The sequence below is a fragment of the Cinclus cinclus genome, chromosome Z (genome assembly GCF_963662255.1).
Source record: "Cinclus cinclus chromosome Z, bCinCin1.1, whole genome shotgun sequence".
Classification (NCBI taxonomy): domain Eukaryota; kingdom Metazoa; phylum Chordata; class Aves; order Passeriformes; family Cinclidae; genus Cinclus; species Cinclus cinclus.
Window position 1 is genome coordinate 65,891,232 of NC_085084.1, and position 72,089 is coordinate 65,963,320.

General features: G+C 38.2%; 1 protein-coding gene across 1 annotated transcript; it reads right to left on the bottom strand.

The window, feature by feature from the left end:
- Nucleotides 1-1,953: 1,953 nt before the first annotated feature.
- On the bottom strand, nucleotides 1,954-50,234 carry ZSWIM6 (zinc finger SWIM-type containing 6). The gene is made up of 14 exons (XM_062513276.1): nucleotides 50,181-50,234; nucleotides 46,759-47,115; nucleotides 38,477-38,625; nucleotides 37,806-37,956; nucleotides 22,581-22,760; nucleotides 20,858-21,034; nucleotides 20,432-20,578; nucleotides 17,502-17,648; nucleotides 15,090-15,350; nucleotides 11,162-11,297; nucleotides 6,519-6,676; nucleotides 5,830-5,993; nucleotides 4,676-4,757; nucleotides 1,954-2,850 (listed from the first exon to the last, which is right to left on the bottom strand). The coding sequence occupies exons 2-14, from the start codon at nucleotides 47,078-47,080 to the stop codon at nucleotides 1,988-1,990; spliced, it is 2,937 nt and encodes a 978-aa protein (XP_062369260.1). The 5' UTR covers nucleotides 47,081-47,115; nucleotides 50,181-50,234; the 3' UTR covers nucleotides 1,954-1,987.
- Nucleotides 50,235-72,089: the final 21,855 nt, after the last annotated feature.

The following is a 72,089-nucleotide window of genomic DNA, read 5'->3' on the forward strand; positions in this document are numbered from 1 at the left end:
TGTACAGAACACACCTCTTCAGACAACAAGGCAGGATTTTGCCCCTTCTCTGAAGTACCAAGTCTTCTTCCACCAGCAGCTGTGAACCCTACCATTCCTCAGCAGATTTTTAAGGAACACAACATTTATTTCCCAGACTTGGTGGTCACATTGCATACCACCAAACTGCAGTGAAATTGTTAAATGAGCACTAATGATCTATGAACACAATTCAATTCCAGTAACAGACACCATTAAAGGAGGCAGAATCAACTTTCAAAAAACTAATTTTAATCAAAACAAAAAATTGTTGATCATTAACAAGTTTATAAAACAGTGATTTAGTTACATAAATAAATTGATATCAGTGTATCAAATCTTAATTACTTTCAACTTCATGAGCATGTTTACATGGGTGATGAAGAACAACCTTTTTACCTATTATAATAAATAAAATGGAGAGCATGAAATAGTTTTTCTAAACAAAAATACCTACAAACATACCTCTAGCATGTTCTCTAATGAAGGGAACAAGAGACACTGGACAACTTTTGCACCAAAACATAAAAACTGCTTTAAAAAGCACAAGGATACAGAACCATCAGCTAAAGTAAAGACACTATACTGTAACCAAAGTTGGTACTTAATAATATAATGAACAGTTTGGTAGTTAGATCTCCAGTTTGGTTATTTTAAAGCATTAAGACAAGGCAAGATAGAAGGCTGCTTTTGTTTGAGTAATTCTAGAGAAAATAAAATATTTTAAAAAAACAAACTGAAAAGTAGAACAGTCATACCTACACAACTTTCTGTCCTGCACAAAGTCAAAATACCTATGCAGAATATATATATAATATATATATATATATGTTATTTGTGCACAAAGGTTAGCTTATTATTAGCTCACTGCAAAGGCGTAACGTATCATGTCAATAATTTTGGAAAACATTTTGCGTTTTGTGTCAAAAAGGATATTCTTTAAGTCTTCTAGGCTAGGAGGCACAAACCCCAATTCTGGCATACTGTATTCTTAATGCTAAGGCTTGCTGCTCTGGCTGTGTATTTTTGTTGTCCCTCTTTACTATAGTGCCTGTTACAAGCATGTGTGTATGTGTGTATACATATATATGCATACACAGGTTGTATAAATATATATATATAAAATTTTCCCCAATAGGTATCAGTCCAACCATGCAATCCAAAAGGTGGCTCTGCATAGATGCCCAGCATATAGTTCACCACCTGAGCCAACCCTGAAGCAAGGCGCACTTTAGTCCTTCTGATAGTTTTTTTTTCTGTTTAAAACCAAGCTACTGCAGCTTCAAGTATTTTGCATTACATAGATTTTTTTATAAATTAGTTAATGTTATATTTTTTCAATATTCAGACATATACTATAATATATATACAGTACAATAAATGCTCTCATTCTTTTTTTTAATTTTTTGATAAATCCCTGAGAATGTATGTTGACAGTCGCTAAGTTTCCACATGCACAAGCATTGTGTGCCATGCTTCTGGATGAACAGCACTGCAAAGCCACGTGGTCAGCCTTTTAACTATTAGTATTTCATTTGTTGGTTTGTTTAAATATGCTGAAATGTAAGGATGAGTTACAAAGGAGTAAAGCTGAATCCATTCGAGGTACTTATCACAGGATGGAGGTGTTTTGTTTGGTTTTTAAAGCCATTGCAATATATGTTTGTTTTTGAGGCTGTGAACGTATACAGAAAGAACAGGAGAGCAATGTGGGCTTTTGCCACTTGACAACATATACTCAGTGTAAACCAAACTTTTTTCAACCTCTCTCTCATACAAAACAGAAAAAAGAAAAGAAAATTAAACACACAAACTTTCACAACATGACAGTTTAGTTTGCAAACTCAATATAACTATACACATATAATACCGGTGTGGCTCTGTTTCTTTAAGTTAAAAAGGATACAAAGGCAGGCTCAAGTAAAAACAAACCACCCCTCCCCCCCTATCCCCCATTCACTCATTTTCATCAACCAAACCGTTCACGAACCAGCATCATCAGTTTCTTTTTGCCTTTGTAGATTTGTTTTAGGTTGTCAATAAACTGTGTAAACTGGATGTGACCATCATGAGCCATTAGGAAGGTCTCTCGTGCCTTGCTGAGGAACTCTATAAACTCACTATAGTGTCGTGGGCTGATGTGAGTGAGACGTGAATGAGTTGTATTAATGTAAGCTCCGATTGTGGCATCCAAGAGTTGCCGTAAAGGGGCTTTGTCCAGTGACATGAGCTTACCAGAGTTCCTCCTTCCATGAAGTCCCACCATGCCGGGAGTGGTCAAAGTACACCTACGCAAAATGTCCGATAGTACTGTTGCACACTTGACACTTTTGACCACCAGAGGTATTATAGCTGCTAGCTCATTTTTCCCAAGGGAGTGGCTGAGCGCACATGCCCACAGAACGTCATTAATGGCAGGGTGTGTGTCCTGATTGTAACTCAGGTTGAGATGTGTCATGGCCAAAGTGGCCAGCTTGTAGGCCCGCATGGGGTAACCCCGGTGCTCCATGTATCGTGCTATGGTAAAAAGCTGCGAGTAGCTCATGCCAGCTGTAGCAGCATCTAGAACGATTTGGTAAGCGGTCTCAAAAGCTATGTGATCCTTTTCACATAGGGTCAGTGCAGAAAGGGCACAATTTTGAGGATCCTTCATGGCACACTGTAGAGCAAGCGTCCTAGCACTGCTGGCCAGCTTCTCCTGCTGATGGCAGTCCAAATGCAGACGGACGATGGTGCTGTTGGACATCACTGTTGTAGCAACAATACTAGTGGCTTCTGTTGGAGTGAAAAGTGTAAACCAGTTTTGCATGATACTATCCAGTGCATAAACACCTGGGGAGAGACAGAAAGCATTAGCCACAACTGATAAAACCTAGCAGATAGAGATGTTCAGCAGATTATACTTCCCACAAAGTCTAACAGGTTACCAGAACATCCCAGCAAGAAGGGCTGATAGACAGCATGGCTAGAAAAGAACATTAAGATCAAGACTACTGTGAAAACTCTGCAGTAATCACATAATCCCAGAAAATAACAAAAAAAGCCTGCAAAATAAGCTCTCATCTCTTGTTGTGACAGCTGAGCTGTTTTACTTAAGACAATTTGGGTAAAACATTCAGGTTCATTTTGTCTCATCACTCAAAAGCAGCCCTCACCTTGCACAGTAGGGCAATTGCAACCTCTTTTCTCACTGTAAATCTCAATGCACGGCAAATATGAAAAGTAGGCACAATGGCTTTCTAAAGAGAACACCATGGCATACCTCAGCAGAAACTTATTAAGCACACCTTAAAGCAACCAAATCCATCAGTACATTATCATCAAGATCCTTATTAGGGAAATACAACGAGCAATATGAATTACTGGATATTATATTTCTCAGTGCCACTGAATTCCTAGTGTGTTTGGCAGCCAAACACTGACTGCTGGGTTCTTTAAATACAACACAGAGTTAACTGGAGTGCCTTATTGCTGGAGGCGGTTTGCACACATTTGTGAGCCCACTTAAACCATACACAGAGGTCTTCATTTTCTGTGCAGGACTCTGATGCTTCCCATGCACCCCTTCACTCATTTGCAGCAAACCAGCATAGCCAGAGAACACAGCATCTTCATTTAAATAAAAGATTCCTAGCATTACCATACTGATTCTTTACAGTGTTGATTAAGTCTCAAGAGTACTTTGCATAGGCTCTTTATGGGAGACTTCTATTAGAATGCCCAAACCAATTTAAAGCAATTTTAAATCCAAAACTTAATTTGATAATAAAATGCAACTGCAAAAAATAATACTCAGGCACTAATATTCGTAAAATAACCTCAGCAAAAATTATCTTAGCAAACATACAAAACCAATAAAACAAGACAACTGCATGAAAATTTGCAGACACAAACCACCGTCTGGCTGAGGGCATACAAAGGTAAGCTCTATTTCCCTATGGTATTGACAATAATATATGGCCAGGTAAGCATAAAACAAAGAATAAATTAATTCAGAGAATAAGCAGCAGAATCCTCAGAAGTTCTGAAACTCAATAAGCATCTGTGCAATACAATCCAACTCAGACACATGAAGAAGGAAGAAATACAACAGAAAAACATGCTCTCCAGAAATACATTTACTGACAATTAAAATGCCTCCATTATCATAAATACTTAGATTGTTTCCATTAACACTGCTGATTTTTGATTTTTTAACAGCTATTCAGCTTTTAAGGCACTCATCTTCATTTTCAGACCCTGTATCCTCATTTTGAAGATGGTAAACTTTAACACAGCAGGTTTATGGGATGCCTCATGAAGACATGCAGGAAATCTATGGCAAAGCCCAAAAATGATCCAAACGTGCCACTTGAGAAAGCACTGTTCTCCCACTTCTGTATTGAGGATTTTGGGTATTGCATATTTGCACATGGGTACTTCCCATAGGTTATGCACACCTCCACATTATGGGGGAAAGAAATCACACTGCATTACTCAACTATTGTCTCATTTGCTTTGTGCATAAAAACACCCACTAATCACTGCCATAATGTGTTTTCACCAAAGGAATTTTAGAGATGAAATGAAGTGGGAGGCATTTGCACAACTTGGGTGTTGACAAGGAAGATCAAGCCCCGAAAGAGTTGCTGACAAGAGAACTTATTTCAGAACATACCTACTTCTGTTGCACATGTTACCAACCACCTCACCATTTCCCGCCGTCGCCAATTCAGCGTTGACAGCGTCATCCGCATCACCTGTTAAAAGAACACAAACAAAATAAAAATTAAATTGCAAACCAAGGCCATAAACAAACAGATAGGAATTTTGAAGTACTCAAACACACTGGCGTTAAAAATGGCAGCCTCTTACTCTCTCCACCCCAATTCCTCTTTTTCAGCTGATAATATCAAACAATTTGAAAAATACTCTTCAGATATTTTTGAACAGCACACAGAGTAATTCCTGCAGATCCTTCAAGGGGAATGCTTTTTCTTCTCTGCAATCTGGGGGCAAGAAAAAAACCCTATCCCCCTAAAAAAGTACCTTTCTTCAGAATGAGAAGCTATTGGGAAAATATCCTTTCTGCAGAAGTCTTTGGAGCTTTATTTACTGAAGCATAATAATAAAGGGTTTTTGTCTTTGCATGTTTTTTTTTAAGAATTCCCTGAAGAGCGATGGAGATATTTACTTTTGTTGAAATGAACCATGTAAACTCTAAGGTTCAGAAGTGTCAGGTAATATTACTACTTGACTGTCTCCTTTAAGATTGCAATGTCTCTACTCAGAGCCTGAAAACTGATCTCCAGTGCTTGTACACCTCAAGCCCACTCAGATGCATCTGACTGTACCACAGCTTGTGGAGTATAGGATTTTGATGGAAGTGAGGGCTGCTGTCAACATGCTCTGCCTTAGCAACCAGTCATTATGGCTTTCAACAATCATGTACCAGCTCTCATTTAGGGGAAAGGAAGAGATAGAAAAGGAAGAAACACCTGAAGACCACGCAGAAATACAGTGCATTTCTAGCAAGCAGAGCAATTTTACTTTCTAGCCAGTCCTACATGTAATCCTGAACACACCACACTCACTCACCTCTGAACACAAGAGTGCAGCCAGCAAATGCCAGCTCTACCTTCCACCTGAATGGCACAAAAAGGCTGTGAAGATTCTAGGTCTATGTTTATGTTTACCAGTACATTAAGCTTTGTATTAGAAAACAGAACTTAAAGACAGAGCTGAAAGACAGCATCCTTTCCTGTGCTTAAAAGCTACGTGTTCCAACACTGCATCAAATTTCTTTCTTCTAACAACAAATGAGGGAAATACCTGAAGGCCCAGCTCCAGAGAAACTTTCAGAAGTGTTATGTCTGGCAAGCTGTCCATGAGTGTTGCTATTTTAAATGCATCTTGGGCAAGTTTGAAGATGTGTGATGAGGAGTGGATATTTTTCTGGATGGATTCTAACACTGTTTCCAGTCTCCGAACATCACCTGCAAGGTGTAAACAGAATCACAAAAATGGAACAATCTCCCAAAACACGCAGAGATCCATTATAACTGAGCCTGGCATTGCTACGCAATAGCAGGATGTCTCAATTACACATACTCTGTTTTAAGAAACCTTCCATAATTAAATCACATATGAATGAAAGAGAAAAGAAACCACAAAGTCTTCTCTCTGAAGGTGTTAGTGCAGTGCAGGGCCAAAAGTCACTCTGATTAGTGAATTTTAGAACTGACTTGTTCCACTTCTGTGTTTCACAGTCAATGTCGTGTCAGGAGAACAAAAAGCTGTCTCATCAGCTTCATACTAAGCTCATCTAGCTACCAACTAACTAAATTAACTGTTTTGCTAGAAAATTCTGTGACAGATTTAAGCCAGTTCAGTTTGTTGTACCCATTTCAAAGTACTGCCAGACTGTGATCCAGACTCCTAAACACAAGTTTAATGGTCTGTTTACCCATGCATTATTAAAAGCACATATTTAGTTGAGCACATGACTGACAGTGATGTACCTTTGGCTGCTGTCAGCATGGTTGACGCCAGCTCACACTGCTGGGATTCAATATGACTTAGAGTGAACCAGCGGGGATACCGGTTTGGAACAACGGATGCAATGTGGTGAGGGCGCGACAGGTCTCCAGAAGGAGCTGTGGATTCCAGTACCAGCAGCCTGAAAGAAGAAAGAAATCTGCTTTCATTAAACCACTATCACATTTGGTTACTCACGACGTGAAATAAAGGTGCAAGTATACTTAGTATTGTCTATGAAATACGCTTTTTCAGTTACAGAAAAAAAAAATTGCAAAACCACTTCTCTTCTTGGGAAATCTCAGAAGTCCATCTGCCAAACTCTCCTACATCAATAGGTATTTTTAACCTACCAGTATTTTATAATGTACCATAATCCAATGCTAGGGTCCCAAACAGCCGTGACAGAGAAGTTTCCTTTAAAACTATTTTAAGACTTCATTTTCTCATCAAGTATTCATCAATCAACATTAGTCCTATCCAACAAGAAGCATTCATACTTAAAAAAAATTCAAATTAATGTGCTGTTGACTACTACAATCCACATGACAGACTCAGCAAAGACTTAACCTTATTGCCCTTGCAATACACTAGATACAGACAGTACACCAAGTTCTCTATAAATGTCAGTACAAAAAGTAGGAGTGAACAAAAATAAGCTTTTTTTTCAATACAGTTAGGCATAGTTTCAGCATATAAATGAAGGGTTAAAGAAATAGTAATAAGGCAATATCCAGAAGAAAAGCTTATCTAGTGCTAGCTTCTTGATATCTCTTAGTATCTGAGGTCTGTTCCTACCAGCTTTCATATGCCTGAGATTTTCTAAAAGGAAGTGCTCTGTGAGAATCAAGGAAGTTGCATCTCTTTGTCAACAAAACTGCAACTACTGAACACTGAAAATCCAATGCGTTTTGTTTTTCAGTGATAGACTGTTGCTTACAGAATAAGCCCATTTAAATGAAAGTCACAGTTTCTTAAATACCTAAGTTCTGTAAGCAGTTGTGGAGTATGTTTGGGGTTTTTTTTGGATTAATATGGATTTAAGTTCCATCAGGCTTTTTTTTTTTAGATTCCTGAAGCATATGATATATTAGTATAATAATATAGCACAATAATATATTTAAGAATTCACTGAGAAAGCTAATTTTGAATATATGGGAAGCCATCTAGTAGGAACATAAAACACACCACCCAAATATGTGTAAGTGCATGAAAATATGAAAAAACCCCATTGTACCAAGTCAAATCTAATCTCTAGCAGCACTAAGACACCTCTTTGTAAACATATTCTAAAGCTGATTTTTTCCAAGCACAGAGTGAGGTTGCAGAGGTACATTATAAGATAGCTTCAATGAACAGAAAAGATCCTAACTATTAAGTGAAGAAAGGGATTAGTAGGTTATGAGTAACAGTAAACAGACAAAAAGCATGACAGAAAGGCTGTTTTGGAGAAATTTTTGTCACTCTGAATTTCACTGCCAGCTTCTGTGCTCTTTTGCTGTGAAAAGAAATGCTGCTGTGAATTGGTGGCTTTCACACAATTTTGGCAAGGTTAGGGAACATCAAGAAAGCAGAAGTAGATTTACCATTCTTGACTTTTTTTCCCCCTTTGAAACATCAATTATTCAGTTAGGTTTTAGCAAAGCTACCTTGTGATTAAACATCACCATTAATGTCTGCCTCCCAAAGCCTGGCTGAAATTCAGGCTTAACAAGGGATAAAGCCAAACTAAGCCAAATATTCAAGTTCAGATTCCAAGTAAGCAGTCAACTAGGTCACCGCAGATCCATGTTCTCCAAGGCTATGCTCCATTTAGTTCAGTGCTGCAAGCAGAAAACTGTAGATAGAAGTGACCATCAAGGACTGCACAACTCTGTCCTTGCAGACCTGAGGTGCATACATGAAAGGCTTTGTGGTCTCAGTTTCCATTCATTTCATATTAAGCATTCCATACACTAAAATAGGACTCAAAAAATTACACAACAGGTGGTTTTGGATACAGAGAGGTTAAATACTCCTGAGTGGACACCATGGGCAATTGACCTATGTAGATTTGTATGCAGACGGGAACTAAACACTTCTATCTGAAGAACAACTAGCTGGGATCTTGGGAAATTAACTTTTTTAATAAATATGTGAAAAGAAATACACTTCCCTTCTAAAAGCATGAACAGCTGTAGAGATTTCCATGCAGCACCCTTACTAACTTCCACATGGGATTTCTGTCCTTGCCACACCCATTTCCTCCCTCCCATGGAAGACAAGATGCTCAAGTTTTCATCTTCTGACCCATTCAACCTCTCAGCCATAAGACAGATATTCAATCTTCATGTTTGGCTTTATTCTTGCCCCCTCAAGGCAGTATTAAATTACTTTATAATTTGGTTTGTATTGGAAGTCCTTTATTCACTGAACTAACATTTTGGTGGGAATGGAAAGAATAATCATCCTTCTTCAGGAGAATTTAAGAAGTGAAGAAGAATGCACACAGACATGGAATAGGAAGTGTCTAAATCTGCCATCACCACAGTTCAAGATAGCAGTTCACATTTCTGAAGAGTGCCAAATATCAAACTACAAAAAGAATGATTACTGTCTAGGGCTGAACCTTCATCTGTCTTACAAAGTGATGAAAAATGGCTATGGAGGGAAAACAGTCTGATTGCACTGACATCTCCTGTGATTTTACGAGATGGAAACAGAAAGATAATTCTTTCTTATGCTGGTCTATTTAAGAAGTAATTTCCTTGGTTGACTTGACAGCTTTATAGGAACTGAAGGTGGAGCTACCCAAGACTAACTGGATATTTAATCATTTGGATCTTTCAGTATCTCATTTATTTCACTAGTTGAGAAAGGAAAGTTCCAGAAAATGAGTTTTCATTTATGACTGACTTCTGGGCAAATCCTTGCTCAAACAAAACTGTGTATTGGCTCCATATTCACTGAGGCAGTCAGGAAAGCTGCAGGTGGATAACTACTCCAGCCTTGGAGGATCATTTCAATAGTTTAGTTTAAGGAGAGAAAATGCATGCAAACTACCTCTTGAGAAATACTTTAAGGTAGTAACTGAAAATAAATACAAACCGCAAGTATGTTTTATAAACAATTAAGTTTTTTTTCCCTTAAAGAAAACCCCAAAACCAAACCAAACACAACCAAACCAACCAATGAAAAACAAACAAAACAAACCCAAACAAAAAACCCTCAGGTACCAAATTTTGTACTGTCTTCCTGATCTGAAATAATCAGTTATTTGTGCACTTACCTTGAATTAAAAGAAGACTAGCACACTTAAGTAGCCCAGATAGTTTTCTGATCATACATTTGAGTGCTCTCAATAGTTCATCAGTAATGTACTTTTGTCTACTCAATCTATTTCCTGAAATGCTAATTCTAATCAGCCAGTACGCAAGGTCACTCTTCACATTTTTTAGACTCTTCACATAACATCCATTACTAGATACTCTTGGAGGCAGGAAAATACCCAACAGACTAAGCAGATTTTTGGCTTAAACTGACATCCGTATTTTGTTCCTATGTAAGGCCTCCCATTTAGTCCTTCAAACACAGGAATTATTTTATCCCCATTTAGCTTTTTGGAGAGAGTAGCTCCAGAATTAACATCTCCAAACCATACAGACACAACCTGTTTGATGAAGCTAAATACTCTTCATGTGGATAGGATGTCCTTCAATCACTGTGCAATCATGCTTGGTGATAATGACCAGGAAAGCTCAACATTTTTTCTTTTTTATAATCTTACAACTTGACTACTCTTAGTAATCAGCTGTGGCTATTCTTTGTCAACCATAAACTACTAGGTTCTTGATAGTGAACAGACAATTCAGAAGGGACCACTTTCTTCCCTGCATTCTATGTGGAAAACAGTTTTATCATTGATCATTTAGCTCCTTGAAAACTCAGAAGTCTTTTATGACATATCATTACCAATCTGATCTGCCCTGAGACAGAGGCAGGACACACTGAACACTGCCAGAGAAACATGTTTTTCCTGATTACTGAAGACAAATGGGATGCAAAACACACATTCTGTTGTCGTTGGACGTACTCCATTTAGATCCCAGCATTCACCCAGAAGAGACTAAGATGTTATGAAGCACTAAAAAATGTCCAGGCTCTGACCACACCACTCAAATCTATTGTTGAGAGTCAATTTATAAAGAAGTCAAGTGAAACAAACTGTCCTGCTGAGCAGACTAAACAGTAAACAACCCTGAGACTTACGGTGAAAGATCTCTTTACTTATTTCACTATCAATACTAGCATACACACACAACCACATGGGTGGGAGAATGTATGTGCTAAAGGGGCTTTATAGCATAAAATCTTGTGCTTCAGGTGTGGGATTCTAGAATTATTTGAAACAGAAAATCCTGCTTTACAAGTCTAAATAAACACTAATTGGACAACTATAAATTACAATATGATTCCTAAAGATACCATTTACTTTCAGAGATGACAGAACCAAAACACTACCTCCTTGACTCCTGGAATAGAAAAATGCATATTTTAGAAGAAGAGACTACGTCTTGATTACAAAACCTTTTCCCCCTTTCCACATCCACTACTCATGCTCTTATTTAGACAACTCATGAATACGTACCGCATGGCTCTCAGTGCAGTTTTGTATGCCAATTCAGCATCATGAGGTAGGAGAGAGGTGAAGAGATACTTGGCAAATGTGTGCATTGGAACACTCTCTCGATGAATGACTTCACCTAAGCCACTATATGGTCCACCTGCAGGAAAGACAAACAGAATGTCAGTCTTTACAAACTGCAAAACCCCAACTTCTGAACCTTTAAAAGCATTAGTACACCTTCAGCTAGAAGTGACATTCAAAGACAGAGCTTGCTGCACAAAAGGTAAATTTACATTGCTATTTTCAGTGAAACAGATATCATATATACACATTTTACAGTTATATTAAAATACCATGTATTTTTTGGGAAACAAGACAGACTGCAAATTGTATAATACTAAGCACACTGACAGCGCTTATACGAATGACAGAATGGTTACAATACTCCATGGGGCTCATTCAGCAAGCCTGGTATGCAAAAGAAGAAAGTCATAATCCTAGCTCTGCCTCCATACAGTTATATTATGAACATCAATACCCACACATCCTGTTGGTGTGCCACAAATTCACCAGGGAAAAAAGAATGATGACCATAGAAAAATATCTATCCTTAATTGAAATTACATGACCAATCACCACTGCAGCACCTGATCCCTCAAATGTCTCACCTGACACTGGCATTTAAACAACCCTTTGGTCTGGATGTGGTCATGACTCAAGTCCCAGGTCCTGTCCACACAGTTCCACAGGCTGAGGACAGAGTAACTGGAAAGCTGCTCAGTGCAAAAGGACCTCAGAATGCTGGTGGCATGAGCCAGGCTGTGCCCAGGTGGCCAAGAAGGCCAATGGCATCCTGGGCTGGATCAGCAATAGTGTGGGCAGCAGGAGCAGGGCAGGGATTGTCCCCCTGTGCTGGGCACTGCTGAGGCCACAGCTCGAGTGCTGTGTCCAGTTCTGGGCCCTCAGTGCAAGAAAGACACTGAGGGGCTGGAGTGAGTCCAGAGAAGGGCAATGGAGCTGGGGCAGGCTCTGGAGCACCAGTGCTGTGAGGAGCAGCTGAGGGAGCTGGGGGTGTTTGTCCAGGAGAAAAGGAGGTTTGGGGGGGGCTTATGACTCCCTACAGCTGCCTGAAAAGCCCCAGGCAAACAGAGACAGGATGAAAGGAAATGGCTTCAGATTTTGCCAGACAAGCATTAGACTGGCTATTAGGAAAAACTTCTTAACTGAAAGAGTGGTTAGGCATTAGAATAGGCTGCCCAGGGCAGTGGTGCAATCACTGCCATTCAAAGTGTTCAAATTAAGTATGGATGTGTCAGTTAGGGACTTGGTTTAGTGGTGGACACAGTGATGGCTGGCATCAATGACATTATTAGTCTTTTCCAACCTAAACAATTCCATGACAATGAACACAAAGTCATATCATGCACCAAAGCTAGCTGTTAGTCCAGCATACCCACATGATTAAAAAAACTATGTTTTATTTATGTGAAAACTATGCCTATTACTGGGGCAGTGGATTTTTCTCTCTCAGTACGGTGTAGATCTCAACTTGATAACAGCAGCATCATGATAGACAACAACAAAGTTAAATGCAACTTGCTGAGTTTCAAATGTTCACAGTGCATATGAATCCTGTTTCTCCACTCTTCCTGCACACTTAAGACTGTTATTCCTGTTTTACAATTTTCTGACCTTAGTGACAAGAGCTTCAGGCATTAAATGCTGCAAGATACAGAATAAGAATCTTGTATTAAATATTACGGGACAATTATTGCATAGATAGCACTCAGCAGTCCCAGAAGCTACTATGTCTATTAAGACTCAAACCCATCACACTTGAAAGGATGGATGGATGGATGGGTGGGTGGGTGGGTGGGTGGATGGATGGATGGATGGATGGATGGATGGATGGATGGATGGATGGATGGATGGATAGCCAGCTGGGTTCACTTCTGCTTCAGCAAAGCTTTTGACTTCTGCCTTAGCACAACATTCAAGGATAGAAGTCACTAGGAATGAAAGAATTCTGAGGTTCATAGGTGGTCAGTTTTAAAGACCAGGGCTGATTGCAGAGGAGGAAATGTCAAGGAAAATTTAGTAGGTGACAGTGTGCATCATAATCATTTGAAATGAAGTTGAAAGCTATTCAAATCTACCTGGCATTGCTTGAATGAAAGAAAACATTTCATGTATGTTTGCCAGTTGGTGTTCCAGTCAGAAACTCAGTCAGAGCACAAAGAATACATGACAAAGCATTTATGTGGAAATATATTCTGCCATTAACTTAGCAGTCAAGCAAAAGATCAGAACAGTTCTTGCACTTTCTCTCACACACAAATGGTAGCTACATATAGCATGCATTAATTTGCATCAAGAGCATAGAAAGCTTAATACTGGATTAAGTTTTCATCATTTTATCCACCGAATTTCAACTAAAACCTCACAATTGGTGTCATTAGCACCTTACAACACTGCACAGCTTTTCCTCCATGTAAACTGGCAGTTTCTGCCTAATGTGAAGTAAAATGAAACTACTGCAGGAAAGCCAAATTTCTCATCACACACTAATGCAAGACAACTGCTGCACATTGCTCACAATGGCAATTTTTCTAGGCAGTTTTATTAGCAGACTTCCTGCTATGATCAATTCTTTACTACTCAAGAAAACATAAAGAGAATTTCAGTGATCAAAGTAGTAAACTAAAGTATCAGAGAGTATATCAGAGAAATCCTGCCTTTTCTTCATAAAGCACCCTTACCAGTAAACAGATGCAGCAAACTGATTTTTTAATGCAGAGGCATCCTGCATGTTAATATCTAGATCTAGACAGTAGCCTTTCTTGTCCAAAGGCCATAAAGCATCAGTACAGACACACCATGATGGTGTTGCAGCTTCCCTGTAGTTTCACATCTCGGCAAAAACAGTGACTTAAAGCTGAACTCTAAGCAACCTACTGTACCTCTTCAAAAAAGAAAGTTGTATAAGACTAATGTGTCACAAAAATACAGCAAAACCTGACTGTTGTCTAACAATTTCACAACTTACCTAGGGCAGTACCACACTCCCCTTTAAGCCATGTATATGCATTAAAACCTGGACTATGCCTTTGGCTAACTGCTTCCTAGAACAAAATTCATTCCATTCAAAAAGAACAAAAACCAGAAAGACAACCCTGGCATCCATGATATCACTCTCTGAACATGACTACTAAGTGCTACGTGTTAAGCCTTTTTAAAAGTTAAGGCAAAAGTACACACTTACACGTGTGTACAATTTCATTTCAACATTCCCTAATTCCAAAACACAAATTGTGTGTCATGATTGTAACTTAGGCACAAGACCAGACCTGAAGCCAAAATATTTGACAAAATATTTTAATTTACACCTGTGACAAAAAACTTCAAAATTATTTAATTTTAATTTTATTTTATTAAATTCTATTAAGTATTTTTAATTCAAATTTATTTTCACAAATAAAACCTTGCATTTCTGCCTCAGCAATTATATGTGAATTTTCTGAGCTCTTCACTTCAGCACATTGGTCAAAATCTTCATACATTTATAAAGCTGCCAGTATAGTTCCTTTTGCAGAATACAATGAATACTTAGAATTTTGGTATCTGGGAACTGTTCATAACTGATGTCTGTATTATATAATATTTAGCCTGGAGTGTATAATGAGACATTATGACATGCAACAAATATAAAGAAGAAAGTGTATTCAAAACAAAAACACAAGGTTTATAGGTCAGTATATGTCTTATGTCTACAGTCATGTGATATCTAAAGTATGTAAATTTTCTAAGAGACTTAATGGAAACTTTCATGGAGTTCTAAGCAAAAAAAGCATCTGAAATATGTAAGACAGTTTCTACAGGAACACTAGCTCTGTGTGCTTGTGTAAGTGGAGGCAGTTTAGAGAAGCAGTTAGCATCTGTATTCAGCTACCTTCTAATAGGAAGACTGCTTGTTTTCGAAAAATCTTCACCAGAGTATCATCCAATTCAATTTCCTGTAGCTTAGAAATGAGCTGCTCCTCATTTCGACAAACCTTCTCTTGTGCATACAAGCCGTCTGGCATTATTCGCTGCTGTCCCAGCCCTATCAATGCTACTTCCACAGCCAGCGTTAAGTAGGATTCCCCTTCTTCTAAGAACTTGTGTGCAGGCAGGTGCTGGTACTCCAGAGATTTGCATTGCCCCAGGTTCTCTGTAAGGGGTGACACAGACAGGAAAACACATCAGCAAACCGTTTTAACCCATAATCTGCCTACAATGCCACATACACAAAAGCTTCCACTGTTAGTATTAATTTTTTTTAAATTATGTCAATTAGCTCATCTCACACACACAACACTTCAATCTAAAATACGTCATCTGATTCCACACAGCAGAAATACACAAAAAGAATTTTAAATAATCCACCCAAGTAAAAATTTGCATCTTTAAATTGCACAATTAAAAAAGGCAGTTCCTCCAGCTTTGTGTTAATGAGGCCAAAATCGCAAGATCCATTTCAATTTCTTTCCCTACCCATTTCTGTACTTCCTTAAAGCCCTGATGTGCAAGAGGAAGGAAAAAGTGCTTTTACATCTATGAAGGTATCAGTTGAAGCTATTAGAATTATGTACATACAATAGGCCCAGAAACTGCACACCTTTAATATATGCTCTGTTTGCTAGCAGTCTTTTCAGGCTTTTAATTTGTTACACTTGTGTTTATGATAAAAATGCATATTGTTAACATTATAAGTCCTATTTGTAGCAACAATTACAAGCAAATTTCACACAGGCCAACCATAAACTGCTTTAAAGAGTGCTACCAATTCATTTGGCACTTCACAGACACAACATATGAAAAAATGCTATTCCAGCTTGTAGCATTTTGCAGTCTAAATTGAGAACATAAGTTGTAGTTGTCGGATGTAAGGAGACTGGCAACTGCAACAAATGGAGAGGCTGAGTGAACTTGAAGATTGCATATGCGTGTGCAAAAGGAAGTTATTACTTTTCAGCACACAATATTTTTATTTCACAGGATTATTTTGGTTTTTTAGTAACAGCAGAGTATCTGATTTCTAAAATTTTTAATTGAAAGTTTTTCCAGAACTGGTGGGCAAGAGAGCAGAAATTTACTGAAGAAAACCTAATTGAATAAAGGGAATTTTGAGGCAAAGCCCCAAGAAAATTGTGGATGTGTATATAAAAGAACTTCAGGTAAAGTAATGAATCCAGTTTCTGTCCACACTAGTGGAGTTAAGAAGCTACCCTGAAGGTGGAAAGAGACTGAGAATAAGGAATTAATCAGTTAAAATCTTGGGGAGCAAATACTGAAATTTAAATGTCTATTGGTAGAGCAATACTACTTTCCAACTCCTACCATTTATAGACTATATATATTACCAATTTTAAGTGTTCTGTCATTGTTTTGGACTATTATGTACACTAGCTAAGAAATCCAGTAACATCCAGGGCTGTATTTAGGAGTGCTGTCAGCAGACTGAGGGAGGTGATCTTGCCCATCTACTCAGTACTGGTGAGCCCATATCTGGAGTGCTGTGTCCAGCTGTGGGTCTCCCAGCACATGGGCATGGTGCAGGAGATCCAGTGTGGGAACACAAAGATGATTAAGGGACTGTAGTATCTCTCATATAATAAGAGTGAGAGAGGTGAGATTATTTAGCCTGGAAAAGAGAGGGCTCAGGAGGATCTTACCAAAATGTACAAATATCTGATGGGAGAATGTAAAGAAGACAGTGGAAGACTCTTCTCAGTGGTATCCTGTGACAGGACAAGAGGCAATGGGCACAAACTGAAATACAGGAAATTCCATCTGAGCATAAGAAAACATTTTTAAACTATGAGGGTGGTTGAACACTGCAGCAGGTTGCCCTAGAAGACTGCATAGTCTTCACTCTTGAAGTTATTCAAAACCCAAATGGACACAGACCTGAGCAATGTGCTGCTCCAGGGGACCTTGCTACAAGCAGGCCAGGTGGACTAGATGATCCCCAGAGGTGCCTTCCAAACTTAACAACTGTGTGATTCTGTGATCTCCTGCAATTTCTCAGAAACAGGACAGAGCAATCCACATGAAGAAGACTGCTGCTATAAAATCATATTGAGTTTTATTTAAAATGTGAAAAAATATGGAATTTTCTCCTAAAATGAGCAACTGGTATCTTTTAAGTGCTTTATTAGTTTAAATGTTTTCTCTGCCTTGTGTTTTCCTAAGGTATGTAAATGTGAGCTCTTACGCTACAGAAACAGTGACTTTGAAACCGACTGAAAAAGGTAAGACAGAAAAAATACCTCCAGTAAGTGAAGAAATGTACCAGACTTCAGCATTTGCTTGGTCTTACCCGTGAAATCAGAGAATCCATGGAAGCTGTCATCATCCACCCTGCAGGCCTCCATCAGGCTACCAAAAAGGGTGCCAATGGGATCCAAAGGGTGCCCCACCCAGCCTTCAAGATTGGTTATTGAGGTTACTCCCCTGTGGAGAAGTTCTGCAGCAGAAAACACACAGAGGACAGACAGAGGGAAAGAGAACTCATGTTAGCCCATCGAAACAATTACACAAGTAAAACTGCTTAAAATGCCTTCAGTACAAAATTCAAAGTACTTCCAGCAGCTTCTGCACAGAAAGACAAAATAGTATCTTTGAGAGTGAATTCACTGCCCTTGGTGAATATGCAAATAAAGAATAAGAAAAGAGAAAGAAAGGAAGCCAACCTTTTAGAGCACTAGCAAAATGTATTATGGATCAAAAATTTAAATGGCAATGTCTAGAACTCTTCTGAGAATGTCTGCTTGAACAACGATTTTTTGGTAAAATATTTACCACAATTTCCTCACTCAGAAAAAAGCACCCTTTTTACATTTTTAAGTTAATCTGATAGAACTGAAATAAATGCAAATATTCTAAAATATGTTCCAATTTCATAAATTACGAGCTTATCAAGCACCTCTCTCTTTCTCTCTCTGCACTAAACTCAGGATGATGGTTACTTAAAAAAAACAAAAAAAAGAATCAAATGTTTAATTGAGGTATACAAGAAAAAAATGTCTTTTAATAGGATCAAGTGAATTTTTGGTAATTTTAGGATTTTAGTCTACAAATACCTTCATCAATATTTTTTTGTAGCCCTTACCCATTACTTGGTCAGAACACAGAAAAAATGTTAAGTGCAATAAATTGGAGGAAGTGTGATTGTGGTAACAGGTATTAGTGATTCCCCAAACCCACATCATATGGCAACAACTCTCCTTTGACATTTTTTTCCTCCTACACATACACAAGTAAACTATGGGAGATTAGATGTATTACTGACAACCCTTTAAAAACTGTACACAAGCCATTATGGCTGCTCTGCTTCTCTGCCTGTCACACATTAAACTGTACCTCTCTTCACTATCTCTTGTTCACAAAGTGCTATATATCAGAATAACTATATACATTAAACTTTTAAGTACTGCTTCCTCCTATTTACATGTGTGGTGCTACAAAATGAAACACAGACACACTGTCAGGGTGGTTAGAAGTGTTTTTAAAGAATCCAATGGTATGTAATATGAAAAAAACAAGTAATTAATTGCATTTCTAATAAATAGTACATAGTAAAGACAAAGGGTAGAAGTAAGGAGTATTATCAAGAAGCATTAATCATGGTGACTACTTACTCATTCACATTGTTCTATTTATTTTGTTGTGCCTACTTATGACCTTCTCTGGTGCCATGCCAAGTAAAGGCTTCAATCATCCCATCAGAGACATTTAACTTAAAATCACACAAGTGGCTCTACAGATGTTAGATCAGTTACATGAATAAAAGCTAAGCAGAAGCATGGGGTGAAAGCCTAAACCTGGGTTAAACAGGGTTAGCTGCAGTTCACCTCTGGTTATAGAGACCAGCACACTTTATGGTATAAAAACAGAGTCTTTTAAAAACTCCCCATGAGATTAAAAAATTAAAAAAGCAGTGAGTGACAACACAGAAACAACAAACTACTTTGTTTCAGGGCAGGATGGATCACATTTCATGCACTGTTTTTAAATTGTAACAGAATATTAAGTGATAGCTACAGAAACTGCTCACAAGGAAAGAAATTTAACAGAGGTACCGAATGTCTACATGCTGCACTAAAAAATGGGAATGAAAAGGAGCACTGTTACAATCAGCATACTTGCAAAAGAATCCTCACACCTGCCAGTGGTACGAATACATACATTGCCACAGGCACCTCCCTTCTTACAACAGTATTCAAAAAAATGATTAATCCTTGGTTCTGTGGGAAAACAATATAGAGGTACATTGGAACTGCAGCTAAATTTTCTTGTCTTCTAAATGTGCATTTCTGGGAAAACATCTGAACACACACTTGAAAAATTTACACATGCTTTCGCACTGGTATTTCTGGCTACAATGCATGAGGATACAGACAGTTTAGAGTAACAGAAAAGATCTAAAATAAAATTTGAATTAAAGGATTAGTGTAGCAGCTGTGAAAGTAATACCAGTTTTTCCACATGCACTCCTCTACCACAAAGCCACCCCCTTCTTCCACTGCCTTTTCAAACAGCAAAGGTTCATAGCAGAATTATTCTGAGTTGCAAGGACAGTGTGCCATAGAAACTATATTTGAAGAACACCCCTTCAAAAAAAAAAGGTATTGCTCAGTGGAATACCACAGAATATTTATAAAAATCAGCATTAAAAAAACCCAAACAAGCCCCCAAAAACCCCAGCCAATCAAACAACCACAAAAATCCCCACACAATAACTCAGTCCTTCCCCCCCACCACCATTCAGAGAAACAAAAATGTTAAGCATTATAAGAGATTCTTTCAGAACACACTACCAAATTTGACAAATTTTTGTAGTTCACACTTTGCCTCATTGTTATCCTCTTCAGGCTGATACCTCAGAATATAAAGCTCAGCAAAACTATAGATCAGAGAAAAAAAATTAAACATCTGACATGCCTAATGCAAAATTCTGTTCAGAAACCTGTGAACAGGGTGACTATTTTCATAGTGTAACCAAAACCTCTGATTGGAATAAAGGCCCTATCATGTCATATATATTGGAAGATACTGGTAAGAGCCCACAGCTCTTAAGACAGTTCACAGAAAACCTCTGACATCCAGAATGTGACATTACCACTATGCACACTGGAGAGTTAAAAGTCATCTCTTTTGACTTTAGTTTCAAAACCAGTTTCCCCATGCGAACTTCCTGGTGTTATGGTCAACTTGCATGTCCTTTGCCCTCCTCTTACCCACATTTACCTTTCTTCTGAGCCCGGAACATTTCCAGCTGTTTCTGCTGCTGCCTCTTTAGTGTATTAACAATAGCTATTGCTAGCCTCAGTGCTTCTCGCGGGTATCCATGAGATCGTAATGCATCCACCCTCGCGCAGGCTGTAGGAACATGCTCTAAAACAGAAAAAATAACTGAAGAATAGCAATGCCTCCATAAATGCAATGGCCTGTTTTGCTAAGTTACTCAAAAGGGATTTTTTCTTTCAATTTTTTTTCTGTTTTATTTTTAAAATTATGCAAGGGAGACTTAAAGGACTACTTCTGAGCCAACATTTCAAGGCAGCCTCTGTTCTTTTTGCCAGGCTTTTCATCCACCTCCCTACTCAAAACAATGCCATAGAAAATGAACAAAGCATCAAGTCATGGAAACATCTTTCCGGTTGAGCCACTTACCATGCCAGAGGGGCCACCCCTGAGAGTCAAAGAGCAAGTTTTCAGTGTCGTCATGGTAACAGTAGTTGGTGTATAGGTCACTGCTGATAATGTGCTGTAAGTGGCTGTCCTGCCAGTGCAGATCACACGCCTCAATGGCTCGAGTAAACACTGTCCGATGTGGCCTGTTCAATGAATCTGTCATTTTCACAAGTTTAGAAAGCTGCATCAGCTTTTACTCATTCATACATGAATCAGTCATTCACAGTCTTGTGCCTATCACCAACCCCCAGCCGATGCCAGTCTGTCTTGCCCCCTCTGCACCACGCAGACTACAGATGACATTTCACATCCTATTATTACCCAAGAGCACAGACAAAGTGTGTGCCATTCATCCAGCATTCAGAGAGAGATCTAGAAACCAGCACATCTGACGGCAGACAGGACTTTACACAGAGAACTAGAGGTGAAGGACATTCAATAGCACATAGAAACCAGAAACTATACAGCACTCAAGCATCCCCAGTGTCTCTCCTTAGATCCACAGTTGTCTGAACAAAGGAGGGATAAACTGCATGGAAGAACTGTAATTCTTCTTTCTGAAGAGTGTCACTAACTTACAGCATATAACTGTATAACTGTGTTGGTCATGAACATATACAAATACTATTAATAAAGTGAGGTGCTGAAGCCATGACAATGACATAATCCTCACTGGACATCTTCCTATGGCAAAATTTTTCTAGTCACATGGCACTACATCTATCAATGGTCAGAAGCCATGTCAGAGTTATCAAAAGCCTGCCCAGGTTGGTCTGAACGTGATGACCAAGCAAAATACCTCTGTAAGGGGTCATTTACTGAAAGAACTTATCTTCCTGGCTAGCTGTGAAGTTCAGTAATGTACCAAGTTTTTTCCTTCACAGGTGATCTTCCAAGAAAAAGAAACAAGAAAAAACCCTGACTAAGTGCAGATCTGACACCTACCAAGAAATTTAATTTTAACTTTATTGCAATTGTATGCAGTATGTACCATTATTGAGATGTTTGTTTGAGGATTATGAGCAGTTTTACCTGCAAAAAACACCCTGCACTTTGCCTAGTTATTAGCAGTCATCTTTGTTTGAAGAGGGCTGTGTAAAGCTTCTATCAGACTTGGTGATCACATTTTGGATTAGAAAGCATGATATCTAGTAAGAAAAGACATTTCCTACAAGACAGCAGCATTGCAGCTGCGCCCTCCATGCACCTAGTAATTCAGACAGCACATAGAGAGCACATCCCACAGACAGATGGTTTAGTTTCTCACATACAAGGTTAATGTAGTTCAAACACAGCTCTCTTTAAACAGCTATCAAGGCTTTGTAACTACAAATAAAATAAAAACCCCAATACCAGAAGGAATACTAGATTATAGTCAAGCAAAGAAACAAAAGATTTTTACACAATGTGCTTCAAGGGCATCCAATTTTCATGCAACAATATTTAGAAGCACCAAGTGAAGAGTCAGAAGACTCAGCAAAACACAAATACCTGCTCTGAAAATGTTACAGCCCGAGTACAATAAAAAACCACCTATTTGTTCTTATAGTATTAGTACAACTGATTTTGGATGGTCAGTCCTTGGAACTTTTCCCCAGGAAAGTTCCTTGCTCCAGGAAAGAGTGCTGAATTCTGCAAGGCTATAGTGTATAAGGCAGAAGTTACATTACACATTGCAGACACTGCATATGTTTAGGCTCACCTTGGTTAGCATTTGCACCCTGAGGCAAAGCATTGGTTAAATTGGGCAGCTCGTTTCCATGGTTTCCATCTTCCCAGGGACAAACATCTACATTGTTCCATTTTTGCAGCTGTTTTAGCCAACTGGACTTCTGCTCCAACTTGCAGTGGGGATTTAAGACTATACACATCCACAGAGCACCTGATTTTAAAAAAAATTGCTAAATTATGTTTTCTATTAAAAATGCAGCAGCCAATGACTAATTGCAAACTTCTACAGCAAATACTTTTCCTCAAAGGCTAAACTGCTTGCTTCCCAGCTACACTTAACACCATGCAGACTGAATTCCCAACAGAGGTGCTTGGGGCTGGCAAGGCCAATCTGAAGCAGCTGAAAGATGGTACCAAGCCCACCTTCTCAATTAAAAGGCATTAGTAGGTATTTTGTATTAGAAATCCAGAGTTCCCGGCGTGTGGCTCATCAGACAGGAACATCAGTCAAAGGCAAAAAAGAATTCACATAAAGTTATAGAAGTTACATTGACCAAGTTTTTCTTCTAATTCTTGTATCAGAACTGAATGTTGTTTTATATTAATGAAAACTGTATAATTCAGCTTCATATTACGGGGACCAAAGAAGTACATTAGTATGACATGTGTTTTGTAAACATATACTTTCACACTCAGAACCCACCAGAAGTACTCATGTAACTCATTCTCAAACACATCTGGGTCTCAGATAACCAGTAAACACTAGTTTTGTGCAGTGTGATAGAAGTAAGACATTTTTACAGCAATTTACCCAAGAAAAATTGTTTTGCATTTTCTGTTTAGGGAATTCTAAGGGAAGGCTAATGTGTGCTGACATATCACACATAGTACCACTACAGAAACTGTTCCCTGAGACTATATAGCACGAAGGCATGAATTTATCTGTGTGTCTAGAAGCAATTTTCGAATTGAAAGGTTTTTCTCTAAATCAGCTGTCCCTTCACCAGCTTGAACTTTGACAGAAGCATGAAGACATCTGAAAGTACTGTTTAGCAACAGTTCATTACACAGCTCACAAAAATGTGCCTTATACACTAAAAGACATCATGAGAATATGCTTAAGACTACACAGTTTTCATGACAGGCTGGAAACAACCCAAAGAATAAAAATGCAGCTGTTTTTTCTGGAGTACTAAAACTCTCACATTCTGGGATTCTTTTGCTACCTAAAAATAAAGAATTGATACCCAGGGCACAGGGCATCACACCACATTCACTCTTAAAGTAACTCATGGAGGGCACAGGAGCCAATGGAAACACAGCATGATTCTTAAGGTTAAGTCTCCTGCTATTCAAGACTAACATGTCAGGGGAAACAGTATCAAAAAAATCTGAAAACCAAAACAAAATATGGTACATTACTATCCAAAACACCACAGAGACCACTAAACTACTGCAGTATATTACTGCACAGTTGATAAAGTCCAGGAAGTGTTCTGGGTTAACGGAAGTGTCTGAAACTTGCCATGAAGGTGAATAAAGCCAATACCACTTTCTAAAACTTCTTTTAGAATCCAATCATATAATTTTCTTTAGACATACTTGCCAGCACACTTCAGTCATCAAAAGGAGTCAAATTACAACTGGTTCTTATTATTAAGCATCAATGATTCAGTACTGCCTAAGACAGACTGACTGCATTGACTGAAATCTGCAAAACAAAATACAAGATGAAGCATGTGGGAAAGCCTTGGATAACAGTCGTGGGCTTCCTTATTTATTTTCAAAATCAAGTATCACTTGAAGGTATTACTCTCAGCATCTCACAAAAAAAAAAAAATAAACCAACACAACAACCAAAAAAACCCCCAAATAACCAACCAACAAAAAAAAAAAAAAAAAAAAAAAAAAAAAAAAACCACCAAAAAACCCCCCAATAACCCACCAATGTAATACTTTGCAACCAGATTCTCAGTGTTTTCAGACTGAAGCAAAAGCAAAGTGGCAATCTTAAACCCATTTGGTAAGTATTTCAATCATCCATCAAGGCAGAACACACACTACTGGGTTGCATCACGCCCCTACAGAATACATGGCTTTTTTATTTTCTCCACATCTGAAAAACATCACCAGAGGCAAGAGAATTCACCAGCCTCCTAAGGAAGCTCCATTATCCACGTGTTACATCTATGAGGCAGGAGAGGGCAAAGATAACCCAAGTACCAAAATTCTTTAAAAACATCTGTGGTTTCATGTGGAAAACTATGTCAATGATAAATACATTGCGTTGTTAGCAGACATTGTCTCTGAAACTCAGGCAATTTTCATGTCCAGAATGAGTGTATTTCCAATAACCCCCTCACAAAACACTTAAAATTTCAACAGAACCCACAGCTGCACCGTGCTCCCTATGACTTGAGAGAAAGTTGCATGCACATCTGAGATCCAAGTCAGTTTTGATGGCTGCTGCTTCCCTGTAGGAAGGGGAGTGTAAGACAAAATTACTCCACCAGAAGAAAAGGGAACAGAAAGAGCTCCTGTAGTGCTACAAAGCCTTCTTCATCTGGAATAAGGATGTATAATGCCAATGGCCGCACACTCTCCAACCTATTTGGATTTCTAGGTATTTTTGGTTAGTTTGTGTTATCGTTGAAGGTTATCGTGTGTGATTTTTTTTTTCCTTCTTCCCTCTCTCCCTCCCTGCCCCAAGTGTGTGCATTCACTTCTATTCAAATTTCTTCCTACTTCTGCTCCCTAAACACCTTCCCCCTCCCCTGACATCTGCTCCATTCTAGCTATTTCAATTCACTGATGCCTGCCCTGCTCCTCAAGCTGAAAAGTCTGAGGAAAACGTTCACTTGTGCCCAGAGTTTATCACATGCCAAGTGGCAGGAGCCTGGAGGATATTCTTATTTCACTCTGATGCTGCTCAGTGGAAGCCCCCTCGAGCTAGCCCTTAAATGTAACCACTAACTCAAAGGGCTACTCTAGCCTCAAACAAGAAGAGTCTCTATTTCTGCCTGATGGCACCCCTTTGAGGAAACTGGTGGTCATGTACCGTTTACTACAGATGAGGCCGATGGAAAAAAATGAAGGACAGCTACTCGTAATTTGCAAGAAAGGTATCTGAATTAATTTCCAGTGGTTTCATTCTAGAAACTGCTGCTGACAACAGTTTATGTTCCAAAGTATTCCAAACTACATTCCTAGCATTCTTCAGTTTACATGTTTGATTACATTTAATGATGTCACCAGTGCAAATTACAATATGAACATAAGACTCATTAAATAATAATAGTTTTTCAAAAAGACACCAAAACCCAAGAGAAAGTATTTGTGTTTACAGACTGCTTTTATCTCTGACACAGCTCCCTCTCCTTCCTATCTCCTTTTCTCCAGATATTTTTCCATACTGGTTCTCAGCAGGCTGACACATCTCCCCCACCCCAAACTGCATGCTACTAAAACACAACTGAAGTTCTTGTTTAAATCTCTGGACTCTAACCTACATCTTTTCAATACAAAACTCCTCACAGTACAGTGATAAAACAATTACAATTCAATATACAAGAAGTTTTCCCCAGAAAATAACTGGAAAATATGACAAGTTGCAACTGCAATTTCCCTAATTTCACAAGGGAAAGGGTATTAGAGCTGTCACACTGTGAGGAATTGCTTATTTTTATTCAACATTATTCTCTTGACCTGAAAAAAGGCAGCTTTGCCAAAACAGACCTTTGGTTCAGACAGATCTCCTTTTGAAAATGCATAGTTATTATTCATTTTTAGTGTTCACACCACCAAAAAAAAAAAAAAAAAAAGGAAAAATATGCATGCAGGCCTTCCTTGTGCATACAAGAGAGTATCACTACTTCTATGTTTCTCTGGAGACATCCATACCTTTGAATTTATGGGGTAGAGAGGGGCAGTATGAATTTACACTGATCAGGATTTAAATATGCCAACTGAAGAACATTAAGAGCAATAAGACACTGTAAAACTAGATGTAGCATAGAACAGTGGGATCACTACACATCCCGTGTACACACATATCCATGAAGCTAAAGGAAGTGCAAGGGATGTGTACAGACTCTCCCAAGAGATTAAGCATAGCTCACTTTTCATAAACCCCATTATTTTTTACTCTTGCCCCAGTAAATGGGACAGTGGTGATGGAAACAATTTTAGGGGGGTCCTAAGACACTGATCATTACTGAGGAGCCAGCATACAGTTCTGTTCATCTGTTTAATTACAATTTACTTTTCCTAAAAACATCATGCTATCATGTCAGGGCTGCTGTACAGTTGAGCTTGGGTCAGCATTTCCTCATTCAAAACACCTGTGTAATCAATGGCTGAGACTTGGCATTTGCTTTGAAATTTTACATTTTATTGACTTTAGAGCAAAGAGTGCATTTGCAAAATTAAAATATTCAAGAAACATGTGCTGTAACATTTCTTTGCCCTTTCCATTAATGCACAACTTTATCTTAAAAAAAAGCTGTAGGAGTAGCATTTGACCATTTCAATGAAAATGGAGCCAGGTAATCAAGATCATACGCTTTGCCCAACAGACAAAACAGCTTCTGCACCTGCTGCACCCTTGACACTTGAGACTAAACAATTGTATTACAAAAGCATAATCTTCCAGTATTGAAAGTGCCAGAAGAAAAACAGTACTAGCAGACAGAACCTACGAACACTTTGAAATACAAATGTCTGCAAAGGAGTTTAAAGTGGTTTACATCTGTATTTTAAACACATACCCAGTTTCACTGGGGCAGGCACTTGGACACCTCAAAGAAGGTACTATGTGGTGTTTATTGCTTCTGAATGAGAAGGACAAGTGCCTTCAGAATAACTGGCAAAGCCGCTGCCCTTCTCCAGGCATGGAGAGATCTCCACCAGAAAAAAGCACAATCACAAGTCCCACTGGAGACTGCTCCAATTAAACAGTTGCTTTTACAGAACAGTGAAGATAGGCAAAGTGCTTTAGGATTGTTCCCCGTTCATTTAGAACATCAAGGAAAACTGCTCTCAGCACTGAGTTGTACCTAAGTTGCAATTTTATTTACAAAAATTCCTTAATGCATTCTGGTTTCAATGTTTAGCCTTCTTTTCTATGGGTGGTGTGTTTTTTTGGAGAACAGAATATTACATTTTGCTCTAATTCATTCCGTTACTGAATTGAACTTTGATGTATTGGTCTTGACAAGCACTTCATGCTGATTGTATTGTGTATGATAGTATAATCACTCCCCATGCATTTCACAGTAGCTGGCTGATTAATGCAATAGATTACCTGCAGCACTGATGGCATGAGGGAATCTCTTGTCCTTCTGTGGGCTAACCTCCAAGCATGCATTTCAGAGAGGGGAAGTATAAAACAGAGACAAAACAAAATGCTTAATTCCTTAAATTACCCTTTCTTGCTGCCTGCTGCTGCCATAAGGGTTAAAGGTACATGTGCATTTGGCTGAAATAGGCATTTACATATTGAGATTCTATTTGAAGCCATGAGCAACCACATGATCTTATGTCAAGTGTCAAGTAACTACAAACCTCTGCTTTCTCTTCCTGTGTTTTCAACTTTTAGCACAATGGAATAAGGAACTAACCACACGGTTCTGACATTTTTCATGAGCCTATTGTTCCAGGTTATGATCTCTCAAGTACGTTTTAGAAGTTCCTACATTTTTGCAGACACTGTCATTCAATCAAGGAGTTTCAAAAGTTTTCAAAGAACAGGAATTTGCTGGAAAGGCACAGTTTACAGTGTGTCAGTGGACCATGATCTCCCCAAGAGAACATTAAGCATCAGTCATGTGTTCATTACATACCCCTCTATGCATCTATAGTACTCTATAGCCTAACCACTTCAGCAAGATAGAGGCTATTAGTCTACAAAGCTAAAGGAAAGTACGAGAAACCTGCAAATGAATCTCACTGACTAACTTCCTTCATATTTAAAAAACTGTTTACTCATTTGTTTACAATCAATCCACTGAAGGAAAAAGCACTGCTAATGCTAACATATATAGTACAAAAATAGTCCTTTATCTTAATATAATTCTTCACAATTTTAACTAGTAGTGCGTATTTACAGCTAGGTGGTAAACACAAAGTATACTCCTCACCAAAATATGTATTAGATATTCTACCAATTGCTTTGTCTAGCGATGTACTCTCAGTAGTCACAGTTTATCTTCAGAGACTTAGAGAATTTTCAGAAAAGTTGATGTGACTGTAACTACAAACGCATTAAGCTACTTCCATATAAATGTATCCTTGAGATGGATTAATTCCTCTCACAGTTAATTTTTTTAGGAAGAGGCAAAACAGGAGATGTCCAAAAAAACAAGCTGTTAATAAAACACAGAGATGAAAACACTTCTCATTTACAGAGGAATGAAAATACCTCTCCTTTAAAAAAAAAAAGTGAAGCAAACACTCCCTTTCATACTGGGAATTACAATTACCACAACTATTCTCACAGAACACAAATAATGCACTGTAATTGACCAAAGGAATACATTCTGGTTGTCTAGTTTTAATTCCTGCTTACACTTTCGTCTCCCAAGTCACTTTTATCTTCCAGTCCAAACACAATTGCTGAGTTTTTACAAAAACAGCATACCTCAAATGCAACTTCTAATAAGAGAATCTAGCACAGCACCTGGCTAGACAGTTTAGTGATTACCTACCACAATCCAAAATTCTAAGGTTATTTCTAGGTTTTAGTTAAATTCCTCTAGCTCCAATTACAATTTTCAGCTAGCTTTTGTGGCCTTAGAAGAAATGTAAATCTCCGTACAAAATTTTTTATCTATGTAATAAATAAGTTATAAAGTACTTTCAGGGTTTTTTTCCAGTATTCATTCAAGACCAAAAAAAAAAAAAAACAAAAACCAAAAAAACCAAAAAAAAACCCACAAAAAACAAAAAATCCCCAAAAAACTCCAAAACCCCCAAAAAAACCAAAATCCAAACCCACAAGATTTGATAACTGAATAAAAGGTAAAGCTCAGAAATCAGTGAAGACAGAGTAATTCCTCCCTTTGAATCTATCACTTCTCTCTAGCTCTGGTATTTACTAGAAGTGGCATTGGAAAATTCATTGGCAGCCTAATGTTACTGACGTATGAAAAACAAAGAGTGAGAAGAAGAAAAAAAATAACACTAATTATCAGCTTGGCTCATACTAAGACTCTCCTTAATCTTTGCAGACAAGATTCCACAGTTAGGGCTGCAATGAATTGTACACCAGCTTCAATACACAACATTTTTAAGGACATTTATAAATAAAACACTTCAACATCACAGGAATAAAAACAACTGCCTTCATGTAGGTACTTAAAAAATCTGACGTACTTTCCACCCAACTGTACAGAATGGAAATGCAACTTTCTGTATGGCATTAGAAATAAACCCCTCAAGCTATGCTAACACACTAAAGGTAATTACTGTGACCATTATTTCTGAAATCTGATAAATGTCACAGGATTAGCTCCATTGATCAGATAATAACACAAGGTTGTGGGTTTGATCCCCATATGGGCTATTCACTTATGAGCTGGATTCAGTGATCCTTCTGGGTCCCTTCCAACACAAAATATTCTGTAACATTACCTAAACCCAACATTTTTAGTGTCATAATCTGGCCTCATACACACCCTCATTTCAAATACTATTATGGCAATATCAGTAATGAAGGAAGAAGGAAAAGATCCCCAGAGAAGGTGGATGAAATCCATCTTTGCCAAACAGCAGCCTGGCCTCATTTATTGAAGAAATGAAGGTGACAGCATCAACCAAGACACTGTAGAGCCATGACAGCAATTTAAGTCGTCATCCATAACTCAGGTCTTAGAACAGCAAAATTGTCTTGTGATGCTAATTCTGACTTACTGTTAATTTAGCACCTCCAACAACAGAAATAATTCAAATACACTGACATAAATTAACAGCTTGTTCCATGAAAAAGCAGGTGTAACCTTGTGCATGACCTGAGGGTACATGTGTGTCATAAGACCTTGACAGCAGAGACTAAATTATATTAATGCAACCACTACTTAAGTAAAGACAGCGTACTGGATATGATACAGTTTAAGACACAAATATGTGTAAGATACCACTCTACTTAGAAAATTCTGTGATGAAAAACCAAGGGAAATGGTGCATCCAACCTCCTTCCAAACACAGGGCTTCCAACAGCTTTAAATTCAAGGCCAGAAATGCTGTATGTGCAACTGACTAATGTATATCTAGAAATCTGAAGTTAACTGCATTTTCTACAAGTGCAGGACATGGGTACTTTCTTTAGCTTTAAGGCAATACATGATGCAATTACAAGTGGGAATATTCAACAATATGCATATAAACTTGGCAGTCAAATTTCAAACTTAAGAGTCTTGCTGTACTATTTAAAAAAAAAAAACATAAAATACAGGGAAAAGTGAATGTCTCTACTATATGGTTGACCCTAAAAGGGGATTACATGAAGCATGCAGGTCCAGAAAAATGGCATTAGAGCACCAAAACTGTAATGGATGCTTAACTTTATCTATACTTTTTCACAGCAACCCTGCAATAATCCTCAAATCTGGCACCAGGAATTTCTCTAGGGGCATACTGGCAACAACCATAGCTGCTTTTGTCCTTTTCTCCCTCCCACTTAAGCAGCAAGCACAGATAATCTGTTCAGAACAGCTGGCATGTCCCATTCATACAAGTTTGTCTCTAACTGCAAAGGGAAGGAATGCCTGAGACAGAATTATAGATAGAAAATAGCTTCATTCAGTTAAGGCTGAAAGAATCTAACTTGCTGTTTTCTAGAGATGACTATGAATTTTTATCAGGAAAAATTCAAAATGGTTTCCAAATTTAAAAAAAAAAAAAGGCATTATTTAACACTTGATTGTTAGTTTGCTCATGGCAAAATGGTAATTAAATCCCTCTTAATTAGTCTGTGATTCCTTTCCAAACCTCAACATTCAGAATTAGGCTTTAGATGAGGAACAAAGTGTTACTAATAAAAGTCCAGGCATGACCCACTAGGAAATATATTGCACTATTTCTCTATATCATGACCTTGTAAAATGGTGTTTTAATTTAACTTTTAACGCAAAACTATATCATTCTAATCCAAAAAATGGTCAAAATACCAGTAAGTGTGAAATCAAAACAGACTACCAGCCTGACCCAACATTAAAAAGTGATATACAACAGAGCAAAGTACTACTGGAAACCTAAGACGTTTAGAACTACTGCAGTGAAGTCAAATTATCCACTCAAGAAATTCCTTTATAGCAACAGTCCATTTAATATGCTAGTATATATTTAGTATGTAACAGATAGGATTGTAGGAATGTCAATGGGAAAAGCTTTATCATGTGAATGAGGCTCTTTTCAATACTGTAAGAGGTTCCAACACTTAAAAAGTTTAGATTCCAATAGGTGGTTGAGGTAGAGAGGAGATAACTAATTAAATCGTGGAAGGTACCCAGCTGAACACAGAGAAAACCATTTAAGTTCTCCTCAACATCACAAAACAAGATGACCAAGAGAGACCTGGATCAGCATGATGCAAAACCAGAACACATTCACCAATGCTATTTACTGTCCTGCCTTGCCAAGGACTTCTTTGAACACAACTATTTCCCCATGACATCATATTCCATAATATTTCGCTATTTCAAAGCCATCACCTCACCAGAAATTAATCCTTGACTTAAAATCCCAACTCTCCTCCCCCTTTAGGAGTTCTTAAATATCAATATAGAGGAAAGCCACTAGAAATGTTTGTTTTGAAACATGCAAATTATGCAAAGTTTCTTCACCATGAAGACAAGCAATATGATATGAAGATACTGAAAATGGTAGTTCACAGGGAAAAAAAAATCTGATTCTGTAAACTACATGTTAACAAGGTGTTAGGGCCCATCATTCCATCAAGAACTAGATACTTTTCTAAGATTCCTCTACTTGACTGCTTTCATCAGATTAAGCATCTGGGATTTAATTTAAGAGTTTCAGCTTCATTAAGCTGTCACAAGAGCACCCCTACTTTGATAACAGTAGCTGCTCCAATTATGACCTTGTTTAGGATTGACAAGTATAATGATTTTTTCATGGTACACAAGAAGCAACAAAAAGTTGGTTTGCATTACAGCTTTAAAAATGCGGGCACTTTTTTAATTTGACACTTAGCTTTTGCTAAGAGGACTGTTAAATTGCAGCAAGAGGCAAATGGAGCTTTTAGTTTAAATGAAATCCCCATATTTAAATGATCTGCAATGGCATAGTGTTCGAGCAGGAACACTATCATTTCACAGTGGGCCCTGATGGTGACATGTGACATTTGTATTCAGGTCCTGTATAATCCATGTGGCTAAAGGGCTTCCAATTTCATTTCACAGCCAGAAGCCTGCAGAAAACACCCATTAACTTGCAGATCCCATTTGCCAACAAAACAGTCTCTTCCCGGTGTCTGGCATCTGGCAGTGCTCAACATTTAATTCCAAAGCAGAGCTTCACAGCCATTATGATTCCTGGTCTGGAGTACAAAGTCAATTTCCGCGTTTCCCCCCCCCCCCTTTTTTTTTTTTAAGGGAAATCTTTTCATTTTTTATGAGAACAAGCAACTTTTACTTTATTCTTCATGGATGAGTATCAATGACCTACTTATCTACTAAATTTACACTATCTATTTTTCCCCTCTGGACTATGAAGAAAGCTAACTGACCTTTCCTTCAAATCAGAGATTTCAGCTCAATGGGCATCAGCAGGTATTTCCTATGCATTTCCATGTCTGTACCCCATTTTGCCAATGCAATTTAATTAAAAGGCAAACCAAGGGGCTTCAGATAATTAATCATTATGAAATCCCAAACTCCTCAACCATGGTTGCCACAGGTCAAACACCTAAACATCAGCATGTGAAATTTATGTACTGGGATACCATTTAAACAGCAATGTGAAGATTTCCAACTCCACTTTAAACTCTGCAAAGCGGAATTAATGTATTACTGTGACAAGTTGAAAGTGCATCACTAAAATTTGCATCTAAACTCTCCTAGTTTGATAAGTATCTGAGCAAGCCTTAGAGCTCTGACTCATAACCTTTCCAATAGTTTTCCTCTGACATTCTGTAAGTAGCATATAGCTTATGCCATTCCTGGATGCAGAACAGGGGAATCTGCTAGGCAGTTATATTCTTACTCTCTATCTAGAGGGTTTAAAAAACAACTGCCTAGTTATGTGGAAGCTTCTTTTTGGCAACATGATGCTTTTGAACCATGACTTGCTGAAGAAATTAGGACTTTGTACTAAAATATTGCCAGATTCATGCTTAGACCTAAAGTGTTTTACTGGGGGTCTTGAGTGGAGGTTTCAGTGGTTTTAGTTTCAGGGGCTTTTTTCACCTTTGTTTTAGGTGTGTGGAGTTTTGCTGTTGTTGTTTTTAAACCAGCACCTTCAAACATTCAAACCCAATCTGACTTCTACTGAAATCAACAATTTACCACAAACTTGAATGGGGACTGTGATCAAAGCTCAGTGTGTCCTTCCAGTATCTTTGCCAAAACCCAATGCCAGCCAGAAAGCATCACTTAAATTCTAATGAAAGGCTCAAATGACCCAGTCAAGGAGCAAATATGAATTTATTTAAGTATGCTTAAAAGTCTATGCCAAAACAGAACTGACAAAGTGGCCATATGCCCAGCAGCTGGAAGAGAGCATACCAAGGCAAGCAAGAGAGCCTTTATTAAGCAGTTTATATTTACTTATTCTTATGCCCTAAAATTCTCCCTAACTTCATCAAGTTGCTACCTACCCGTGACATAAATGAGAGTATAGCTAAAAGATTTTTTTAACAGATGCGCACATATGCCTTCCCCAGATTACTACGGACAGGAAATGAAAAATGTTAAACATGCAGAGGCCCGTGTCTCACTCCCTGAATTGATGTTTTGGTTCTGTGACATCCTAGAAGATAGCAAGCCAACATACTTTGTAACAAATGATAGCATGACTCTTAAACTCAGTGTCTGAGTTACTTCTACTAGAACAGATTATGTGTTGCTGTGGCCACCCTCCTTTTCCCTCTGCAGTCTGTTCTTGCAACTCTGCTATTTACTGTAACTCTGGTCTCCTTGTTAATCTACTAGAACTTTTTGTACTTTTTTTGTTTTTTGAGATGCAAATTTCACATGGAAAAAGCAATATTTAATGTGAAAACAGGGAAACCCAAGCAAAGTAAGATCCTAGCAAAAACACTAGAGAAGCTTGTAGCCTTCACATCAGGTAGGAGTCAATCTGGAGAGATTCACACAATTAATGGCATTTTGGAGGGAACTTGCTATGCACCAGTGGAAGGAACCAGTGGAGAATAAATAGACAGCTCAGAAAATACTCTCTAGAGATGGAAGAGCCAAGCTATATTCTACCCTTTGCCCACTGCTCACCTGGTGTGACTGAAATGTATCTGCAGCTAAAACTATAGTACAAGATCAACATATTTTGATACTCTTAAGAGGTGTCAGAGCAGTTCAGGACTGAAACAATGTGATCTGCCTCAGATTCAAATATAGCAGCTCAGGTAGTGGTAAGGCTGCTTCCTGGGAGTGACATCTAGAATTCTGATTAAATAGAGAGAAACTAAATTCAATTAGTCCAAAAGTATTTGTTATTTGATGCTGCAGGCAGATAGATTCCACCTCCTCTACCTTCAGACAGGTGCTGTCCAGAAAATTATGTTAATACAAGACTGATGAAACAAGAGGAGCCGCTACAAAAATTTTACAAAACTTTTTTGTTTATTGACAGCATGTGGCAAGACCGCTACAGGAAAAAGATGGAGAACACATTTCTACCTCTCCCACCACCTATCAATTCAATTCACATAAGCAACGAAGCATGAGACACTCTAGTTTTCAGTATAGTGGGATCCAATTTTGTTCCATGGATGCCCAGCTAGGCAAGTGCCTTACTTGGCAAAAACTGTTGGCAAAAAACCAAGAAAAGATATCATGAAAATGTTATTAAACTTGCAGTTGTTCCTAGACTCCAACAGAGTCCTGCTATGGTAATAAGGATCTTGATCACAGAACTCTGTAATCTTAACAAGATAATTAGCAGTTTATTAGCCTAGTGCTTTCAATTAGAATGAACAGAATGTTTGCTATACAGGTTATATCCAATCTTATCCCACCAGTTAGTATGTGATTTAGTCATTTGAATGACTGGTCATTTTTGACCTCTAAGAGTACAAGTTTTGCATATGACACTTCTTTTCTAAATGAAACATGTTACTAATACCTGGATTTGATTTCATTTAGCTTGATTTTGGACCTTTAAATTATATTAAGAGCATTATGGTATTTGCTGTCTTCTTTGCACTACTTACATAATGTCTCATAGGACATAGTCTATAAACTTTTGCTTTTTTGTTATTGAATGTTTATATGTTTTCTGCTAGGTAAGTCAGGCACAGCCATATTGACCAGAGAACATCAAAACAGACTTCTTTAAGTCTATTTAGATTTGAAATGTCTTTCCAGAATGGGAACACAGGTTTCTACTCCAAATTCCACGAATCACAAGGCAATTCCATTTAGACTGTATGTGTCTTCAGCTTGCTTTAGGACACCCTCCAAGATACCTGCAATGAGGTTTGCAATGCTAAGACAGACACGTTAATCCCTTCACTCAGTGAATTAACTTCCAGAGGAACAAATTAAGATTTACCACTATATTTTAAATAATTCAGGTTGTCTTTTATCTTCCACACACTTGCTTATCTGCTAGTTAGTAGTTTGTTATAGTACTTTATATCTAGGAATGCAATGTTGTGGTTACTTTTTATCTTTTCTCTCACCTCACCATCTTTAAATACTGTTGACATTCACACTGAAGTTGTATTGATTTTCCCTTCAGATAACACTCTGTATCAATACAGGTTGAGGCTAGGAGGGATTGAGAGCAACCCTGCTCAGAAGGACTCTGTGGTAGCAGAGGGTGAGAGGCTGGACATGACCCAGCCATGGGCACTCCCAGCCCAGAGAGCCAAAGGTGTGCTGGGCTGCATCCAGAGCAGTGTGGGCAGCAGGGCAGGGAGGGGATTCTGCCCCTCTGCTCTGCTGAGACCCCACCTGCAGGGTTGCACCCAGCTCTGGGGTCCCAGCACAGGAAGGACATGGAACTGCTGGAGCAAGTCCAGAGAAAGGCCACAGAGATAACTAGAGGGACAGAGCACCAGCCATACATGGAAAGGCTGAGAGAGTTTGGGTTTACTCAGCCTGAAGAAGAGAAGGCTCTGGGGAAACCCTAGAGCACCTTCCAGTACCTAAAGGGGACTTAGGAGAAGGTTGAACAGGGACTTTTTACAAGGCATGTAGTGATCAGACGAAGGGAAACGGCTTTACACTGAAAGTTGGAAGGTTGAAATTAGGTATTAGGAAACAAATTTTTTACTGTGAGGGTGGTGAAACACTGGAACCATCTGCCCAGAGCAGCTGTGAATGCCCCATCCCTTGAAGTGTTTCAAAGCCAGGTTGGATGAAGCTCTGAGCAAACCAGTCTAGTGAAAATTGTACCTGCCCATGGCAAGGGAGTCGGAGCTAGATGATCTCTAAGGTCCTTTCCAACCTAAACCATCTTGTAATTCTATGATGAAATTCTTACAGATTTCAAAAATTTCTGGAGTAGTTTTTCAAAACTGTGTGTGCTCCTGAACACTTTACAGGCAAGTGTCCTCAGACTTCATCAGTTCAAATATTCCTTTCACATTTCAGCCTGTGTTATTTTCTTAATTGTACAACAAAGTCATGTATCAGGTAATCTTTCCTGTAAAGCAATGTTAATTGTTAGTCCTCTGTATTTCATCTCCTTTCCTGCTCAGTAATTGATTTCTATAATTGTGAATTGGTGTCTTTTTCAACCTTTCCAGCTTAGCATTAGAGGCTTACATATTTCATCTCAGCTGTGTAACTACATTTCCACTCTTTGCTTTCATCTTTCTAGATCCTCTAGTACTTAAGTGTTTGAATAGTACTCCTTTTACACCATGTTCCCTCTCCTTCAACTGTCTCATGCTGTAGATCAGAAGTTCCATTCCACCCAAATTTAACTGATTAAAGATAACTGCAGAAAACTCTAATTTGCTTAGCCTAAAACCGCAATAGAAGTTTTTCTCAATTCCAAATATGCAATTGTTTCTTTATTATACATATTAACACCTAAATGAGTCTGAATTTACCCAGTTCATCCCAGAGCTGCCTATACTTGTCAGTCATTGTAGTTCCTTGTTGTCTCCAAAGCGACAGACGAGGGTCAGCCATGAACTGTTCTGTTATCAACGTCAACATGCGAGCTCCATTTGAATCTCTCATTTTTAGCATCTCTCGCACCTAGGAAATGAGTCTTTTAATACAAACTTGAAAAAAGCAAAGAAATCACAGTACAGACAATATGCTGCTGTGTTAAATATTCCCCTTCTGTTAAGTTAGAAGTGCAATTTATATGTGTGATGGGGAATTTTTAAGTAGAAAAAATAGTCTGCCTTCGCAATTTTTAACAAAATTTTGGGTTCAGTATCCAATTGCAATTCTTCTGAGAATTTTTCCACAAGCAATCCATAGGTGCATTAAACAAACTGCTGTAAGGTTTTCCAACATTTTGGGAGTGGGAAGGTAGAAGAGAACAGCAAAACTGATGCTTGAAATGCTACTGCATATCCTTACACTGATCAAGAGACATCAGTATTGTAGTCCACTGGTGTACAACTCATTATCAAGTTGCCATTATATTCCCAAGGCTTTGTTATTTTAGAACAACAGAATCTAGAACTTTGAGTAAGTAAGATGCAAGCAAGTACAGACTGGCTTGGAGAACATGGGAGAGAAAAAAGGTTCAGAGTACTCAACACACCTTTGCAAAAAGCAAATTGAGCTGCTTCCCTGATCCATGGTATCCACCCTGGGAAAGGAAGAGTTTAACCTGTTCTTGGACTTGTTCCTCATCCAAATGCCAGCAATTTTCATCATCTATGCTAGCACCTGCTGTTGGGTCAGGAGCACCTGCAAACAGCAAGAAAAGAAATCATTATGTTCTATATGAAGCAGAGAGGTTCTTGAGTCCAGGAGAGCACTACTGCAGAGGTTTTTTGATTTGTATCTTCTCCTGTTTTGGATGCCTTGATTTTAATCTAAGCAGTCTTTAAAACAGACTTAAATTTCCCCTCAGTAGTCTTAAGCACTTAGAAATGGCACAGTCTTTAGCACTATGAAAAGACATTTAAATACATAATACTTTCTTGTCTAACAGAACATTAGAATCAAGGTAAGGGTTTTTCTTCCCATCTCAGCAGCTATACTAGAATGATTTTACAAGAAAAATTAAGACTTGGATTGTATTTCTACCACTGTGATGTTAAAACCACTCTCCCCAAAACACCTATATAATTCCTGTACCTTCAGCAATCTTGCTCAGGTTTAAGTGACTGCTAGTGAGCGCTGCTATTGATGAACATGAGGAGAATCATCACCTTGGTGTCTCTGAGCTGTGATGGCTCTGCAAAGCTAAACAAAGAGTAAAAAAAATCCCCAAACAAATCCAAAGTCTTAAAGCACTAAAGGTATTTCCACCATAAATAAGAGCTACAGATACTTAAGACCACACTGCTTTCAGAGGAAGCATTTTTACATAGGCAATGTCATCTGCACAGAGTTAATTTACAGCAACTCTACTTGAATTAGCCCAGTGTCAACTGAAATGACTAGATTCACATCTGGCAGTGCTTTGGCCACAGATTGCCAGAACACAGCTTTTGCAGATCAGACCAGTGACTTTCCCTCTCTTAAAGAATGATGAAGTTAACTAAAAAGTTCTTGCACCATCTAGTAAACTATACTTTTCTGATGAACCCTGCACCTCCACTGGACATTTTTTTAAAAGGTCTTCAAACTGAACAGGCTGAAAAATACTTATCTAGAATATTCGACTCAGCTCAAGGTAGGGCATCACCATACCAGATAATAGTTATTTTAAGCATGACTGAGACTAAAGGTGACTTAACATTTTTATTTTGAATGTATCACAACTGCATAATATCTATCTCTATTGTGTTTTACAAAGATGTTATAGAAATTGAATCATGTTACACAATCTCTCTCTTTGAAATCTGTGTCCATGTTACCTCTGCAGAAAAACAAAGAAAATACTGCCAGGGAAGGAAAGCGACATCAATTTTTTAAAAGCTCAGGTTTTTTTTAAGAGAAATCCTGAAAAACCAAAATAGCTACAACCCTATGATATATAGGAAAAAAAAATCCATTGATTCTATTGATTCAAGCCTTTGTTTCACAATTGCAGCTCTGCCATGAAAGTGAAGCTTTTAAGTGGTCACAGGAAATGCTGAAGTCTTTATTCAATGAAAATACAAACTGAAGTTTCAGAGGGATGTCTTATCTACAAATTGCTGAGACAGTAAACAAAAATATGTTCCAGCTCAGCAACTTCCTAAACTGCCTCCAATTTCAAGAGCCTAAAGCTGGGAACACTGCTGTATATATACACACATATATGTTTAATTAATAAGAAACTGTGTCTTTGCAGGTGTGAATGAACTCTCCTGCCTTCCACAGGAACACAAACGTGTCTCAGAAGACAGGAAGCAAGCTCAAGACAGCATAAAAAACAAGGAATGAAAAACTTGCTCTTCTGCAAATGCTTCAATCTTTAATGTACTAGATTTAAAGGGCTTTCAATTCTGTCAGCTACATGAAACATACTGATTAAGTCTTTGGTTGCAAAAAACAAGATAATAAGGAAAATCAAGCCACAAGAATAAACACTGCAGCTGTTGCACAGATGCAGGTTTGCAGTATCACCTTGCAAATATTTCATTGCTCTAAAACTCAAAGAGGGTGAAGAGGAGCAATATAAAAGAAATAGTATACCAAATACACTTACATTTATTCCTTACTTCAACAGAGATTTATCTTCAAATAATCTTGGTACAGTTACTTTCAAACTGAATTTAAAATAGCCCAGTATTCCTCAGCTAAGCTTCCCTATTTAGAGGGTAAAAAAAAAAATCCTTCTGCAACTGTTTACACTTCATCAAATGCTTACCTGTCATTTTGTGTTACAAAGTTAAAATAACAATACAGCTACCACCAATTCTTTAACGAGAGGTTTCCTTTAAAAAAAGAAGTGTGCCTGCTGCCCAGGGCCATTAGCATTGCCTCAATGAAAGCTACTCCTGCCAGTATGATCCCAAATATATTTTAACCAGCAGCACAGTATCACTGTACTCACACATGTTACTTGCAAGCAGTTAGGTCATATGACTGTAAAAGCTGAAGATGCCAAGCCAAGGTTCTAAGCTCTACAGTGCTCTTCAGCATAGTATACAGATACATTGACTCAGAATGATTGTGTTCTTACAAGATCTTATATAGGCAACCTACAGTATGATCAAAATTTTTAATTCTAAAGGAATTCAGTCTACATATAAAAAAGCACCTGTTGCAGTCTTCAGCAATAGCTGCTACATGGGGACACTGTGTCTGATCATCCACATGTCCAGCTACCTTCCCACAAAGGCAGCAGCCAGGCATTCTACTGATGCTGCTGGAGAAGCCTCAACATCTACTGCCCATTATTCTTGTTTTGGGGTCAAGATAGGACCATCTTCCATGTCTGTCAACGAGGCACTTCTCAAGTTCACTAGGTTCACCTACAGTCGGATGACTGATCTAGCCTGTTTCCTCTACCACTCACACAGATCATGGATGGGATTTCCACACTGGCACTTCTCTTCTGAAAACACTGGGTGAATAGGTAAGGAACTCTCTGAACGAGCAGGAGGAGGAAGTTTCCTTTGGTGCTATGAGAAGGCCTAGCAGTAGCTGTCAGGAAGGCTCAGGCTCAACACTGAGCAGGCAGAGCCAAAGGTTCAACCCGAAGGCAGCAGCTTTGCTCAGGGCACGGCACGGCCCTGAATGGGCACTGGCAAGGCTTTGGCAGAAGGACAGTTCGGCTGTGGAAAGAGGAACATGGGCAGCCCTGAATTTGAACTCTGCAGGGCAGTTTGGTACCAAGCCTAAATCCTGTTTTCCACTTGTAACCTGAGGATAAGCGTTACTCACATGCCTTAGGGAGATGTCATGAGGATAAATGAGTTCACATTTGAACTATGAAAGTGAAAAGCACTGTGTAATTATACTAATATTAAGACCTGTAATTAAACTGTGTCAGTTTACAGACACAAAACTAAGATATTAATGTCCTTCTCTCCGGCCTCTGGCTTTTTAAATTTCTGCCATGAGTAGTCTTTGAAATACACTTTATTTATTGTATTTAAAGTGTATGTACGTGATGTAAAGTATTTATAACCAGTATACAGGCACAGCCGTATATACTTATTCATGCTCTATTATAATTACTGAATTGCAATCTCAGCAGTCAAAGCAGGAATATTGTGCACAACAGCTTGTGACACTGAACACCTAATAGTATTTGAAAACAGGGTAGCAACCTTTTACATTTAGGATCATAGGTTGTATGTTAAATATAATTAACTCCCAAGTTCTAAGAAGCAGAAGCATTCAAAAAATAAATACTTTGTTCATTTACATAGCAATTTAAAAGCGACTACTTTCAAAATGAGCAATCCCATTCAAGAACTGGTGCTGTACACAGAAAACTTAACCTTACAGAACAGAAGCAAGCAGGGAGCAATGACTAAAAATGGACTAAGAAGTTCTTATACTGCCAGCTACTCAGGTGCAGATCAACAGGGTGATTTGGATAAAACAAGGAAAACTGCTTCCCTGATCCTCATTTCTGAAGTATCACAAGAATTGACTTCAAATAAAACCATGCCAAATCATTCACTTGTAGCCATTCCCACTCATATTTTCCTGAACTTTCTAATAAAAATGTCATTAATTTAAGTGTACAAATGAATTGTAGATTAGTTACATTTTATTAAATGTCATCCCATGGCAGCATTAAGGAGAAGATATGGAAAAATTATCACAAATAAAAAACATGATTTAATAAGTACTACTGAAGATCGAATGAAAGAAACACAGCTAGAAACCAATGCTGCTGTATGCTGATTCATAACAGAATGGTGATTGATTTTATAAACTTAGTATGCTTGAATTATTCAAAACTATAACTACGTAACACCGAAGATCAATAAAATAATAATTTAAAAATATTATTATGCCTTTGATTTCCCACACAATTCCAAGTTTAGACATGTCACATACTTCAGGACTTTTGGGTGAACTATTTAACACCTGTTCCACGGCTCCCAGAACCAAAGAAAAACAGCAAATGCTATGAAGTTGTCAATGAAAACAGCACAAAGAAGACAGGACTGGATATGCTAAGTTGCTGATGAAGGTTAATAAAATCCCAACAAGTGTTCCAATTTCAAAAAATTCTGTGTTCCCTCTGTACATACAGCCAAACATGCTATATTATCCACTAACAATACCAACATTATACCAACACCAGCAGAGCCTTTTTCACTATGCACATAATAAAAAAACAGTGCTAATACAAGATTAATATGAAAACAGATCTTCCCTCTCTCCCTCCACACACCCCGCAGTTACTTTGCTATTTCTATTCAAGAAAGTTCTCATGAACACAGTTTGGCCTTCCAACCAATTTACTGAAGTGGAAGTTTGACACCTATGAACATACAGATCTAAGATGACAAATCCAGCTATCTGTTGCCATCCTGACTTCTCTTTCTGGACTACACTTTCTCTGCTACAATGATACAGAAATTAACAGGGAGGAAAAAAGCCTCAGCTAAGCAGGACCCAAAGCTACAGCCAGTCTCCTATGAGAGCATACCCAAATCAAAACCCAATGTGAAGCCATCAATTCTATAGTGCAAACATCAGGGAGGGTATCAGCATTAATACATTCAGTTGTTTTCAGTATGGATTACACATCACGAAACTCCAGTTTTGAGATTATCAGGAACATAAACAACTGTATGAGTGTTACATGAGAAAATCAGAACACAGTACCTTCTCAAAAATAAGAGGTGCTTTTGTGCTCTAAAATTATGCAGCACACTCTTGCAATCAACACCAAGTGAAAACATGGCAAATACAGAAAAATATTCTTAATAAATCGCTTGTCTTTCCTGAAGAAGTTAGCAACTAGCCAACACATTCCTGTGATTTTAACAGCATCCTCTTATTGCTTCCTGCAGTGAGGCTCAGTCATGAAGCAAGAAAGGATATCGCATCATTTGTGTCCACCAAGAAATTCAAAAGACATTGGTTATTATAAACCTGTGTCAATATAAGTCACTTCACTAATTCCCCCTGTAACCTCCTGAAAGGTAGTCAGAGACAGTCATTGAATGCTACATAACAGAGTTTTGAGGAGATGAACCATTATCCAATTAGCTTTTTGCTTAAAGGAGAGCACTGATGTTCCATCTCATCATCTCTCTCATGAGTCAGCTCATACGGAAGACAAGACAACTGTGTTCAAAGCTCTTCCAAGTCCTACACCATTCAAGCATACAAATAAATAATATTCAAGAGCTGACTTTTTCTTTGCTTATCATTGAAAAGATATGAAAATTAAAACTAGTACAGCGACGACAGAGGAAAAAAGAAATGGAAGTCTTACATAGAACAACTCTGAAATTAAACTCTAGGCAACACTGAAAAGAATTTCCTCGCCCAACACCAGATTCAGAATTTCTCTTAATCAAAGCTGTTTCAGGTGCCAGGTCTCCTCTACTTTCAATAGGCCAGTTTTTCCAAGTTTCTCTTCTCACTTATCTCTACCTTGAAGTAGAATTCAATATAATTTATCTTCAAACACCAGTTCAGTAAGGTGAAACTGTTCAAAGCAAGACAGGTCTACAAGACAGTTTTGCACTGCAAACTCAGTATCTACAGCACAAGAGATAGGATAGAGTAAATGGTGATTTCACATTCATCCTATGATACTAGAATGAGAAACATTTCTTCTGGTTATCTTTCATAGGGGTTTTTTGTTACCTTTATTATTTTTAACTTAAGGAATTCAATTAAAGATCAAAAGAACAGAATTACAGAATGAATCCCAGAAGAACACTTCTCTGAAGAAGAACTCACTTTTTCCTTGAAAGCACTATGCAATTTTTTAGTATTGTGAACACGAAAAGAAATTCTGACCATGGTTTTATGTGAGTCTGAGAGGAAGAGCAGGAAACTATATGAAGTCTTATAAACCAAACCAGTCTCCTTTGGTAATAGCAGTTCATTTTCTTAAGCTGCCTGGATTGTCGACTTTGACTTTTGGCATTTTAGTAGAAAACAGTGACAGTCAATAAAGATATGCTGCAATCTCATTTGCTAGGAAGACAGCAACATATGCAAAAAACATTTCAGTTTTATGGATAATTTAAAACTAACCTACTCAAATTCATTGTGAATGCCGTAACTGATCATCAACTTAGAACAGGAAATGAAAAACTTTCTGCCATTTTCAGTGATACAAATCTCAATTCCTTCTCCAAAACTTCTTAATATCATAATGCGCAATGTGATATTATGACAGTAAGAAAACAGCTGACAAAGACTAACATGCCCATGATTAGTTGAATTTACAGACTTCAAATTTAGCAAGTCTGTAACAGCTTGTAATTTTTCTTACATGAGCCATAGTAAACTAATATAACACCTATCCTTTGTGCCTCACCTCTGCTTTCTTCTTTTCTAATCACCCTTGACTGCATCTTCTACACCTCTCTCTTACCCTAATTCTTCCTTACCCATTAATTCACTAATGTTCAGGTGGCTAATACCTCTCATATGATAATGCTTTCAGCTCATAATATCTGAGCATGTTCCTCTATTGCTTAATGCCTTGCCTCTCCTTTTGTTTCACTTCCTTTCCACTGTCACCACTACATTCAACAACTACAGCAACTGCCTCGCCTCTGGCCACATTGCAATAACCCCCAGTGTCAAAGGGACCACTGCTCCTGAAATTCAGTTTCTTGCAGCATCACCCGTCTGGGCCTGTTAGGGTCACAGAAGCTCAAGAAGGAAGTTTAAGCTGCAGATTAATCCTGTTATTAAAAAGACTTGGTTTTTTTCCGCCTATGCTGCAACTAACACACACATGGCTTTCTTTATCTTAATATTAAGCATCTTGGTTCTGTTTGTATTGCAAATTCTTTGTCTAATGGTCATGCCTCAAATACTCTAACATGAGACCTGTTCCTCTCAATGAAAAAAATATATATATATTAGATAACTTACTCTTTCCCACTAAAGCTGCCCTTATATTTACAGCTCTGGCCACTTGAGAGGACATTTCTATCTGGTGACTTTACAGAAAAATAGGACTCTAATAAACTAGCTGGGTCACCTTAAAACTACAACTCCCCACTCTCAGTTCAGCAGGGTCCATAAAAAAGCCATGTCAGAAGACTCAAGTCAAACCCAGCACCCTTGAACAAACACAGGCTGTACACAGAAAAAAAAAAAGCCAATAAAATCATGTGCAGCTGAGAACAGGAAAGATCAAGACCTTTGCTATGCTGTAACTGCAGCTGCACCAACAGGAAAAAAAGCATTGAAATACAGTTATGTTTCTTCTGAAATCATATATAAACCAAATCCCAAAACTTAACAGAACTATATTTATACCTATATTTATAGACATAAACAGATTTATACACATATTTCTATGTAAACATGTATTTATATATGAATGAAAAACAGTAACACCTACTCGCTTTTATGTTTTGCCATTAAAACAAAATTCCAAAAAGTGTCAGAAAACTAGTAAAAATAACAAAATAAGACACCATCGGTAAGCTGACAAAAGAGTTCTGTTAAGCAATATGGCTATACAAAGAACACCACTGCTCAGTCTTTACTAGCTGGAAAACACAAGCATGAATCAAAGCAAGTCACTTATTAACTGAACTGCTGAAGACATCAAGCTCATTACTTATTAGTTCTTTCCTCTATTCCTAAGAGTACTGTTATATAAATATCTTGAAATGAAGGCTCAATAGAAGAATCCTCTTTAGTAAACACCATTGCAATCACAGAATAATTCAGCATGGAAGACAACCAGGTGGGTCACACTCCTGAATGTACAAGAAAAGCCCAAAACCTACGAGGAAATGAAGCAAAAGGAAGAACAAGTATCAAACTCACCATGGACTTGATTGATTTCTGAATTCTGAGAAAGAATTTCATCTGCTAATTTTTGAGCAGTTGGCAAAACTTCTGTGTGGTGTACTGTGATCAAATACTGCACAAATTTTTGTAGTTGGTCTCTGTTCATTTGAAAGAGTGTCTCTGAAATGGGAAGATGCAGTTTGACCTGATCAGGCTTGCGGATCCGGTATAAAGAGAGTGCCACAACATGGGCACAGTAAAATATGTCCTTGTTTCCACAGCTACAGGTCACTGAGGTAATCTTGCAACGATCAAAGCTGATAGCTACATTGCAAACAGTTTCTGGCTCCGATTGCATTGCAGGCTCTGTTACTGTACCACTCAAGTGGAAACCTGTGCAGGGAAAAAGAGAACTTAATGATATATGTAAAATATTATTTCTCATTATCAAGAAAGTTGTGTTAATTAAAAATGATAAATCTCAAAGAACTTGTTTTAATTATAAATATTATTAATCCTTTCTTCCATACATACCTCTTTCCTCTCCAATAAAATCAAAAGGGGAGTAAAAAATTAGTTTACAAGCCCACTGCCATTCCACAACATTCACAGAAGTCTGACAGCAAGAGAACTGTCTATTTGGTAAATGACAGCTGCAGAAGCAGAGCATTATCCCATCAAGACCAACATGAAACTACTCCGTAAACAGGTGGCAATTTTCTAAACACCCCCCCCAACCTCCCACCCAGAGAGCCTGCAGCCCCTACGAGCAAATTTAAGCATTTTCTCAATAAGTGGGAAGGAAGTAGTGCACTCTAGTGGCATGAGCTCAGGTCCTAGTCTCAACTGATTCACTGACATATCGTCTGCTTTCACCTCCCCCACCACCGAGCTCATGCTAAAGCTCACTGTCCCTCAAGTGATCCAGTAGAACAGCTATGTTTGTGCAGCATTTTGGACATGGAAACTGCTGCAGTTACCAATACAGAGTATGTCAGGTTTGTAACACTGAACAAGACACATATGCACTGTTCCAGAATGTATATGCAGTCTGCATTATGGTCCTATTTTTCAATCAGCATAATAAAGCACAAAGCAAAAGAGCCAGGTCTGCATGCACTGTAAGAAGACATGAAGTACCCTAAGCAAGATGTTTCCTTCATCAAATATACCACGTGACAGCACACCACAAGATCTCAAATGCTGAAGATTCAACCTAAACCCACCCGTCTGTCCAACATGAAGGCCCAGGTTTGGCTCTCAGTGCTTTCTCACTGAATAGCAGAATAAGGGGGTTTCTTTTTGATTTTACATTTATTTCAGCTCAAGCATTAAATCAGAGACACAGATACAGGGCAATGAAACTGCATTTCATGTCATACCAGCACTAGACTTGGAGAGAACATATAAAATCTGAGATAGATGCAAGTAAGGTGTTAAACAACAAACACTTACAATGGAAACAATATAAACCCACACTCCACCAGTGTCAAAAATTTATCTAATATTCTTGAAATACCAAAGAAGTGCACCGCAGGAAGCATTTTCAAATGCTTCAAATTTTAAACGTGGGAGGAGAGGGGGAAGCAATACAAACAAAACTTTAATCCAAAATGCTATATCCCAAATAATTTTTGAAAAGCTCTTCATCTCACAGGAAACAAAAAGGAAAATCCCTTATTTTTTTCCATTCGTTTATGCTGTATGTTTCAGACCAGGTTATGCCATCAGCATCACTACCGTACACTCATACTCTGCCCTGAAGAAGGTCATACGCAGACACTAACACTGACTTTGCAATGAGATGTTTCCCAGGTAGTTAGGAGTCAAGGCTGAAGAGGCAGACAATGTAAAGTACACAGAGAAGAAAGGCAGTGGATGAACAATACCACATTCAAGCACTATTCTTGCTCCCACCCACCTCTTGTTGAGAGAAAGAAGTATAAGTGCCCCTCACATCATGAGCTCCTTCCTCTGTCTTTCCATTTGGTTAAGTAGTCATAGCATGATTCTTTAAGTACCTTCTCTCAAAAAGAAAGGCTTAGTTAAAGTTTAACCAGCTCTATCTATTTCCAGTTCATTCCCAGAAAGTGGAAACTGGATTGGTGGTCCCAAAGAAACTGCATGTGAGATTATTTTCATTCCACTTTCCTGTGACACATACATTAAAAAAACCCCGTAAGTTTGACTACACATGTAGTCCATGAGCTGAGGACAAGTCTAACACTTGAACACAGAAAGAGCCTGACCCTACTCTTTCCTACTCTTTGTAAATACCTGAACTCCCATTAACTACAGTAGAAAAATACCCAATGAAAGCTTTTCTATTAAACTGATGCAAAGTAATAATAAAACAGACCAACCAGCTACTCAACATAGCCACTTTCAAATTGTCAGTACATTGTTCAAGCATTAAAAAAAAAAAAAAAAATCATCCCTCCTGGAAATATGAAGGTCTCCAGAACTACTCCGAGTTAAGAGCAGACCTGCCCTTAAATCCCTGCACTGCTCAGGTACAAACACAGGTCATGGCTCCCTCTCCACTGAGAGCTTTTTATGAAGAATTCACATTACAAGCACCAAAATTTAGAAACATTTCTAAACACAGATACTGGTCTAAACAATGACAGCACTAATATAGTCACCTTACTTAACTTGGCCTTAACTTACCCGGAGTTTAAACAAAAACACCTGCTGCTCTTGCAGGCTAAAGACACAGAAGCTTTGCATTAACTATCACACCAGGATATTCATACTGATTATGAAACACTGTTTTCCTCCTCTTTATCTGTTTGCATTTTTAAATAAAGAAATCATTGTTAGTAAATATGACCCTTAAGAAGTGTTAACCATATCAGAAAAAACAATTCAGGAAATTTCAGCTCAGAAGCATTGGTAAAGCTGTTGGAATTTAACCCACCATAAATCAAATTACACCTTCACCACCAACCCTCAACACTGCTGAGTACTGAACACACAGCCGTCATTTTTACCTAAACCTAACCATCTAATATTCTCCTACAAAAGTATGGAAAGTTTGTAGCAGGTAAAAAGTTAAAGCACTGTGCTTTGCTAGGAGGTGTCCACCGGAAGTAATTTACAGCCTGCTAAGAAGCAAGCTGTTACATGCTTCGGCAAAAAGACAAAAGGAATCATCTATGTGACTTGAAGAAAATTACATTTCACTAACAGGTGCAAAGGAGAAAAAAGGTCTCTTCAGCTAAAACCTGGGAGCCCTCACCCTAAACAAGTACTTCCCTTCAGAGGGAAAATTTCTCTTTTACCTAAAGTTCCAGAACCTTTGTTAGAAATATATTCCAAACAACTCCAAGAACAGTATTTCAGTTTTTAGTTGAAGAGCTGATTCATTATTAGCTAAACAAAACAAAAGAGTTACAGACAGAAAAGTGCGTTCACTACTGCCTACAGAAGTTATTTATAGAACAGGCACGTTTCACCTTTTCCTTTAGTGGTAGCAGTTTGAAATGTTTCACTGTTCTCAAAACAGCATGTCATCAGTCACTCAAGCTCAGCTGACACATCCAACACATTTTGAGGCTTTGCATTCTGCAAAAATGTGTTTAGAGCAGTAGTTGAAGCATTATGACAATATATATAATAAAGCTCTTACAAAATTACTTTGCTTCTGTTGGACACTCACTTCAAACACACCTCTAAGGCCATTTAAAAGCAAATAAAACAGTGTTCTCAGCTGCCATACATTTCGAAGGAAACTGTGCCAAAGTGCCATCAGGAAGAATGCATTTAAAAAGTCTGATTTTTACAATGCAACTTTTGCCAAAATCTGCTAGACAGCATTCAATCTGTTGACTAAAAATATTCTGCGACTTTAAAGCCACCTGATAATTGGAAACTCACACTATTACAATGCAGTATTTGCCAGCACAAGGATATATGCCTTATATGCCTATACCAAAAAAAAAAAAAAAAAAACAGTTTAGAGTAAAACAAAAACAAGTCCAAACTATAGCACACTAAAAGAGTAGAAAAAAAACCAGCGGTATGTGGAAAAGCAGCAGCATGTGGGCTTTTAGTTACTCAAGTCAGAAGCATATTCTGACATAGTGATTTCCACTACCTGAAAGGATAAGCAGCAAACTTACTGCACCAAATAAGCATTACTAATGACATCTCATGAGCTTAATTCATCTCTAATGTCAGTGTTAAAAAGCATCATCCTCAACATGCCCAAATCCAAAGAGGCATTTTGAAAACATACAGACCAAAACGAACAAGTAGTATCAGAAGTAGCCATGTAAAATGCTGGGGGTGGTGTGGTCTATGTCTGTGTGTGTTCAGCCAAGAAGTCCAGCTGCTAGGAAAAAAAAATATTTTAAGTTTTGGTGCACCTGCAGTTGAGGGATTAGACTGGAACACATCCACAGATCACCACTGCATACTGTTTATATCCAATAGAAAATACAAAAATGTCCAAACTGGATTACAGTAATACTCCAAAGCTCACAAAATGGTGCTCTTGATTAGCTTTCTGTTATGTGCCTTTTGAGAACATTGTCTATGCTTCACCCACTACGCACACATTCTCCTAAAATCAGGAAGTATACTACCAAGCTGTAATTGGAAACTAATGTTCTCCTTAACACCGATCGACTAACTCTTTTCCTATGTATACATACTGCTTGCTAGTCAGGAATACACAAGAGCTGCTTTACTTTCACAGAAGGGGTCAGCAGATTAAGTCACTTACTGGGAAAAAAATGGAAGAACTTGTTCTGGGAGAGGGGTAATTCAGCATGCAAGTCCTTTGCAGGTATCTCCCCCGCATGCAACTTTACATCATTATCAGAATTGTACTCTGTCTTTAACAGTCTTTAAAATAACTTGCAGGCCTACCAGCCAGCATTTATTCAAACTACTATATTACTTGGCAAACATATAATCACTGTGTAAAGTGTAAACACCTCTGTTTCATCTTGCCTACCTAAAAACAACAGACAGAAATGCTTCTGAAAAGTAGTTTCCAACCATGCCCATTAGCTATTTTTTCATACTTACATCAGTGGTTACATTTTTTTCCCTCAAGGTGAGCAGAAGTCTAAACCATGTTTAGCTCATTCAAATTTTGTCTTTTTAGAAGTGGTTTTCCTTTGCAATGGTAAAGTAGCATCCAACTTTCAATTCTGTCTGAACTTTGGAACACTTTAAGAACAGATCAAAAACAAACTTTGAAATTATTATGAAGTCAAAACTTTGCATGCCACCTTACCCTGAAGCCAATTTTAACAACCTCTTCATAAAACAGAGAAAACATTGATTTAAAATAGAAAATATTCACCCATTGTACCTTAAACATGTCAATACAATGATATTAAAGAGATGAAAAAGAAATTAAGAGCAATGCACAAGATGTTTACTGTTTCTGATCAACACATAGGGTAGAAACTTTTGACATCACTGCCACCTATAAAAAAATTAGCATTACCTCTGCACCCAAACATTAACAGAGCATCTGTTTCAACTAACCACCTGGAATTCACAACTCCCTTTCACAAAGATAATAATCAGGATTTCGTATTTCAAGTTTTTCAATCAATTTCAAAATTTCATATTTTGCAAGCAAGACAGTGGGAGTAGCATTAAATCCATACACACAGGACACTGACACCTTGAAGGTTCACTAGCACTGGCATACCACACTGCAACAGAGGCAGCCCTAGTGACTTGAACAACAAGAGTTATTTGTCCCAACACTGAGTTCAACAGCTGAATTTAAAAACGCCAATCTTCCAGGTCTTCCAGCCCAAACCTCCAATTGTGACAACTGGTCAACTAATTATATCTCTTAGACAAAGGCCTCCACTAACTCTCCAAGCCAAGCCTGATCATATGTCTGCTGCTCAAAAGCAGCCACGTATCACTGCAGCCCAAGCAGGAGTCACAGAAGACAATGGGTAAATCCATCCAGATGACTCTTCCCTAAAAAGATGGAAAGGCTGTGCAAACAGCAAGTAACACAGGAAAATGCCTTCCACTGTCCAATAGCTGTATCAGATCTGGACTGGTTTAAGACAGATGCAGACTACAGCAGCTCACGCTGTCTGGAACAAAAAATGCACCAAATGAACATGGCCTGAAGGGTCCCTCAAGGTTTCACTGCTATCCCTGTGGTAAACAACTTGCAACCCACCCCACAGGAACACCATACAAATGACAGAACGGCATTCTTATCAGCACTGCTCACAGCTTCAGATCACATCTCTGCAAAACCTGAAAGTTGTCTGCACTTCAACTAATTTAATACAGATATAGTCAAGCCCATTTTAAGTGTTTGTAGCATGAGGCTTCATAGACAAAGAGAAAGCAGCAAAATCTTGGTATAAGAAAGAGATATATTTACAATGGTGTTTTCTAGACAGCAGTAAGAGCTTTCCTCTTGCAGAGTAATTCTCAAACTGTGACATAGGATGTTGCAGCAAATCATGCTTATAGTTCACAAAGCAGAAGCAGAGATGAAGCAGACAAGTCTCTTCCATCAAAGGCTAAACACAGTGCCAAAAATAACTAAAACTGTGAATGTTGACAGTCTTGTGAAGTCACAAGTCTAGCAATCCATGGCTGCAGGTCACCCTCTCTTAGGTACACAAATCAAGCTTTTTCCTTGGTTTGTTGTTTGTCTTTTGTTTTGGTTTTGTCTTTTGTTTTCCAGTTTTGCCATGTTGTTTTGTTTTCAAAGGACATCAGTCTGAAACAAACTATGCTCATCTCTGCTACAACTCTAACAGCTCCTCTCTCAACACCACATATCCTGAGAGCACCAGCAAACAAAACAAAAAATCTCGGTGTGAGCCTGGAAATCCCAAAGCTGATGGATAGCTAAGTACAGTTTACTGTGAGAAACCAGCAGACAGCAGATTTATTTATATAAGTGACATTTTTCCTGATAATATAACCCAGACAGATCATGTGGCAGCAATTTACAAAAACAAGAATGTGAATCTTGAACAATCTTTGTAGAATGTGGGCAAATTAACATTTTGTGATTTACAATGCATGGAATACTGTAATCCTCAAACTTCTGAGAGAGGCTAGCTAAGGTGACAGGAATTGCCTGGATCTGCCATACAGCAGCTTGCTACAGGAAAACTGTGAAATCAGTCATCAAAACTACTCTGATGCTGAATAAAAACTGGAAATTCATTTAAAATTAAGGCGAGAGGAACAAAAAGGTAACTAACACTCAGGAAAGTGGCAAGAAGTGTGAGCTTTTAACGTACCATGATGTCTACATCATCTAGCTAATATACACTTAGATGTTTATAGGCAAATTTTAATAGAATAAAAAAAATGCAAGCCTGCCTCACACTCAAGTTTACATTTTTCCGTAACAAAGGCTAGAAACAAGAGGTTAGGAGAGATTACTAATCAACATTTAAATTTTGATAAATAAACCTTCACTCTACTGGGAAACTTCACAGGCCAGTGTTTATCACATAGGGAAATGCTTGAGACAGAAGATGTGCCAAGTCTACAGGGAGCTGCACCTTGAGAATAACAGAGCACCTAAGAACAAGGACAGATTACAACCAGTCTTCACAGGATCAGTGCAAAGGTGTGTGCTACTAGCTTTGGAGGAGGAATTCACTCCTGCTGTGATGGGGAAAAGCTGACATCTTTCCTGCAACCATCACATCAGGCAGCAGAGATTTCTCCCATAGCCCAAGGAATCCATCTCCCAAGGTGATAGCATTCCAGCTTTTACTACAACTTTGGATTTTAATCACATTTAAAGGGAGAACCTATTATTACTTGCTAGAGCCCAAGTAAAATATTACATATGAGGAAGTGACTGCAAAGCAAGAGCAACAAACCTAAGCAGACTAAACCTCTCATTAAAATATCCTTAAAGCCATACAAGAAATAGGCTTCTCCTGCATTCAAAAAGGTAAATATCCAGAGACTATCAGTTATTTTGAGCAATTCAGAAAATGCCTTGTCTGTCATATAGATAGAATGTGATTGTTTTTTAAAGTTGCTATTTACTGCTTTATTACTAAGAGCAAAAGTTTCTGGTATCATACGTCAACAGTTAAGGTTTATCTTCAACCACAAATTGCCTCTCTCCACCAAAAGAAAATAACAGAAATTAAATTACCTGAAACTGAAGAAAACCTTCAGCAAGACCTAATCATACAAAAGGGGGAGAAAGAAGACAAAGCCAGTCAAAGAACTTCTTCTTTTTTTAATTCCCCTCCCAGTTCAACCGCATCTCTGCACTAACCACATTCCTTATTGCTGCTACCACATGTTCTTTGCTTATGTTAAGCTGTATCAGCTTCACTTTATTGTCAGAAGTTAGGGTTCATCCTAATTTGTAAAGTATTAGCAATACTTGTCTAGATGGCTTTTCAAAGACAAACTGAATTCAACTAACATAGGCCACAAAACAACATAAACCTCAGCAGAGGATGTGGGAAAGCAAGATGGAAAACTGTAAAAATTACATCCTGTTTGACTCATTGCTTAATCACCAGGAAAAACTGCTTTTTTTCTTACCCACTTGGTAAAGAATTAATCAAATTTGTATTTTTTTTAAATTGGAAATAGATAAAATCCTAAAAAGGAGGATGACTACAATCACTGATGTAAACCTGGAGAGAAATTTTTGAAATATTAGAAAATTACTCCTTCCTGGTAAGAGTGTGTCTGGATTTCCACAGCCATACTTACAGCTGGAAAAACCCAGCCCAGGATCTGAAACATAGGCATTCTGCAGTAAAAGGTACTTAGGTCATTCCAACAACAGAAAACATTTAACTGATTGAGCAATTTAAAACTGCACTCAAACAGCTCAAATCTAGGCTATGAAAAAGCACAAGACAATGTAATTTTGAATCTAAATTGACCTTCCATCAGGAAATGTTATACTTTGCTTAAAAGAGGAAACTACCACTCCCATTTCTATTACTAACTGTGGAATAAATAATTTTCTTTTGTTTAAAAAGGGGAGGGAGGAAAAAAAAGAGCTCAATGTTGCATTTGTGCCAAATGAAAAATGGCACTAGAAGCCACAGAATGTAAGGGAAACCCTTTCTTTATGGCCATGATTCTATTCTTGCAATTGTATACTAAATATACACGACAAACATTCACAATTTTTTATTGCTTTATTTTTTTTAACAAATGCTTAAGATTACTGCAGGAATCAGGTTGTTCCACTGGATTGCTATTTTATCCATTATCAAAGCAGAGGTGGTAACAGAAAAACAGACTTTTAAGTGTGAATACAACAGTCACTAAGTAGGATTTTTGGAAGGGCTCAGTTCATTTTGGGCTATAAATTTTACAAGAGAAATGTTTTCAGCAACTTCCTCTGGTCACCAGAGTATTGCAAAGGATTCCAGCAAAAATAATGAAGTACAACATAGTGTTTCCTGACAAAGCAAGAGAGAAAAAGCCATGAAAACTGTAGTGTTGAAAGAGTTCCAGAACTGAAGTCTAAAAATCCACCAATATTACTAGTGAGTCACCCTTCCACGGCTGAAGCCAACACTAGTGGAAGCATTTTTTTTTTTTATCTCTTGAGTGCCAAATGCAGTAGAGTCACAAATGAGGACTGGAATCCCAAAAATACTACTGTGATAACAATAAAAGTGTTTCAAGGAAAAGGTCAGAAAAGGTCACTTGTATTACAAACCAGAACATCCTTGATAACACTGGCACACCGCCTAAACACACACAAGTTGACATCCTGTAGGAAATCAAGTTCTTGAGGTCCACAGTTTTTCCATACTGTTGCTAAGTTAAATCCTAATCCACTTCTCTCCACTGAATTAATTTCAATTATTATTCAATAAAGTCAAATCAATATACAGAACCCATGGCAAGTGCACCCCATTGGCAAAGCTGGCTGGCAAATCTTGTCAAAACAGTATTCCTCCATACTGATATGCACCACCTTTTGCCAGACATTGAATGAAGAACAAATAGATTTCACATAAGAAAATGAGACTTCCAAAGGCAACAACAATTTGGAGTGTAAGCTATTCACAGATGTGTTCATATTTATAAAATAGAAACGTATGCCCCTCAAAGGGGCAGGGGAGGAGGGGGAAGTATGTTCCCAGGCCATAATTCCTTAGCATTTCTGAATTCTGGGAGCTGTGTGCACAGCAAGGACTTGGAACAAGTAAAGCTAGGTGTGTACAGTTGGGGAAGCCCCACACACATTCTAAGTAAACGTGAGCGCATTCACAGCACATGGCTGCTCCTCAAACAATACAAGGAAGACTAGTAAGCAATTTTCTGTAAGAGTAAATTAAGAAGCCTAACCCTTCTCTAAAGCCACACACTATTTATCCTTGAATTAGCAAGGCATACCACTCTTCTTTTCAAAAACCAAGACGTTATTCAGTAATATCTAACTTTAACCTGTGGCCCTCATAAATTTAAAAAGTTACACTTATTCTGACTGTTAATCAAAGGTTCTAGATAGTACATCAGCATGTAACATGCATGCAAGTTACCGGAATTCTGCATATTGTATTTCAGCCTAAAACAGGTTTTAATAGCACAAAAATTATCAGATTGACACACAAAAAAACCCATGTCTGGTAACATGTAACATTCTTAACTTTCACTGACAAGCCAAGGAACACCTTAAAACTATCTTTCACCAGAGAAAAACTAAAAAATTGTACCACCACTACAATTTATTTCACTTTCATAGTGCAATTTGGGGAGACATAAAAACAAAGTGACCGAGAGAATAGGAAGTGCCTCTACCAGTAAGCCACGTAACAAGCTGCTTGCATGAGACCCCCACATTTTCCTAGTGTTAATTTTTCCTGGGCCTCAGCTTCTGATAACCTATCTAGACTACAAGTTATTTGCCTTTGTGATAAGCTGCTAGGTGGTGTACTTTGGAGGTGTGGTTAATGCCTCATTTTGTTAGCTCTGCTTGCCTACTAAAATAGTAAAAAGCTGGACTTGCTGATGAACATGAAACCCAAATCACAAGACTAACACTGCTGAATAATTTTGTGACTTAATGTTGTGTGCTGATTTATTTATCTCTAACCAGACACTGTTCTTGTAGGGGTACTAAATATCCTTTTAAATTCAAGTCTCATGCCTACAGGGCCACCTTTTTTGATAATGAAAGACTCTCTCTTTATGCTCTTCACTTTTATCATAACCCACCTAAATAGAGTTGTGAGGGGGGGAAAAAAGGGAGACCACTCCAAGTTCTTGAAGAAAATCATGTCTATTTGGACAGCAAAAGAGATGCAAGTAAAGACAGAAAGCATCAGAAAAGCTGAACAGTAATTGGGCCTTTAACATCAACTGTTGATACTATTACTAAATTAAAGATTGTTTCTAGCTTTGACTAAAGTAAAACTCTATTAGATAATTACACAATACCACTGTCACCTAAGGTTGTATTGCCACCGTGGATTTAAATAGCAAGACACTGACAAGATTTCTTATGAAATAGTTTTCGGTGTTGCTCAATATACTTGGATAGAGAGACTTGTTACTATCTGAAATAGTTCTGCATCACAGTAAGAGAGAAAAATAGAATAGTTAAATTCTGGTCTCCCTTACAGTGACAAAGAATCAAACCTGAAAACTTGGTTTAAGAGTGTCAATGTTGTTAAACTGTAGTCTTAGCAAAATAAACACAAAAGTCAGGCCCCTTACAGATTTATTTTCTTCATACTAGAAATCGTTCAAAAGAAATTTAAAATATCTGGAAAGAATGCTCTCATCTTGTCTCCTGCAACAACATCCCCTATCCCTTTCTGCAAATGTATCCTACTTTCTCTGAGCAGAGTAATTTGAAGGAAGTCAACTGTATACTGCATCAGAATTGTCCAGATATTAAAATTATAATGATGCCCAAAACAAATGCACCTGTACCCTCTTTAAACAGTAAAGAAAAGAACTGTTTAACTATCACTATGTTTCCAGAAAGTCAGCTATGATTTAGGTTGCTTTATTTGTAGAGAAATGGTTAAAATAAATCATTCACTATACCATGACAGACTACGTAGCAGCGATTACTGTTCCCTACATCTGGCTTCTCCTGTTTACTTAAACAAGAGGCATCCCCCCTCTGATAAGGAGTGAGACTGGTATCAGGAGCTACAGGCATTATCAGCAACTTCCTTAGAAATCTGTCTTTTTCCCTCTGTGGTCTGAATCTCTGGATGAGAGTGTGCCATACACCCTATATGGTATCTCCTCCCTTCTCAAATTCTCCAAACCAGTCTTAAAAGCTAAACTTAAGATTTACAGATCTAGCTTGGTCCTAACAAGCAATGTGGTATTTTGAGGTTAAATGGGTCAGTTTCCTACTTAAGTATTTGAACATTAGACTCACTGTTTTTAAAATACTTTGAAAACATGTAACAATGTCAGCAATGAACCTGGAATACTCAGCTTGTTGGACTCTGCTTACTCAGCATGAAAATCCTGTTTCTCAGAAAGAGAACTCCTAGTTCTCACCTCTCACAAAAAAAAGCTACACAAATGCTAGCTGAATCTTTCAACCTGTGACCTACATTCATCAGATCAAAAAGCATTCTCACATGCTCTGAAAGAGGGGTGAGGGAATTCATTGCTCACCTTTTCAGTGTCAATTCTCCTGTAAGTGTTTGCTTGGTTTTAGTTGATCTGCTGGCTGCACAGATGAAAAGAAGCAGAAGACAAGAAATCTACCATCGTGATGAGGCACGTAAATCAATCACCATCTCATCCCTGCAATAAGTACTTCACATGCCCACTTGTCCCTCTGCCACAACAATTCCTCAATCTGAATTCAAACAGCTGAGCATCTGTGCTGGTTTTGGCACAGTTAATTTTCCTAAGAGAATTGGGCCAGCATGGGCTATCATTTTGGATTTGCCCTGGAAACAGCACTGATAACACAGGGACGTTTTAGCTGTTGCTGAGCAGTGGTCATACAGGGTCAATGCCTTTTCTGCTCCTCACCCCATCCCACCAGCAAGGATACTGAGGGGCACAAGCAGCTCTGAAGGGACACAGCCAGGACAGCTGACCCTCACTGAGTATAAAAGCATATCCATCCCATATGACATGATCCTCAGCATATAAAGAGAAGAAGGAAGGAGCTACTTGGAGTGATGGTGTTTGTCTGCCCAAGTAACATTTACATGTGATTTAGTCCTGCTTCCCTGGAGACAGCTAAACATGGGCCTGCCATGGGAAGTGGTGAATGAATTCCTTGTTTTGCTTTGCTTATGCGTTTGGCTTTTGCTTTATTTAAACTGTCTGTGCCTCAGTTCACAAATTTTCTCACTTTTGCTCTTCTGATTCTCTCACCTGTCCCACAAAGAGCAAGTGAGGTAGTAGCTGTGGCTGTGTGGGGCTTAGCTGCCAGCTAAGGCTAAAGCATGACAGCATCCTTCTTATGAATTTACCCCCAAGAGCACAGAAATGTTGTTCCATTAAAAGCACATCTCAACACATCCTGCTCATTAGGGCTGCTGGAACACTTTACTTCTCCCCAATCCCCTCCAGTCTCTCACAGACTATGGAGCTGAAATTAGCTTTTCATTACATGTGAAGGAGTCTCACACAGAGCAGCAGCCTGCTTTTAACGACTGCTATATTACATGGCAATTTTGCAACAATAGCATCTGCTACTTTACTAACATGTATATTTAATGCCACTGCATAGCATGCAGAATTATATGCTGTCCACTGCCTGTTTGTTCAGGTAATTACATGCTTGTAAGCAGCACTATTCCATTTGAAAAACATTGTACTTTTTTTATTAGGTCTTCTTCCTGGTGCTCCTTGTAACAGAACCCCAAACAAGCATAGACTACTCTAGACCAAAAACCCCTATGAATTGGGGTGAGACAAGCTTCTGGCCTGCATTACTAGCATAATTTAGCTCATTTCCTGGGTCTCACTCCCCAGGTTATAGTTTTACATTGTTCTAATATGAAGAGAACTGGAAAGGAAATCTTATCTTGACAACTGGTCAGATATGTACTCCACACTACTTCTGTCAATGGAAATATGAATACTCAGAGCAGTGGCCTTTACAACAGATTTTGTTCTTTCTACTGTAAGGCACTCAACTAACAAAGTCCCATCACATGCAGTTATTAATCATTTTGTTCACAGACAAAACTACCTCAGAGAAGAAAAAAAAAATCAAAGTTTTAAACAAGAGAGTTTAGGAGTCAAGTGTGGGACCAACATGTCAGGTGTTTCAAGGCCTACAGCAAAAGCTTCAGTATGTTCCTAGGCCAAAGGTCAAACCAATCTCATCAATCCCCCCCTACACCTAATTCAGGAAAAAGTGATCATGAACACGGTTATTCCAGGTGGCGAAATGATTGTCCATCTAGTGTAGAAGGCAGTAGTACTAGCATCTGTGGCTGCCAGCAACTTGAATTACATACTTCCAAAGCAACCAAAGAATAGGAAATGAATCTGCTCTGCATAACTGAAGTGATGCCCTTTGGGAAGCACTACTTTAAATCTGATTTTGAGGAAGTGATAATCTACTCTCTGTTGGAAGACAAACAAATTCAAAGCAAAGGAGATTCCATTATTCTGAGCTAAAGTAAGCTCAAGTAGCTCAACAGTATTTACAGTTATGCAGGTAGACATTTGCTCTAGAATTTGTCTTCAGACCATTCTGATGTTAGAAATATTTGTGAGGGGTAACAATACTTAAGTGTACCCACAGGATACTTTAAGGAATAAAATTCTAACTGGTCCATTCTCCTTGTTCCAAGCTACAAATAAATCTATAGATGAATACAGAGTGGCAGAGACAGTCCTTACTGGCCAGGCACAGCCTCAGTCTAGTCATCTCTTTTCTGCTATGAGCATTCAATTGTCAAACAGCTTACTGTCTCAATATGAAAGAATGCCCAAGGCTTTCCTAACTCCGCTTTATTTACAAAGTAGATGCCTAAGGATAAAAAAGGACTGCAGTGTACTGGGCCTTTTGACTCACCCAATACACAGGAAGGCTGCTCTGATGAGCAACTCAAACTCTGCCCTGAGAATTTTGTAGAACTAAGCATCACCCCAATTCTTGAGAGCATAAAGCTATCAGAAGGCTGACACAGGTTGCTGCCTGCTATGCTTTGCTGATGAGAGTAAGGATACCAGAGAAGACTGTACCTGGGAGGAACTCCAGACAGAAAGACCATCATCTGCTCCTTACACATACAGGCACACATGCAGTTTGTATGCAACCAGAACAACAGGAAAATTCTCAGTTAATCTTCTACATTTTGGGTCTACTTCAGATATTATACAAAGAAATAAGAACATTTTCATTCTGTGTGTGTGTGTGCTGCTGGAACATACAAAGTTTTTCTTTTTACAGCAGTAAGCTATTCAAACAACCCATCAATCAACCCACGAGATGAGGCAATGGTTCTCCTACCAGTGAGGAAGGACCATCACAGCTTGACATTTATGAAGAATATGATGGTGAGCACAGTAATTTCTCAAATTATGCCAGATTCAGAACAAACAAAAACAACAAAATCTATTACTTTCACCACAGGCATATTTAACAAAGACAACCCCGATGTAGTCCACATGAAGAGAAACAATTTGAATACCAAAAAAATGAAGCAGAAAAGACACCTCTAAAAAGGACTGACCTTTTTTTTTTTTTTGTCAGCTACACAAAATTCCTAAGGAAGAAAATGGACCTGTTATGTTTTGGAACCGGAAATTTACTATGATTTTAAAATATCCCTGCCAGTAATAACAGACAAAGAATTCATTTTCTTTTTAAGAGTAAGCATGTCTCCATCTGAACAATCTGTTTTGAAAGGTCATGTTTACTTTTTACATGAGAGGCCAATGCAAATTACAAACCTTCTAGACCATGAGAAACAAGACACCATGAGAAACAAGATAAAGAAACCACCTTTTAAATTTCTAGAAATATGCTAAACAAAAAAAAAAACAAACAAAAAACCTTGTCCTATTAAGAGAAGTAACCTTTGTATTTTCCCTTTTGTCTGTCTTCCAAATAAATGAATAGTAGAAAAGCTGCAAGCGTTATTTCTGTTTTCAGTTGATTTTTAGAGATTTTGTTTCTCATCTAGCTGTTTCTGCTACCTAATTACCACATTTAGACAAGGAATTTCTATATGATCTCATTTTCACAAAGTATTTCTGAGGGCATTCATAGGATCTATTGCTGTAATGAAATGGTCGTTAATTAAGTAAAGAAATTAATACTTTTAAAATGTTCTAAATCTGACCAGATTGAAACAAATACTACTATACTAAACCACTTGAAGTTGTTCTTTCAGAGATAATATTGAAATCACCACTACACTGACCTGAAAACAAAAAGCTGTTTAACCTATTTCTTTCCCTAGTGTAACTACTTGAAGCAAGTAAAAAAGCCCTAATAAAGAGAGAACATTAGTTTGAATTCAGAGCTCCTGACTGGAGTTCTCCAGTAAGATAACATCTTTCTTGAAACATCTTCCCTTCTACTGTATTTTAAAGGGTAAAGAAGAAACAGAAAATTACTGCAATATCACTAAGTACCTGTGCCTTCAATGACATTATGAAGGGTTTTTTTGCTCTCTTTTCCTCCAAACTCAAAAGGCTTTGCTGGAAGGAAGCCTCTTATTCCAACATTTTGGGTGCTGCACACCACTACTCACTGCTACTTCAAAGGGCAGAGAAAAAGCTTCTAACACACCAGAGTCAGTTTGCTTGCAGCAACTGAGTATTATTTCTACTTATAATCCACAAAAATCCTCTGCAGATGATGGGGTGGGCAGAGCGATGTATCTCTTCCTCTATCATGGATTGCACAGCATCCTGTTGAGAAATGATGGTGAGAAGGCTCCACAGCAGAGAGGGCTAAGCCATAGGCAGGCTGACAACTAAACTGAAGGAATGCCTGTGCCCCTAGGCCTGGACAGGCATCGGGATGCAGCTGCCAAAGGACTACTTCCTGTTTGGTGTACTCTGACAAGCAGAAGTCTGGATGGAAATAGTTTGCAGGGCAGACTGACCCACCTCAGACAAAGGATGTCTAGCACAGCAGAAGGTGAACTAGCTAACCAAAAGAGGAAAAGAGCCCAGGCTGCCACTCATGGAGGAGAGAGCAGAACAACCCGTGAGTAATGTCTGCTGCAAAGAAGAGCAGTGAATTAGGAACAGGCAGTCCAGAGAAACAGTCTAGACAGGATGGGGGGCAGGGGTGTGCAGATTGCTTGCTTCGACTGTTCCACAATGCAGACTTTTCCCACATCAAACAGAGGGGAAGGGAGGGGAAGGGAGGGGAAAGAGACAGGCAGCCTTGCAGGAAGACCTATCCCACTTTTAAAAAAGAAAGAAGTCTGCCACCATTTATTCACAATACTTACTTCATGTCTTAGAAAAGCTGATTTGCTACTTAATAACTCAAGGATTGTGTTTTTCCATACATGGGTCACCCAGAACTGAATCCCATTCATTATCTCCAAGTAAGTCTGACTGTGTCTAAGTTGATGCCAAGAACCTTCCAGTCTATAACTTACTTTCAAAAACTAGACAAAACCACTAAGATGACTGCTTAAATGCATCATGGTAAACAATTACCCAAACAGATTAAAAACACAAAAAGAACAACAATCTACCCTAAGCATCTATACCCTGCATATCATCTTCTCTCACGAGCAGCTCTCCAGTCATGCATCAGCTACCCAAATGTACCAAGTCTCAAGCTTTCAAGCAGGAAAATGGAACAGAGTATGGGTGAGGAAAGGACATATTAAAATTTTAAGTCTTCACAAACCCAGAAATTATTTGAAATATAGTATTTAACAGTTGTTTAAAATGTGCATAACTAGGTTTAGAATAGTTATACAAGCACATTTGTTTATGTATAAGTAAATACAGTCTGACAGCAGTTTGGATCACCTATCAGAATGAATCAACTGCAAGTTTAATAAGCTTTATTTGTATTCTACATAATAGTCTGTGTTCTTTCAAGCCACTGCAGTGGTAACACATTTAAAGTCTTTCACTGTGCACTAAATCTAAGGTACCCAGCAAAACACAGCATATTCCAGTTGGATGCTTCCCAAACCGTATCACTCAACTTTTTAAATATTACTGCCATCTGGCTACTAGGCTTTGTTTACCAAAACAGTAGCTGTGCACACATTTCTATAGCAGCTGTAGTAAAAAAAAAGTTAAGTAATGCTGTTTGGTAATTCACATTTAAAAATGGAAAACTCTACAACTACTTTATCAAACCAGTTACTATTGTACCCAGAAAAAATAAATATAGGTAGCTTTGTGCTTTGCTGTATTTTCCATATCAGGGCTTTAACGCTCTTCACCAACTCATTTCCCACTGGCACCTTCACAGTCCAGAAGCAACAGTGACTGAAGAACATGTGGAAAGCAAGTAAGTAGTTTATCTTGTGTTATCTGTAATTCCATTCTGTGTAAGTACCAGTGCTACAGAAATACAAAATGGAAATGATGCCATAGTAATACCTCTGGTTGTTTTTAGGGTACATAGCAAATCACAGACCTTTCTCAATGAGACCCTAAAACTATGCTGAAGACTCTGATTTATTCCAGGGGCTCTTCCCAGTGTCCAGGTCACTGTAAACAAAAGAAGTATTTAAACTATGGCTAATCTGAAACTATGCACAATGAAAGCCAGAGAAGTCCTGGAAGCAGTGGGAATATTTAAATTGAAAAAGACCCTGTGGGTTTTTTAATTACAGTACATTATATTATTCAGGCCTGGAAACCACAAACCCAAGTTTCTTTGTAACTGAGTTACCAAGGCAGCACAAAACACACTCAAGGCCAAACAGGTGAAGAAGCATTTTCAGCAGTTCACTTTTCTGGATATCTTATAAGTGTAAGGCAGAATTCAATCTTTAAACAAAGACTTTGGCCTCAGAGAGTATATAGATTTTGGCTGGATAAAAACAAATGATAGTGTAATTACAGCAAGGTTTGTTCTCAAGTTCTGCTGTGCTTAAAACATTACCTAAAGCTCCACCCACATATTTATTCAGTTCAGTACCCAAATAATCAAACGTAAGAGAATCCAGCAGTTGCTTAAAGCATGCTTAACTAGAACTGAAATAGCTGCACCAATTTAAAGCAAAAACACATGGATTTGTGTGCAAGAAAATATTACCTGACAGCCACCCAGAGCAACTGCAAACTTAATAAGCTAAAGGATAATTAAGAAAAGTTGTTCATATGTAGGTCAATAAGTTGGTTTTATCCCAAATGTTCCACAAGGAACTGTGTACAGTTTGGTACGTACATACACATTCCTTGTGGCCGTAACAGCTTGTTCCTACATCTGAATGAACACAGCAGATTGATCAAGCACTTTACAGCCCAGAACTGCTCTGCAGACTGATCTTACAGAGACTGTAGTGGAAGAGTGTCTATTCTCTCTGAGAGCAGTATTTTGTGACCTATACATTGTTTACATGTTGATGTTTTAGAAAAAAAATCAAGTTTTTTGGAAGCAATAGCTAGACTTTTACTTTTTTCTCCTCTCTCTCAAATCATAGGCACTGAGATTATCTGAGAAGTCACATGGTCCAATCTGACTGAAAACAGTACAGCATCTGGACAAGTTTTAGCCTGATCTGACTTGAGTACTTTATGAAAGATTTCAGGCCATAAGTACAGACTCTTCTTGCTAGAGATAAAACTGAAAACAGCTATGAACCACATGCAACCAAAAAACCCAGTATTACACAATTTTATGGTAAGATCACACAATATGCATGGAAATCAGTGAGTATATCAAAGTTAAATACCTTTTCAAATGGATCCTGAAGTGTCAGGAAAATTATCATTAAAGATTATATACAAACCATCTACTAGGCCAAAGAAAGAAAGCAAGCAAGAAGGTAAGTATTTTTTTCTCATCTTACACAAAACAGCTCTCAGAAGGTCTTTAAAAAATGAAGGAACGGCATTAACTGTCCTCAAAATACTCTGATAACACACTTTTCATCCCTAAGATAAAATAATACCTAACATAAAAGATTCAGGCAACCAAATATTAAGGAACGGTACCAATGTGATCCCGAGATCTTGTAATACTGCTCACCTACTAAGCATTTGAAGACTACAAGTGCTGCATTCTCTTGTCTGTCTGTTACTCTTACAGCAGGCTTGTGCTATAGATAAACAAGGCCAAGGCCAATACAGGCTATATAGCAGAGCATGCCAGTAAAACTCTGAACAGGTAAGTAATGAACAATTAAAGGACACATTTCAATTTCTGAAGTCATAACAAATTCAACAATTAGATATGCTTTTTTTTTTTGTATGCAGATCACTGTCAGCAAAATTGAAAAATCTGGATAAGCAAAGAGAGACAAACTATAAGAACTGCAATACCAGACTACTACTCTACTTACGCCCTAGAGAAAAAGCTTGTAGTGTGGTGCTTGTTTCAGAAACATGTCATTCTTCCAACAGATTACTGTCAGTTGTTACAAACTCAGCTGGCAGAGAAGATTGTTATTCAAGTACCAAACTTTGTTTATCTTCTTTTTCAGTAGAGGTAGAAAAAAGAAGACATTATCTTGTATAAATACATCTATTTTTATGTACTGCCCTACATCTTCCATCTTTTCAGTATTTCTTTTATCTGGTAAAACTGATAGTGACAGAATTGTCACTGATGCACCAAGTGTTTTTCCTGTTTGTACAGTCTACACTTAATCACAGTTCCAGTCTCAGTGAAACCCCTAAAAGTTCAGAAACTTCTGTATTTAGTTTTTAAATCTGACTTCCAAGGTGTATACAGCAATCTTTAGATGAAAGATGAAAGATTTAATGAAAGGTTTCATTAAATCATAGTTGGTTTGTCTTCTCCCCTACCCTTTCTTCCTCTCTCCTTAGTTCTGAAACAAGAGGAAATCCCCTTTTAATCCTTCCCTCAGCTTCTGACACACACCTAACTGCTTTTGCAGTGCTAAGTAAGACCAGCTGGGGTAGCTGTGGATGAAAGCATTATTCACTTGCCCTGGGTTTCAGGTTCTGAAACCCACAGTCAAACTTGCACAGGTTGTCTAGATTCCATCACTATCTCTCCAACAACACATACATATCTAAACTCAAATTTAGCAGCATATCTAAATTCAGATTTAGCAAAGGACAAAGTTTAATTTAATGTAGGTGAGAATAGGGAGGCAGAATTGTTTAGAAATTCTCCTGGAAAAGCAGCCTATTGTATTAGAACAAAGCAGCTTACTTCTTTGTTTGGACAGGTTAAAAAGGTCATTTATGCCTCAATGCATCAAATTAACATTTGAGGACACGAATTTTAAAAATGGCTATTTGCATCTCCTCTCTAAACTGCTAATGATTTTTTCTTTAACATGGGGGAGAAGTAAAGGTGAAAGGGGAAAATGGAAATACACAGCCAGATTTCCAAAAAGAATAAGAGCCTACTCCTCAGGCCAATTAGGCACCGACTTAACATCCAAATCAGTACAAGGTGACTATATCTTAATTACACCTCAGAAATTAAGCAGATAGGTCAAATGGTGTCCACTATAACTTTTGGCACATCATATACAATTTTCTCCCTCCTGTTCACAGAGACAAGCTCCAATATTCACAGTATGAAATCCCCACCAGCAGAAACAGCTTTCCAGCATGCTTTGCACTGGCACAATATTGCTCATCTTGCTAGTCCTGATCCTAATAAACTACATCATAGATCATAACACAAATACAATTATTTATATAAAAACCGTTGGGGATTTTAGAAGTAATAAAAAAAAATCCTATGTGCTTTTAAACTAGGTAACTGGAAGTATTTGGGACCAGGTTTTCTAACACTAGGCTTTCCATCTCTGAAAGCACCTGTGGTTTTCATCAACTCTTCACAACTAGCATTGAACTAAACTATGAACTTTCATTTCTATGAAAACCTTACAAGCTAAAGAACCATTCACAAAGCCACTAATATTCTTCACAAAAAATCATGCTGAGCTCAAATTATGCCCATCAGATACAGTTTGAGCAAAAGCTCATACCTCATAATTTGCTTTCTCCAGCTGTCCAAAACCTATCTCACTTACATTCATGTTCCCTTCCCAGCAGATGGAAGGACAACGACCTGCAGATAATGTTCCCTGCCACATGGAGGTCGTGCTGGTTAAAGAGACTAATTTTTGATAGTAATTCCCAAACAAATAGCAGCACCAGTTCAACTCCAGCAGCTTGAACAAGAGTGGCGGACAAAGTCAGTGTCAATGTAGTGATACCAAAGAGATGGGGAAACAGAAGAAGCTCATGGTAGTGCACACACAGTGTTTATATTGGCAATCTCTCTGGGATACTTCCCTGCTTGCCAAAAATACCTCCCAGAATTCACTGGGAATTGGGTTTTAATGCTTCCTTCAATGGGCAATTTTTATTTAAGGAGAATAAGCCAACATTCACCATTTAGAATTGTCCAAACCTTACTGCCAAAAAAAAACACCTGTTGAACTTTTTCAGACTCAGCAACAGCTCAAACATCCATTACCAAATGTAACAATTCAGTTCCAGCCAGCATAAGACTCAGAGAAACTCGGCTACTCCACGGTATCTTTAACAATGCTGCTTCACATAACAACCAGATAATAAACATTCTGTTACAGAGTAACCTGTAGGAGCAAAAGCTGAATGCTGCTAGGCACTAGTCACTTTAAAAGGTGTAAATTGGTTAATACAAAACACAGCTGTTGTTTTGAAGGCAACAAAAGATTTCAGACAAGAGATCCTTATGCAGGCAAGTGAAGGCAAAATTTTCTTCATGTTCCCACCTGCCAGTGTGAAGAGTTATCTGCCACGGCTTTATGCCAAAACAGGAAAAAGAGCAGCAAGCAAAGAGAACTCAGCCTGCATAAAGCTGCTTATAAAATGCTGTGTCACTTTTCTTCTGTGATTATTTTTTGCGTTTTTGTTGAAACATCAATGCACAGAAGAGAGTATTATTACATAGTTACTCACAGAAGTTGCTTCTGAACAGAGAGGAACTATTCTTTTTGTGCCATTATCCACATAAAAACATAGATACCATACTTCTACATTACTCAATATGCAGCTAACAGGTTTTCGAAAGATTCTTACTAGAAGCACCATGTAATTCCAGACAGGCAGAAGCAATTATAGCAAAACCTATGAATATTTTTTCTTATTATTTTTAATTTCAGTTAGCTTTTTAACAACATACCAATTATAAGGATCTGTGCAGCAACTGCCACTTTGAACACTGTAATTTCACCTAGCTTCTAGAGAAAGTTTCCAAAATGTCATTAAGCCAGTTGAAACCACTTCTGTACTCTTCCAGTCTGCTCCTAGAGATACAACCAATCTCACAGCACTAGAGAAATGCAGAGGCTGCTGCATCTCTATGTACTATTATAGTATCTTTGTGACACAAGTACCACACTGTGTTACAAGAATTTGCCAGCTACCACCAAACAGCTCTGTGATATGCTTCAAGGCTAGCACAAGGTTTTACTTCATGGTATAAACAAATTCTTTCTAACTAAAGATGTAAAGGATCTTTCTAACTAAGGATCTAAAGGATCCAGCTTTTTCTGCCTCAGGCCTCCCACTAGCACAGGCCAGCCACATCCAAACCACACCAACTTGGTGTCTTGCTTTGGTAGGCAGACAAAAGATACACTCAACACAATGACCTGTGCCATTTAGATACTAAAGGTAATAAAATGAGGTTTATATTATACAGAGTAAGGTAAAAGTGGAACATAGTCAAACCAAAATTCAAACTAAAAAGATACAAGATTCACAACAAGGTTTGAATCAAAAAGATAAGAATTCGAAGTTAACAAATTTTCTACGGGTACTGAAAAGACATTTCAACTCAAGTTTGAGAAAATGCTCCTTTGACACATTTAGCCACAGGTCCCTGGGCATAGTTATTTTACTGTTACTCATATAATTAGAGAAAAATGTACATAATTTATGACAGTCAAACCAGTCACTTGCATCAAGCCTACACTGTGCAACAGAGTTCGATGAGCCATGTGCTGGCATTTTGTATAGAGCTTCCAGGGTCATTAACATTCAGTTTCTCCTTGTTGCTGCTCAGTTGAGGCTCCTTCAATCCCCCAGAATGTCCTGGGAAAGGGCACCAATAATTCTATCCCACACAATGGCTCACATCCTGGTATAGGGACAATATGGGATGCTGGGCAGAGAGACCTGAAGAGAAAGCTGCCAACCACCTGGGGAAGGAGAAGTGGGAAAGGAAATGATACACAGCAAACAGGATGAAAAAAATGTTGGTCATTTATCACCATTACCATACCCCAATCCCATCAAGGCAATCATCAAGAGATATTTTCATTCTCCTGATTCACAAAACCAGAAAGGAGAGAGAGGAGGAAAAAACTAACACCACCAACCAACCAACAAAAACTTTCTGATATTTTAAACAGGCATTTTCATCCCTACTCCACGCAAACTAAAAAACAGCTTCAGAACAACGGCCAGTTTTGTATTATGGTATGTGGAAAAAAAAATGGAAGGGACAATGGGTAGGAGACACTTGGAAAAGTTTTATACTCACTTTCTGCAAAGGATTCCTTCCAGAACCATTAGAAATGCCTTTGCAGCACTTAAGAACAATCACTTCTGGCTAACTAATAATACTCAGGAAACTATTTCTGTTGGGTATTATTTTCTAACCTAATCAAATAGCTGCCTAATTTATTATTCCTAATTGATCTGCCAGGTGTGAGAGTATTCTACTGTCAGCTCTCTGGGTTCATATATAACTGATATAGTGGGGGAAAAGCAGGGGAGCAAGATGTGGTGTCTTAATCACAGTCCTTGCAAAAGTAGTTTCTACAGAAGCTGTATGTGAAGCTACATTTTGGTTAATGCCTCTAGAAAAGAAGCAAGGCAACAACATACTGAGTTTCAAATTTCTTTAAGTATTAAAACTTCAGGATGAAAATTCACCCCAAGTACCCTTTGCCAAAATAACTGACAGAGGAAAAAAAAAAAAATCTAACATGGCACTTAATACACTGCAATGGAAATAAAGATCCAGGGAAATCAGTCAGTACATACATGGCACTTACTGGACATTCAACCTCTTTTGATTATTACCCTCTGTCCATTATCAGAGCGACACAATGCCTATAATGGCAAAGGGGTTGCTACTATATGATTTTAGATTTTTTAGAAGCCTTTTGCCATTTTCTCCCTGAACACTAACACTGACATCGTACTGAACTGGTATGGACAGAAAAAACCTATACATCAGCCAGGAGACCAGAAAGGGAAAAGTGTGCCACTTGGGCATCAGTGCTGCAGTACTGTTTATAGCTCTGGGCTTTAGC

Bases quoted from the DNA above. Each gene is read 5' to 3' on its own strand.
- ZSWIM6 (XM_062513276.1), bottom strand. From the start codon at position 47,080: ATGCAATCGGAGCCAGAAACTGTTTGCAATGTAGCTATCAGCTTTGAT. The intron at 37,957-38,476 runs GTGTGTTGAGTA...CTCATTTCCTAG, and splicing joins TCAATTTGCTTTTTGCAAAG to GTGCGAGAGATGCTAAAAAT. The intron at 11,298-15,089 runs GTAGCTGAATAC...TCTTTCCTGCAG, and splicing joins AGCAGTCTTCCTATTAGAAG to GTGGACCATATAGTGGCTTA.